The sequence below is a fragment of the Gobio gobio genome (assembly GCF_949357685.1).
Source record: "Gobio gobio genome assembly, chromosome: 16".
In the NCBI taxonomy this organism is placed as follows: Eukaryota; Metazoa; Chordata; class Actinopteri; order Cypriniformes; family Gobionidae; genus Gobio; species Gobio gobio.
The window spans coordinates 14,377,922-14,450,010 of NC_137109.1; the positions used below are offsets into that span (position 1 = coordinate 14,377,922).

General features: G+C 39.6%; 1 protein-coding gene across 1 annotated transcript; it reads right to left on the bottom strand.

The window, feature by feature from the left end:
• Positions 1-18,480: 18,480 nt before the first annotated feature.
• Positions 18,481-24,536, bottom strand: LOC307140327 (uncharacterized protein). The gene is made up of 14 exons (XM_079839772.1): positions 24,003-24,536; positions 23,315-23,419; positions 23,146-23,220; positions 22,869-22,943; positions 22,604-22,699; positions 21,985-22,321; positions 21,574-21,859; positions 21,076-21,309; positions 20,862-20,953; positions 20,653-20,757; positions 20,275-20,468; positions 20,036-20,200; positions 19,584-19,828; positions 18,481-19,413 (listed from the first exon to the last, which is right to left on the bottom strand). Exons 1-14 carry the CDS (start codon positions 24,215-24,217, stop codon positions 19,382-19,384), a joined length of 2,256 nt encoding a protein of 751 aa, XP_079695898.1. The 5' UTR covers positions 24,218-24,536; the 3' UTR covers positions 18,481-19,381.
• Between the last annotated feature and the right edge of the window lie 47,553 nt (positions 24,537-72,089).

Here is a 72,089-nt window from a genome sequence, read left to right on the forward strand (position 1 = left end):
TAGCAGATGATACTACATTATTTTTAAAAGATGCCAACCAACTGCCAATCACTATCAAAACAATAGAATTATTTTCAGCAGCTTCTGGACTCTGCTTAAATCTGAAGAAGTGTGAACTTTTTTCCCTTAAAGAAAGCGACACCTCCCAGATATGTGGCATACCAATCAAAGATAAGATCACTTATCTAGGGATAATGAAAAATGAGGAGGAGAGATGCTCTGTAAACTTTAATTTGATTAGTGATAAGACAAAGAAAAAGCTTAATCAATGGCTGCAGAGGGATTTTCCTTGAAAGGACGAGTATTGTTGACAAAGGCAGAAGGTTTATCCCGTCTTTCATATGCAGCTATCCCCTTGTTTGTCAACAAAAAGCTCTGTAATTCTATAGATAATTTACTTTTCAATTTTATTTGGAAAAACAAGACGCATTATGTGAAAAAATCTGTTATCATGAACACCTTTGAATGTGGTGGTCTAAACTTTCTTGATTTTACAACCCTTAATAATACTTTTAAAATTAATTGGATAAAGCATTTTATAGAAAAACCCACATCTACATGGAATTTTATACCAAACTATATCTTCTCTAAGGTTGGTGGTCTAGAATTCTTACTTTTATGTGATTATAAAATAGAAAAAATTCCCTTAATTTTATCTAAATTCCATAAACAAATGCTCTTAGCATGGTCTTTAATTTACAAACATAATTTCTCCCCACATAGGTGTAGCAATTATGGGCGCAGACATATAGATGAATGAATCTTCCAAATTATTCAATCAAATGAACATCCCCTTCACAAAGCCCAATTCAGCTCCAGACCCCAGGAAATCGACCATCGATCACGAGAGAGATGGAGGCTCGATTCTGTCCGGAGCTACTAGTTGTTGATAACTGACTTCCTATGGACTTTTGTTCAAAACTTATTTAAAGAGGACAGAGGACTCGTTGTGATCACAAGACAAAGAAACAACCAGATCTCTGTCTTTTCAATGACCGGTAAATGAACTCCACGTGACACAGCTCAAACTCCCAGCAAACTCACAGAAACTGTTACATATGGAGTGCATCAAATCACTGATTATTGGACTTTCATTCAAATAGCATTCGACATAGCTTGTTAGTGTGTTTACAACTGATACACGTGACTATTATGCATGTATTTTACTCCCAATTCATGCAATTATGTAACTATTGAATGAGCGGATGAAAAGGCACTGTGTTTGATATTGTTGTGTTTGTATGGATATAATCCAACAGATGAGCTGAATGAAATCTTTATAGAATTGATCATGTCCTTATAGTAAGAAATTAGGTCTAAATTTACTCCCTGCCTAAGAGCAGGAAACTCAATTACTATAGATGACCCAATTTTATGGGAGGGGTGGAGACACAGTCACCCCTGAAGCCTAATTGGCCAGAACCCATCCAGGGGATGGGCAAATATTTGAGTTTAATCTCAGAACACGAACAAAGTATCCAGTTCAGTTCGGTTTATTTCAGTTCAAGTCAGCTCAAGTTCGGTTCCAGTTCACGTCACAACCAGTTCGGTTCGAGCTGGTTCGTGGCCTGTTCGCAGTTCAGAGATGAGCTAAGTCCTTGCAGTTTGACCAGATTGAGTTCTGAACGGAGAGCTCCCAGGAGACGATCTGACAAGATCAGAGAAAATGGGTTAAACAACGATTTCATTCAGGCCATCTGTCTTTCTCTCACTTTCCTTTCTTTTACTTAAAGTTTATTTTCTTTCCGTTAAGTCTCGGGTTCTGTTAAGTTTCGCAGCAAAAGTTACTCAACGAGTCTCCAAAAGCGTGCTTCAACTTCAAACAACGACCACAGACTTCCATCCAGCCGCCAACACGCCCATGATTGGCTTCCCCAGACATCGACCAGACCTTCAGCGAATCAAAGACCCGGGAAAACCCCTGTCCAGCCAGGAAAAGGGGAACCCCCTTGTCAGACGACACATGAGACACAAACGCAAGTAATGCCTCTAGATTTTGAGCTGAAATGGAAGCTTTAGCGTAAGTTCTGCCAGGGAGACTTAATTGTCATGTCACTTTAATTTTATCTATCCAATCACATGCTAAATACCTGGGTATAAAAGATCGGTACTTACTCATGTCTGAGTTCGCAGATGCTGACGCTCCCATTCACTTGACGATCCGGGCGTTCCGTAGTGGTCGATCGCTGGTCCTACGATAACTAATAATGTGTTTACAGTGGCGTTCTAAGTCCATGTCAGCCTTTCATTCTGTTCAATGAGTTACCGCAGTAACAGACGCGAGTGCTTCACTAACAAGAGCAAGTCTCACGTCAGACTCTGATCAATCGCTTCATGAGGACTATCTGGGCATGTTATCAAAGACACGGCTGTGGTTTTCATCACCATTCTGGCGACATCACTACATCAGCTTTATCACAGTGATATGCATATGGTTATGCATTCCGATGCCGATTGGGTGTAGTATATTACTCTTTTTCAACTTTGTCGCAAGCATGTCTGCATAGAGCACACACATGCATCGTGCGAGACGCGCACAGGTGTTTGCCGGTCTGCTCGTGCAACGTGATCTCTCGTTGTGACTCGTTTGTGCCCATAGTGCTCGTAAATGATTCGCATGACACCGGTTACCGCTATAGATAGTATCTTGTTATAAAACTGAAACAGAACAGATATGCGCAGCATATTTTGACTCTATCATTCTCCCTACGAATGCAAGGAAAATTAACACGGGTTTTAAAGCAACATGCACCCATTTAATCGGGGCTTCATGTTGAACTGAAGTTAAGCTGAAATCGCGATTGGGTTCAGTGTTATCAGATCACTAAAATTGAATTTAAAAACTATGCTGAGCAAATAAGCATATTTAGGTACAGCACCGACATCAGTGCTTTGATCCGGCCTGATTCAATGGCGTTAGATTCATCTTCCAAGTGTTGTGAGTTCGTCACATATGCAATTTAACTGTCACAACAAAGTTTCAAGCTTGAAGTGTTGGCTGTCATCCAGCAGAGTACATATTTTGCTCAAACATACGGGGCACCAAGCGTTGGACTGGCTTCCTCTCGTGATTCGATATGGCTTCCTTCCCTATGAGGAAGATTTGTAGCGTTCTGTGCTCATATAAAGGTGCTGTTTTATGTTCAATCTTCAGGTGCTACATGGAAAGCCTAATGAAATACTCATCCACCTATTCAAAGAAAAAACATCTAAAATTAATTTTCCAGAAATTAAACAAAAGTGTGCTTTGATGAACACAGAAAAACACATTTTGATGGTGAGAACAAGAAAATATATGTAATTCGCTGAATGGAAACATTTCGTTTTTTATACGTATTGTTGAAGGTTAACAATGTTTGCAAGATAAATGAGTTTAAATTATCTCCTTGATACATTCTTTGCATTATGATACTTTTTGATGTTGTGATGGTAATGACGTTTTGCAGTGTCAGTTGGCAAATAGATATAAAATACTCAAATTACATTTAAGCTCAGTCGTGGCCATTATTATATCTTTACATCAAAGCATGTAAACATTGTCTTGACATAATTTTAACAAAATTCAACCAAATTTCATTCATCAAAACGTAGGATGGCAAAATAGCCCCCAATTGAAGAATCACCCTTATATTTCTAGAAACTTAGAATTTGGTGTTATGTCTCCCTTGGTCTTCCGTGCCAGGACGCCATGGCTACATTCATGAATAAAACAAATGTGTATCTCGCTTGTACTCTCAGCATCATATGTTGGGTAAGGTTTGCATACAAAACAAGGTTGACTTGATATTCGATAGCAGTACTAATTTAATTCCTTACTCAATCCGACCTGTTAACATAAGATTGCATCGCACAGCATCTAAATGGCAGCACGGGAATACAATTATTCAAATCTTTTATGAATATAGTGAGCAGAGTGCACTCCTTTATAAACGCATGAAACTGCCAAATGCTTCAGTTCAGATAAACTCAGTGGAAACTGCTGTGGTCAATCTGACTACTCCGAATCATGATCTATTGGATGTTCTACTATTCGTTGGTCAAACGTATGCACTGGAAGGCAGAATTAGCGGTGAACAAGCTCTGAACCATTCAATCCTGATTGTGTGTTTTCTGTTTTGTGTAGCGCCTCCAATTGGGCATTGTATTCGAGTGCCCAACGGATATTGCATTTATGCATTTGGCGGACGCTTTTGTCCGGGCACCTTGAGTTGCATTCAGGGTGCACATTTGGCGTTTTCGGGTCTTGCTTTTCCTGGGAATCGGGCCCGCGGCTCGGCGTCGCTGGTGCCATGCTCTACTGTTTGAGCTACAGAAAAGACATGCTGTGATCAGTTACACTCGCACTGAATTCTATCGTGACTAAAACAATATACAGGGGAGTAAATATAACATTGACTGTTGCACAGTCTGCATATGCGTATTGATTTCTGGCTGCGCCGCAAACAGCGAGTTCTCTCGCAGTAAGTTTTTCTCTTCACTAAAGCTGGCACACACGGTGCGCTTATAGACATTGTGATTGTTGCTTTTCAGACTGCGATCCTGATGCCACCCTGGGGGATCTCAGTGCATTTACAGCAGGCTGCATGTTAATCAGACGCACGAAGATGTGTCTGGAGTTTTACATCAACTAATTCACTAAATTATCATGGCGTTGGGGAACATGTCAAACTAATTATTAAAGACATCAGATTTTATTCTAGGAATTTTTAGGATTGCGACATTGTCTCATACTGCCAAACGTGGCTAAAATCACACAGTATTATCCTGGCTTAGGTATCAAATGAAGATTTCGCTTCGATCTCTTTCATAGGTTCGGTAGCGGTGTCGGTTCCTATATAGCTAGTTATGTTTTTATTAGCTAGTAAAGCTTAAACATATAAAACATAATTTTTCCTTTTGCAAGGGCATCGTCCGGTGTTCTCAATCACATGCGCATGTTATGTATTTGTCATGCTGTTCTGGTTTATTTTCTTTTGGGGGTTCTCTCAGCAGGTTGACGGTTAGATGGTGTTCTATCAAGATGTGAGCGGGAGCTACGCCCAGGGGTTTAGAATCCTCCTAACTGCAGATGGAAAGATGTGTGATATCTAACTCGCCTGTGCATGGGCCATTCTTTCAGATTGGTGTTGCTACGAACATAGCTCAACGCGCGGAGTTGGCATCCTCTACTAAGGTCTCTCCTATCAAGAAGCATTTGAATGCAGGATTCCATGATGGTCAAGATGGTTTCTTCAGCAATGCTTAAACCATCAGGCATGTTCATTAAACTCTCCCATAATTCCAAAGGTAAAACTAAGATTACCTACTTGTCTTAACAAACATCAGGTACGTTCAAAGCTTTTAAGGTTGATCTTCCACTTACACCGATATTCCGATAGAAGCCATGTTTTATAAGCCTTTCGGCTTCATGTGTCCAGGGAAATTCACTTTAGAAACTAATCAGTTTGATTCTACTCTTGGTCTTTCCGGTTCTGATCGTCACTTCTCACCCAATTTCTTTACTCTTTTACTTAAGCATTCTAGAATGACTTTAAAGGTTCTGGTATCACATGAACAATTTCTAAGATGAAGAATAATTACTGTCCCTTCACTTCTAAGGTTAAATATCTTCACGTTCATCCTAAGACTTCTGACCACTCCCCCCTATTTTTATCTAATGGAGCACCTCTCTCTAAGGCCTGGTTCAGACCCACTTTTATACTGACTTAAAAGCTGCAGTTTACCTCCTTCTCTTCATATCAGACTTTCTACAGCTACGACAGCGGAAATTCTAGGCCAGCATTTAAGCTACCGTGAAGATGATGTTCTTCTGCATTCAAGTCTTATATAAGACAGATTCTAAAATCATCCTTGAAGCTCAGCAAGCTCTCCAGTAATGGTTCTGGTAAATCCCTATGCAACTACTGGTGGTGGTGTTCCGGCCAATTCGGCTCGGTACGTTATGATAGCATGGTTTTTCTACTATATCAAAGATGGCGTGTGGCCCTGCGGCCTTGTCCCTGTGGTTTATACATGTTTAAAAAAAAAAAAAAAAAAAAAAAAACCTGTTACATTTATGCAGCAACAGATATGAATTGCTCATGTGTAGTACTCCTCTACAAATTATAACTTCAAGTTCTGTTTAATCATGAAGTGGCCTTTAGCCATCAGCAGGCGGCGTTCCATGTTCACGCTTAACATGTTAACTCTTATTCTTCTTCTTTGTAGGAACTCCAGGACACAAGACCGGTGGGTCTATTTTATTTACCTTTTTTCGTGTGGCCCTGCGGCCTTGTCTCTGTGGTCTAGCAGACTGCGCGGCCCTGCGGCCTTGTTTCTGTGGTCTAGCAGACTGCGCGGCCCTGCGGCCTTGTCTCTGTGGTCTACCAGACCGTGTGGCCCGGCGGCCTTGTCTCTGTGGTCTATCAGGACGTGTGGCCCGGCGGCCTTGTCTCTGTGGTCTAACAGGCCGTGTGGCCCGGCGGCCTTGTCTCTGTGGCCCGGCGGCCTTGTCTCTGTGGCCCGGCGGCCTTGTCTCTGTGGCCCGCCGGCCTTGTCTCTGTGGCCCTGCGGCCTTGTCTCTGCGGCCCTGCGGCCTTGTCTCTGTGGTTCAGCAGTCCGTGCGGCCCTGCGGCCTTGTCTCTGTGGTCCAGCAGACCGTGCGGCCCTGCGGCCTTGTCTCTGTGTCTAGCAGTCCGTGCGGCCCTACGGCCTTGTCTCTGTGGTCTAGCAGTCCGTGCGGCCCTGCGGCCTTGTCTCTGTGGTCTAGCAGACCGTGCGGCCCTGCGGCCTTGTCTCTGTGGTCTAGCAGACCGTGCGGCCCTGCGGCCTTGTCTCTGTGGTCTAGCAGACCGTGCGGCCCTGCGGCCTTGTCTCTGTGGTCTAACAGACCGTGTGGCCCTGCGGCCTTGTCTCTGTGGTCTAGCAGACCGTGTGGCCCTGCGGCCTTGTCTCTGTGGTCTAGCAGACCGTGTGGCCCTGCGGCCTTGTCTCTGTGGTCTAACAGACCGTGTGGCCCTGCGGCCTTGTCTCTGTGGCCCTGCGGCCTTGTCTCTGTGGCCCTGCGGCCTTGTCTCTGTGGTCTAACAGACCGTGTGGCCCGGCGGCCTAGTCTCTGTGGTCTAATAGGCCGTGTGGCCCTGCGGCCTCGTCTCTGTGGCCCTGCGGCCTCGTCTTTGTGGCCCTGCGGCCTTGTCTTCGTGGCCCTGCGGCCTTGTCTCTGTGGTTATACATGTTTTATATATAAATATATATTATATAAAACAAAAATGGCCAAATGTACATTTATGCAGCAGCAGATATGAATTGCTCACGTGTAGTACTCATCTACAACTATAAATTCAAGTTCTGTTTAATCATGAAGCAGCCTTTAGCCATCAGCAGTTGGCGTTCCATGTTCACGCTTAACATGTTAACTCTTATTCTTCTTCTTTGTAGGAATCCCAGGATACAAGACCAGTGGGTCTATTTTTATTTTTCACCATTTTTGGGGGTAGGATAGGCTCCGTCCAGGTGGAAGTATTCTTCCACTTATTCTTGGGGGTCGGCTGCGCCTCTGCCTTCGTCTTCAGGCAGGATATGCAGAGTCCGGACCCTCAGATTGCGAGCTACGGACGGGGCCTATGCCAATATACTTTATTGCTTGCTGGGTTGTTAATAAATGGATAATTGTCACAGTATTTATTCTCCTGAGTCTTTCTGGCAGAAATGGAAGCTTTAGCGTAAGTTCTGCCAGGAAGACTTAATTGTCATGTCACTTTAATTTTATCTATCCAATCACATGCTAAATACCTGGGTATAAAAGATCGGTACTTACTCATGTCTGAGTTCGCAGATGCTGACGCTCCCATTCACCGCCATCCTCCCCACCACCTCCAAGTCAAATCCTTCCCTACATCCACCCCACCACCACCAGGATGGTCCCTTCCATACCTCACGTGGGGGTCGGCTGCGCCTCTGCCTTCGTCTTCAGGCAGGATATGCAGAGTCCGGACCCTCAGATTGCGAGCTACGGACGGGGCCTATGCCAATATACTTTATTGCTTGCTGGGTTGTTAATAAATGGATAATTGTCACAGTATTTATTCTCCCGAGTCTTTCTGGCAGAACTGGTGCATTAGATCAAATGTAATAACCCTGCCTAAGAAACGATAGGAGGTTAAATTACTGATCAATGGTTTCTTCAGGTCATGTAATAATAATAATAATAATAATAATAATAATAATAATACATTTTATTTGTACTGCACTTTACATTTGGAACAAATCTCAAAGTGCTACAGTTAAGATCATTTAAGAAGGATAAAATACTAATAGATTGAATGGTTAAAAGTCATAAGTTCTCCTAAAAAGAAATGTTTTTAGTCCTTTTTTAAAAGTCTCAGTAGTTTGAGGTGCCCTCAGATGGTCGGGGAGGGCATTCCAAATCCGAGGAGCGGCAGAACAGAAAGCCCGATCACCCATAGTGCTGAGCTTTGTCTTGGGGAGAAGGAGGCGGTTTGAGTTTGTTGATCGAGTTGTAGTTGAAGGTGTGAGTAGTTCTTTCAGATAGGGGGGGGGGGCATTTCCATAGATGCAGTGGTGGGTTAGAAGGGAGACCTTATAGTCAATCCTGGCGGTAACAGGAAGCCAGTGAAGTGAATGGAGAATGGGTGTGATGTGATCATATTTTCGAACTCTCATCAGGATCCTAGCAGCACTATTCTGAACGTACTGCAGTCTCTGCAAGCTTTTGTTAGGGATCCCGGTGAGAAGTGCGTTACAGTAATCCAGTCTGGAGGAAACAAAGGCATGGACCAGTTTTTCAGCATCTGCTAAGGATAGCATTGGACGGAGTTTTGCAATGTTTCTGAGATGGTAGAAAGATGTTTTGCAGAGGTTTTTGATATGGGCTTCAAAGCTGAGTTGTGGATCAAATCTTACACCAAGATTGGTGACAGTTGTGGAGAGGGGAATGTCATGACCAGAGAGTGTTATACCAGTTATGGAGGAAGACTGGGTTTGATGTGGAGTGCCAACAAGAATTGCCTCAGTTTTAGAGCTGTTTAACTGGAGGAAGTTGTGCTTCATCCACATCCTTATCTCCTCCAGACAGGCGGTGAGTGTTGAAGACGGAGTTGATGTTGGTGAAATAGAGGTGTGTGTTTCTGATTTCATGTACAGTTGTGTGTCATCAGCATAGCAGTGAAATGAGACTCCATAGCGGCTAATGACATGGCCGAGGGGGAGGATGTAAATGATGAAGAGAATGGGGCCAAGGACTGACCCCTGAGGAACCCCGCAGGTAACTGTGTGTTGCCGGGACCTTGCACTTCCAAGTGAAATGTACTCTGTTCTGCTAGTGAGGTACGATTTAAACCAGTTAAGAGCAGTGCCAGTGAGTCCAGTGGTTTGATGCAACCGGTTAAGGAGTATACCATGATCCACTGTATCGAATGCAGCAGACAGATCGAGGAGAATGAGGAGGGATGGTGAACCTGCATCAGCTGTCATCCGTAGGTCATTTGTGACTCTAACCAGGGCCGTTTCCGTACTGTGTGCAGAGCGGAAGCCAGACTGAAATTTTTCGAAAAGATTGTTGTATTTGAGATGATCCTGGAGGTGGGAAGCTACAACTTTTTCCAGTACTTTGGAGAGGAATGGGAGATTGGAAATGGGCCTATAATTTGCAAGCACATATGGGTCAAGGGTGGGTTTTTTGAGAAGTGGACTGATTATGGCAGTTTTTAGGGCAGATGGAACATTGCCAGACTGGAGGGAGTTGTTTATTATTGTGGTAATCAGAGGACTTAGGACAGAGGTGTTTACTTTCACTAGAGCTGAAGGAAAAGGGTCGAGGTCACAGGTGGTAGGTTTCATCTTTTTAATTATCGTCTCAACCTCTAGCTGTGAGATTTCTGGAAAGCGATGTAGGGGCTCCGAAATTACAGGCTGTGAGTGCATAGTCAGGGTGGATAGTGGTGAGGATCCAGGAAAGGTAGAGTGAATTGAGTCTATTTTTGTTTTGAAAAAGTCGAGGAAATTATTACAGTGCTCTTCTGTAGTTTCTGTAAGTGAGGGGGTTTGTGGTTTGAGTAGATGGTTTATGGTGGAGAACAGCTGTTTGGAGTTTCCGGGACTATTTCTGATGAGGTTTGAGTAGTAAGTTGACCGTGCCTCCATAAGTGACTTTGAATAGTCCTTTCGGTGTTCCCGAAAAGCAGGCTTGTGCACAGTGAGACCTGTGGTTTTGAATCTCCTCTCAATGGCACGCCCAGCTGTCTTCATTTTTCGTAGTTCACTGGTAAACCAGGGTGCTGATTGGGTGAAAGTGACTGTTCTGGTTTTTACCGGGGCATGAAGATCCAGAATGCTTCTGAGGGTGTTATTGTAATAGTCCACTGAATCCATGAGTGGTAGACAGTTTACAGAAAGGAGATGCTGGAGATCGGATGCCATAGTCTCTAGGTTGATGTTTTTCAGATTTCTGAAGCAGATTTGGCGTTTGGGCTTGATGAGGCTGGATAGTGAAGACATCTTCATGGAGATGGCCTTATGATCAGAAACTCCCAGATCATACACCAGAAGATTGCTGAGAGAAACAGAGTTTGTAATGACTAGATCGAGAGTGTGACCCCTGGTATGAGTGGGGGCATCGACAAGTTGTGTCAGATTAAAACAGTCGAGTAATTGGAGAAATTCTGCTGCAAAACGGCAGGTTGAAGAGTTGACGTGAATATTCATATCTCCAAGTATGATGATATTAGCAGACATTATACAGAAAGTTGAAAGAAGATTGGACATCTCTGGGATGAATGATGGGTTTGGTTTTGGTGGCCGGTAAATAAGAAGTATCGTAGTGGAAAGAGGGTGCTTACATTTAAATGCAAGGCATTCAAACGAAGACAGCTCAGGCAGGGTTATAGGGGACAAGATCAGATCACTTCGGTGGATGACAGCCAGACCACCACCACGCCCTGTGCTGCGGGCTTTCTGTAAATAGCAGTAACCAGGGGGACAGGTCTCATTTAAAACAGAATAAACATCTGGTTGATGCCAGGTTTCTGTAAGGCACATCATATCTAAACACTTTTCTAGAATATGATCATGTATGAGGCAAGATTTGTTTGTGATGGATTGTGCATTAAAAAGTTCATGTGTCATAAATGCATATATTGCTTAGGATTTCATAATTTCTCTCTCTTAGAACTTATTCTTTCCTCATCTTCTTCCTTTCTGCAACGTGTGAATGTGCGAGTGCGTGTGTTTATGTTAGATATTAGTTTGATGTGTTAGAGTAATCAATAAAGTTCCGTTTGTATTCAAAGATAACTGTTCTTGTGTTATGTGCTTATCAATTTAATGTCTTGAACTGCCGATCTAAGTTACCTGGCTGTTAAATAGTGTTTCACTATTGTTCGGATATTAATATCCGCTGCAGAGTTGATATTTACGGCCTGTTCAAATGAACGCTGGAAGAGTCATTTGCTCGGCTGTAAAATAGACTCTCAAAATTCCCTATGAATTCATTAATTCATTCATTTGAGCTAAATATACATGTTTCCCTTTAACAGAGCCCCTTTAAGTTCTTACATATCGGCGGACGAATAAGTTAAGGTGTAAACATTAATTCTGAATTATTTATAAATTATAGTGTCATTCGAGTCTATTTCACTTTAATTCAATTCCCCGTTGAGTTATTATTTTATCTGACTCATAGTCGCTACATAGGTGCTTCATCTGGAATAATCGGCTGATTAAATTCAAGAATAAATCCTTATTTTATAAAACTTGGTTCAATAATAACATAATTCTAGTGTCCCAACTAATAAATGATAGTGGTTTAATGCTGAATTATTCTGAATTCCTTAACACTTTTGGCATTCCAATCACCCCAAGAGAGTTTGCAATTGTTATGGATGCTATCCCTTCTGGTATTTTAACTCTCTTAAAAGGGGCTGGAAAACCAGATTGCCTACCAGATCTGGACCCCAAGTTGACCTTAGTTGGTAAATTATGTTTTGCAACCAAAATGAGGAATAATAATCGTAATATTCGCTCTTTATTCCAGAGAGATGTCACCAGCATACTTAATGTTGTTCCCTATTGGTCTAACTTTGTTGACAACCTGAATTGGGGGAATATTTGTAATCTTCTTTACAAATACCTCCTTACGAATAAAGTAAGAGAAGTCTCTTTCAAAATCATACATAGGTTTTATCCTGCTAAGCATTATCTCCTTAGGTTTAAGTCTGACATATGTGTTAATTGTTCTTTTTGTGGAATTTGTCCAGAAACAATGGTACATCTGTTCTGGCAATGTCCCTTTGCCATCACTTTCCGGAAAGATCTGTCCCGATACTTTTTTACTGTTAAACTTATTGCTGATTTTTCTTTGTTTTTGAAAAATGTACTGTTTGGTTTCCATGATAACAAAGAGTAAAAAACACAAAGAAATATACCTAATTAATCTATTGATCATTTTAGGGAAATATCATATTCACAAAGCCAAATTTAGTAATTCTAAACCCTCTTTTATTGCTTTTGATAAGGAGACGGAACAGTACATCAATTCCATCCATGATTCAAAAAAAAAGAAGGCTGCTAAAATCATTCTGTTATGCTCTATCTTTAATGCATTTATTTGAAACTCCCCCTGGCTCTGCTCTTATCTATTATTTGTTGTCTGTATTAATGACTCTATTTGTGTGTTCCTCTGTTTGTATCGTAAAGATTTAATTAAGTTTATATAAAAAAATAAAAAAAACATTTTCTTTTCTTTTCTCACATACAGATGTAGTAGAAAAAATAGGATTTTGTGTGAATCTAATTTAAAACACAAGTTATAATTAATACCTGTTACACCTGCCACATGAATAGTGTGGGATTACAAATTTATAAATTGTTATATCTAGGTTCCAATGTAATAGAATATAACTGAAAACTTTATCTATATTGTGTTTTACATTTTGAGGTAAACTTGAGGGCATTCTAAGGAGATTAAGTCAGGCAGTGTAATTGTTTGAGACATTAAGTCTTTTGTCTTTATGCACTTCCTGACCATTTAGCATAAGCTCAGAGCACAATATCATTTGGCTGATTGGATTAGCATCTATGCATTTGAATGACACTGTTATGCTGGTTGAATTAGGACTGATGAGACAGGAATGTTTGGGGTGTGTCCCTATTTCCTATACAACATTTGCATTGTATTGTTCAGAGTGTCTCCTCCCCTGCTGTATAATCCCTCCCCCTGAAATGTAGATAAGTTACAGTGTTCTGTACTGTTAAGTTAGACTTGTTGGATGCAGGCACGGATTTAGAAAGCAGAGGCCCCTGGGCACAAAATCGGAGGCCCCCCAGAACTCGTGGCCCAAACTCACACAGCTTAAAAAACTATTTGTCCTAAACATGACACAAGCTTATATTAAGGGCTTCAAAATAACTGGTAACACAGTTAACAAGTTTTAAGCAGTTTGCCCTGTGTAAAAGATTTGTGCTGTTTAATGCGTTTAAGAATTTTTTTTGTTGATTTTCTGAAGCATAAAGCCTCAAAATTACATTCAAATATAGGCTACATTTGTTTGATTTCATTAAATAAAAAAAGTAAAAAAAAAAAAAAAATTTTTTTGCCTATATATATATATATATATAGCCTAATAATAATTTTATATATAAGAAAATTTTAATATAACCGAAAGAAAAGTAGCTACACTGAATAATAGGCCTATAGCCTAAGTTACTTTTTTTTTTTGTAATTGCGATTACATTTTATTGAACGATTACATAATTGTGGCCTCCGTAATTGTAATCACGATTACAAATTCGATCAATTGTGCAGCGCTGTCAGGAGAGGACGAGCTTTCTGCAAGTGAATCTCCGCTAAAATTCAAGCTTCCGTGAATGAGCGCACACAATTGAATAAATCAAACGAAGCACAATAGAATAGTAGTGCAATCATTCTGACTAAAACGGGCAATTCTAGGATTTTAATTTTATGGGGGCTCAGCCCCCAGTGAGGGTATAAAAAAAATGGTAACACTTTAGTTTAGGGTCCAATTCTTACTATTAACTGCATTTTAGGATATTGGCTTGCTCCCCCAAAAAAATTGATTTCTATGATCTACCTAATGTGCAATTTAAGTTGTTCTGAACGCCAAAAAATTTGATATAGCAATACATTGAAAACCATGTCAGTGGGTAGATATGAATGATAAAGTTTTTTCCATTTTTGTCAGTGAAGACAGTAAAACATATGTTTTACTGATATTTATATGTTTTATGAATCATTTTCATAGACATGTTAATTTACTGAAGGCTACTAAGCTAGGTAACTAAATTTATTAAATTAATTCACAATATGCACACATTCATTATTAATCTGCCCAATACAGGCTGTGAAAAAAGCTGAACTTTTTTATTTACTGAATGCTACAAATGGAATTATTAATTTACAATATGCACACATTCATTACTATTAATCTTATGCCTAATCGGATGAAAACGGCTTTGTTAATATTTCTTATTTGTTAATTAGCTATATTTTAAATGACATTACATTGGCCAATTCAATTGAAAATGTCGAAATTAGACAAAAGTTTATTAATTTGAGTGAACATTTCTGACTTAGAGAAGCAGCTGTCAAATATGAAATGTTTAGTTTAGCTTCATATCTCGCACTTGACGTCGAGTCGTGCTGCCAAAATTCGCGCTCAGCCTCAGCAGCTTCTGTGCGTTCATAAAGCCCGCCTACTCTGATTTGATTGATTTTCTCAAATATTTTGACATTGACATTTATTTCCGTTTTAATTATTTTGTTAAATCAAGTTAAACTAAATGGAAATGACAAATGACTAGCTGAAATAAAAATTTATTTTATTTTACTTGAGTTAACATGTTTTCATGTTCTTAGTTTTAGTTTGAGTTAACTTAGTTACTTATAACCCCAATAATAGCCCTGCAAGTTAGATTATATGATTATTAGTAGCTACTTGAGCAAATAGTTTATGTAAAATGCATTAAAAAAGCGCTTTTTAATCACATAAAATAGTGATTTAATCAGCCTAACGATTAAATATTAGCTTAAAGATTAAAAACAACAAAGCGATACTTCTGCAGTGATCTGACGGGAAAAGACAAATTATATAATTATATAATTATAGAAAGAAAAAAATATGTGAAATATTACGTGAATGTAGGCTACCCTCAACTAGATAAGCCTCGAAAGCGTATCTGGTCATACCTACAAATGAACAGTCAACATTAATACAACAACGTTACATGATTTAAAAAGCAACATATCGTACGGGGACAGATGGGTGGTGAAATCTTATGAAAAGTTTAGTTTATGAAAGGTGCTGGGCTTGCCTCTAGCTCGCACTAGCTAAATCAGAAAAAAATATTTATTTAGGAGGTGAGTCGGTGGACGCAGATTCGGAAGGCTTCTGCGCCGAGCATTTAATCAGGGTTTTTAATAAGGGGGAAAAGTAATAGATGCCTACGGTAATGTAGCCTACGTTAACCTACCAGTCACCGCCGGTGCGCCGTGCAGGCTCTTTATCTGTGTCGAGCCGACTTTTGAAAAAAGTGGAGATGGTTGGAATAATGCTAATTAAATCCTCTCTGGTATCCTTCTCCCTTTTTACTTTCCGTTTTGTGGCTTCACCGTTTTTTTAATCTTATGTCGTTTTTTTCCGATGTCCTCAACTCTCTTTTTTTCACACTTCTACCGCATGTCTTGCAGCTATCAACAGTTTCCGCAGTAAGCTCATCAGACACAGTCGATACTGGTCATGATACTTTTTTGTGTGCAAATAAATTATTGTTAACACGCATACACACAAACACACACTCATTCATTCATTTTATTTTAATTTTAAATAAAAAAAAAAGGGATGAAGCCACAGTTAGTGGGGTCTTGGAGGCCCCCTAGAGGTCGGAGGCCCCCGGGCACCGGCCCAATCGGCCCGGTGGTAAATCCGGCCCTGCCTCTCGCCCTCTCCAAGCTGATAAGCGATGGGCATATGAAAGAGAAAGGGATGGGAAAAGGGAGACTCGAACTTGCTTGCTTTCTCACTTATCAGATCGGGTTCAACCAGACAGTGGTAGGCATATTTAATATGAAAGTTTTTCTTTTTCCATAATTAATCGCACAAAATTAGCCTTTAAAAAAGAGACGCTCTAATATTTACACTTGCACACGCAAATCAACTTTCTCCTGCCTCAGCTGCTGTAGCCATAGCTACGTTCTGCATGACTTGATTAACAGATGTCTCGTCCATTCAGCGGTCAGTATTCCATTCGCCACATATACCTACCTTTTCCGTTTTGTCTGACTTGTCCTTGTGTTTTCTGACTTGTAATTTTGTTTTCAGATTTGTCATTGTGTCTTCTGACTTGTTATTTTGTTTTCATATTTAGGGCCCGAGCACCGATGGTGTGAGGACCCTATTGGATTTCGAAAGTTTATTATTATTATTATTATTATTCTCCCAAATGAATCGCTTTCGAAAACTCACAAAACTTTCATTGTCATTGTGTTTTCTGATTTGTTATTTTGTTTCCGGAAATGTTATTGTGTTTTCTAACTTGTTAATTTGCTTTTGGACTTTGCGTTTATAATTTGTTATTTTGTTTTCGGAATTGTGATTTGTTTTGCACTTCTCGGCCACCGTACTATCCGGCTGAATAAAATTCTGTTGCATTATTTTCCTGTTTAAACGTGCAGTATGTAATTTTTGGCCACTAGGGGTCACTCATTCAAAATAATAACAACAGACGTACTTTGATGACGTCGGGAAAGTGCGTGGGCTCATGGGAGTTGTTGTCATTGTTACTGTCAACCAGCGAATCTGGCATCTCCAGCAGAAAACATGTTCACTGACAAGGTAATGTATTGTTATATTGCATCTCTATTGTTGTTACGTTTAGTTATGGCTTTTAACTTTATGTAATCAAGTCTATTGCTATCAGGGTAATGAAATAGCAGCGAGCTACCGTTAGTTAACAAACTTATCAGTAACGTTAGCTAATGTGTGAGACAGAATGTTGTGCGGGCGGTCGCTATGTCAACATACCTATAAGTTGAGTGACTTATAGGTATGTTGACATATTAACCGCGCATCATAATTTGAGTGACTCAAATTATAGGTATGTTGACATATTAACCGCGCATCATAATTTGAGTGACTCAAATTATAGGTATGTTGACATGGCATCCGCGCTCGTCGAACATTCTGTCTATCAACTTGAGTCGCTGCTTCTAACGTTTAGATCAGACATCTACTACCCTCGTCCTGGAGAGATGTTGTCCAGACTCTTTTCGCTACAAAACGTGTTTCATCACATGTAATTGTAATAATTATAGGTTTCATAAGCCGAATCAGGTGTCATTGTGTGTGTTTGGATTGAAAACCTAACGTACAGGATGGTAACGTTTGCTCTCCAGAACGAGGGTTGGAGACTTCAGCTCGCTGTCAAATTAATTCACAATTAGGTAGCACTTATATTATATTGTGCTATGCCAACAACGTGTTGTAAAGAAAACTGTAATTATATAATTACAAAACCATAGCAATAAGTCTTATGATCACATAAGATGTACATCTCATACACATGCATCTTATGTGACCATAAGACTTATTGCTATGGTTTTGTACTTATCGAATTATAATGTTAAACATTTATTTTGTAATTATCAAATAAATAAAAAAGACCTATGGTGAACTGATCATGTCCCTTCTATCTCTCTCTTTTTTTTTTTGTAGTAATATTTGACAATTAAAAACAAAGTATTATATTAAATCTAACTTTTTAGCAAAGACAAAGAACAAACAATATGTAGGTATTTATAATAAATGAATAGTAAAAAACACCCATATGAAGCAAGTAATAAATTAAAAATATAATACAATATAATTTATAAATTTTACATAGACAAAAAAACAATTAATTAAATTTTTTTACTCAAGTATGGGGTATGAGTTAACATCTAAAAATAATGTTTTTTTTCCTGTCAACATGTGAATATATTGCAGGGAGAGACAGATAGCTCCTCACCGGATGCCTCAATTGCATCATTAGATATTAGCGATGAGACGTGGAGTCCCCAGCATGGAAAGAAAGACTTTAGGAAAGGGACAGGAAGGGCAAGTAGAGCAGCTGGAGTGAGTGGGAGAGGAAGACCGGTAGTTAGGGGAAAGGCAAGAGCAGGCAGAAGAGCAGCAAGCAGTGGAGCAGAAACAAGTGGAGCAGTCGAAGTCATCGGTGAAGCAGGAGTGATTGGAGCTGCTGTAGGGATTGAAGCACCAAGAGGAAGGACTGTAGGTAGAAGGAGAGGGACGACAAGAGCGGAAAGTACTGCAGGACACAGCAGTGCAACCAGGGGTAGACAGGCAGCTAGAGGAAGAGGGACTAGAGCAGCACTTGGAATCTCTGAAGTGGACAGAGTGAGGGTGCAGAGGCTGCAAGAGGAAAGAAAGTCCCAGACACAGGTATCTTAGAGAAGACTGCAAGTCTCAGGATAAGATTAAACTTCCTTTTATCAATGAAATTAAAAAATATATATATTTAGAGACAAGAATGCGAAAAATAGAATTATTTTGGATTATTCTTAGAGTCAGGGTTACATTTGTTAAATTCTTAACATTGTTATTTTCAGGAGCAGATCCGGAATATGGATCCAGATGACGCTCGTTCACTCTTGATCAGAGTCATGGATAGAGAGCCTGGCCTTATCTTCGATGTGCTCCAGCCAGCTGCTCAGGGAACAGAAGTTCCATTACCAGGTGTGCCTGGATGGTGCAGATGCTCAAGATGCAGGGAAATGGGATCCGACTTGGAAAATAAATGTTGTGGCAAGAGCGAGGCCAACTGCGTCAGTATATTACCCCACATGTCATTGTATATTTTAGATGAGCATGTACTGAGATTATCACGGCGTCTCAGAAATGACATTTATGCTCTCCATGACACACAGCTGCCTGGGGAGGACAACCGGGAATACCGCTATGCCGCTTACCGAAATTTTGTTTTGTGGAATTATGGTGCCCTTGGTGCGGGAAACCGTGTTGTCATCCCCAGCTGTTGTGTGTCCAGAATACGGGATAAATACCCAGACCCATTTGGAAGATACACTGGGTTCATAGAAACAATTTTATAAACTTTAGTTCATAAAGACACCTTACTGTTGTTGTTTTCATTTGTGTTTGATGTTTATTTATTTATTTATCAATATCTAGAGCAGCATACAAGGTGATTTTGATTTGCAAGTAATTCAATTTTTGAAATAAAAATAAAAACTTGTGTTGGAATTGAACAAATAAACTTGCGTCATATTTATTTACATGTCATGTTTCGGAAAAAAATTGGAGTCTTCTCTCCAAAAAAAAAATAAAATAGTGTTTTTATTAAAAAAACAAATTGCTCAGTTGTTCTCTTGAGGTGTATTGCCGGGCCCTATAAGAGGAAAACAATTTTATTTAAATATACATATTAAATATACTAATAAAAGTATAATTTCCCATCATGTAAAAATATAGGTCAAGTCTTATTTTACAGTCTAAGGACAAATTTGTTTCAGTGAAATGTATTTACAGTTTAAACTTTCAGCTGGTCACTGGTCATACCTAGGCCTCTACTGACGTGGGACTCAACAATGGTGTCTACAGCTGGAGGTTGAACACTTGGAAGTAGTCCAAGTGTTCGAGGGTCATCAGGACGTAGAATCCTCCGCCTTGGACAGCCCCTGTCAGAATCCAGTCTTTTTCTCAAAATGGCTGCCTGTAGATCAGGGATGTAGCTGTAGTTCTTCTCTTCTTTCATGGTGTAGACAGTCCATCTCCCAGATTTTTTTTGGTATTGTCGACGTAAGCTATAAAACAAATTTACAATATAGGTTGTAATTAGTTTGAATGCACTAATAAACATAAAAAAAATCTAGCATTCTTTAAAAAGTCCTGAGTTTAAAATAAGTTATATATATATATATTAAATTATTTAAAATGTTACACAAATTATACACTGCAGATAAATATGCTTTTAAGAATAGTGTGCACTGATAATTTATTGGTCATCTTACATCAATTGGCCTTCTTTGTTGAGAATTGGCGGTCTGTTTTTATGATGGTTGTAGTCAAGTGCTGCCAGGAGAGTACGTGCCTCATAAACCAATGGCGAGAAACTGAAACGTTTGCTTGCGTACATAAGTATATGGTTGTGAAAGGACTCCAGTTGACAGGTAGATCTGTGTAAATAATGTCGGAAAAATTATAACACAGACTAGAGGTTATAAAGAGGTTAGAGGTTATAGCTAGTTACCTGAAAGGTAGATATCTGTGCACATCTTTAAGCCATCTCTTGTTAAGCACAATCTTTTCTAGTGCCTTGTGAGCCTGTGACCCACTCTCCGGCCATTCTTTCTCATTATTTTCTGCCAGACAATCATGCAAGCATTTGCCAAGGTACCATGTGTGTTCATTGGTAACATGATGAAGCACACTGCTCCAGAGTTTCTACAAGAAATAGTTGCAGATTAGATGAGACAGTGAGGTAAGTTTATGGTCAGTCTAGCCATATGATTAAACTTTGTTTTTAAAAGGCCTCCTCAAAAAAGTTAACAATATTGGAGTAAATCTAAACATCATTTATGTATTTATTTATACGAATTTGGAATAAAATTTTAAATGTATTACTTACCCTGAAATGGCCATCAGTCTCTGCTGTCTTACAACAGAACCAAAAGTGGTTAACAATGTCTTTGGTCCACTTCAGAAGTATTTTTTGCCCTGACAGCTGTCCTGCCTTAGTATGAAAAAAAAAAAAAAAAAAAAAAAATCATATTTAGAATATGTTATAAATATATGTTCACATGTCCAAGTTGAAACTTTAAAAATATAAAAACCCACTGCTGTGATCTTCTTGGCCAGATTCTTCGCACCATGCCACATATCCCATGAGTGAAGTACTCCTGAGTCCTTGTACCTACCAGAGTTAGGATCTTGGAAACAAAACAAAAACAAGTTATTTTGAAGCTAATATATGCAATAGAAAAAAAAACATCCACATCTACTAAACAAAAGATTATATATTTATTCATTAAATAATAACTACCGTACTTACTCATAAGAGAAGAAATCTGATTGTGAGCATCCGTACAAATTTCTGTGAGCTTTATTTCAGTTAGAAGCTTGTCCATGGTCCTTACAAAAGCCTCTCTTTCCATAATTACAGAGTTTCGCTGGGTCTGCCTTTTGTCAATGGTCACAACAGATATAATCTCCTTTGATTCATTCTCCATTGTGGTGTAGGTGCAGTACTGTGCACAGTGTCCTGGACTGTCCATTCTTCCATCTGCTGTAAAAGTCAAGAACAAAAATGATTTCTAAATGAGAAATGCGATGACAAACTAGAAAATAGTCCAAGACAGGATAAAATAAAAACCAGATCCAAATGGATTAGAAAAAATACTTTATATACTATATACTTTATATACTTATACTTTGTACTTTAAAAAAATATATATAAAACAACAAATTTGAACTAAATCATGAATTAAGGATATTACACACAAAAATATAGTTTGAAATGAAATTATTTTCAAGAAGCCAGGGGACATACCTAGCACTACAACACTGTCTTTATCCTGCAGCCGTTGGATCGCTGTAGATCTCTTCACTTCCCAAAATTCCCTGATTGTTCCTACACAGTAGGTGTCTTGTATGTTAAAGAAAAGGTCCTTCCCAACAAATCCCATGTTCATGTATTTGAACAGGTGGGAAACTTTATAGTAGTTATTCCCAGACAGTAGTACATTTGTAGCCATCATGAAGTCCCCTGCCTGGATCCCATATTTTAGTGTGGGCTGTGAGTTCCACTTCCATATTTTGTGACCATTGGAACATATCTGTAAAATATTAAAACAATATTATAATTAGACAAACTCAAACTCAACTTTTCTGTATAAATTAAATTTCAATAAATAATGTAGATGTATAGGTTGTTGTGGTATGTAGATACTTTTTGACTCACCCATTCAATGATTGTTCCTGTGCCTCTTGAAGTCAGATTTACTTCAAATGGTGCTGAAGCCTGGCAAGCCTGATTTGTCACTTTGTTTTTGAAATTGCATTTCAAAAGAGGCAGCTTTAGACACGTAACCAGCTGTTTCAAGTTCAATTGATACACTATAGATGCCTTCTGTCCAATTACATCATCCTCACACAAGACCTGTAAGCTAGACGGTGACGTGACCAAATCTTCTTCTTGGGGCGGTACATCATTCTCAGTGGAAAGTAGTACCGTTTCTTCCAGGCTGATGAACGGAAGCTTTTCCATCATCTCCAATGTTTTTTTTCCTCCACCAGTTCTGTCATTGTTAAACAATTATTACATTATGCATTATTAACATGCGTTTACTTTTTGGAAATTTTTTTTTTTTTTTTATGATATCAGTAAAAATAAACTTATTATAAACACATCATTACACTAAAATATACAATATATAGGCCAAATTGTTTCACTTCTCTTCCATTCAACTGGAAGGAATAACATACAGTCTATGTATATAGTTTGCCATTGATCCAAGACTAGCAACTTACATTCGCAGTCACACAAGAGTTTTAAACTAAGGTGAAACCTATGAACAAACCTCATACAAATAGATGGGATGTAGTCATCATCCAAACTACTATCTTCACTTGCTGATTCCAAAGCACCATCGTCATCTTTATCTCTCCAGTCAATCCTGAAAATAAAAAAAATACAAAGACCAATACATAACAATTAAATTAATCAAACATAAAATTACACAAAGGGTGAGTTTATTAGGAGGATTCAGTTTCAAATATTGAGAGCTTTCATCATGGGTATAAAACAAGAGTAATATACAAATAATGGATTATAATAATACTTACACTGTGTTTTGAAGATCATTAGCGTCTTCTTTCAGGGTAATGGTGGACTCATCATGAACACTCATTTTAGAAAAACTATAATAAAAAATAATAATTATAACATTTTATTACAAACTATTTCGAAGTTTTGCAAACTAAATTCTGCACCACAACTGCTATTTGTGTAATTTGTGTTCATAAAGAAATTATTGAATGTGAAAGGACTTTAAGTAATTTCCGATTATGAATTTTACATAAAGTAACAATTTATTACTTCTATAAAATATTTTAAAATCACCTTTCATCCAGCACCTGTTGTTCTATTTCAGCAATAGGAATTTCTTCAATATCAGACTCCAGAATGCATTTTTCTCTTTAAAATAACATCAACAAAAAACAGATATTTGTTATACTTTCATATGTATCGAACTGGAAAAGTAATATAATAAAACTTGTGTATACCTTACCTATGTGATGATGACTCACTAGATGGTGGAATGGTTGAGAGAGTTTGAAAGGGCATTGCATGTCTTTTGCTTGGAGTTGATGTGGATGGACCTCCTTTTTCATAACTGTTCAATAAGGAAATAAATTTCAATTTAGTTTATCATTACCAACCAATAATACATAGTGAGTGAGAGAACCAGCAATACGTTGTTTATTGGAACACGCGCTCTGTCGCTCCCCACGTTCATCACTCATTCTAATAAATTATTTTGGAACTCAGAGATATATGAATTAGTAGATCATTATTAAATCTTTATTATATGTAGCTAGTATTAACATATGATAAAAGTGACGGTCACCTTACATTAATTGACCAAGATAGTGGCATATTACCATATGAAGCTAACGTTACTTTCTCCAGCTACATATAAACCCAATAATAGCTAGTCCATCTGCGTTTTACACATGACATCATCGTGTCACCAAATATACATATAAAAATATACTTTTGAATCAGTTTTTAAAAAATAGCTGTTTCAGTCTCCAAAAACACAGGATCCGCCTGTTTGAAACGCCGATACAATACAAAATGTATACGTATTCAGCAAAACGCGTCTCAATGTGGTCAAGATCGCTATGCAATATGCAAACATACAGCATACTATGATTATATGATTATTATGTTAGCTGAATGGTAACTTAACTTACCTGTTTATTAAAACGCAAGCGAGATCAGCATCTCTCTGCAGTCCGAGCTTGTCACGAAGATTTCGCCATCTTTCAAAGGCTTCTCCAAGGTTTACACGTCTCTTGCTTCTTCTACTGTCCCAAAATCTTCTCGGGTCATTTTTTTCACCCGTACGTTTGCGCTTTGTTGAGCTGGCAGAACGTACAGGCAAAGAGTAGTCATGATCCATTATCATACAGACTTTCTTATACGGGTGTTCCCCTTATACTGTCATGGTTCCTCTTTGAGTTTGGCGGTTCCGCCGAGTTCCGAAGGAAGACGCAAACGCGGATATGACGTGTTAGACGGGCGACATAACGGAAATAAAGACACGGCCCGTGTCTTCAAATTAAAATATTAATTTCTCTGGATTTAGAAGTTAATTGGAACTGTCGGGATAATGTAAACACACAACTTTAAAAAATATATAACATAGATATAGTGATTTTTTATATTCTTAATGCTGAAACATTACATATTGTGCCTTTAACACTGTGAAGCTGCTTTGAAACAATCTGCATTGTTAAAAGCGCTATATAAATAACATTGACTTGACTTGAAAAGAGGAATCAATTTGTTGTTCGCCTCGTATCTCACAGCTCAAATCTTTCTTTCCCGAGTTTGTGTGCCCATATAATCTTAGTGAAAGTGGTAAATAGATTTTGGCTTGCTGTCTGCTATAGAGGGGCTCGGAGAGGATATTCTACCCAAGCTCCGATTGCCCCCCTATAACAGGCAAAATTGTACAAAAGGAGGAGCAGGGGAAGAGGAGATTGCTGCAGGAACTAAAAATGGGAAGAGGTAAGCTGCTGGTTTTATACCTTGGTATAATTGGAAGATTAGATGGGCGCACTCCTCCCGAAATTACGTTTAATAACTTCACTTATTTCTGTGCCTTCTTTATTTCTGTAGATGTGTTCAGGCCAGGACATTTATCAAACATGTTAAGTTTGGGGCAGATTGGATATTGCATGTTTCAGTTACAATAACTTCCTGTTTCATGGCATAAAACAAGAACATTTAATAATGCATAGCATGTGTGTGAAACCAAATATAAGAACACACTTAAACACATTAAACAAAGTTTATCACATTGAAAAAATTGCATGAGAATAAATTCATACAACAGAATAACCCTGTGCCACCCACAGGCCACAGGAGTCAGGCAGCGATTAAATTAGGTTCACGACAAGCATTTGAACCAATACCCACCATAGAGCGGCAAGAGGGGGAAAAGATAACAAAACCAAAAAGGGAAAAAAATAAACAAACAATACAAATGAAAACAATTAAATAGGTTTCAAATTAAAATCACAAAATACAAGAACTAAATTAATGAAAAACTGAACACAACTGGAAGAACTCAAATCAAAACATTAAACAAAACATTTCCACGCCATTCCTTGAAGGAGTGAGGATTGAAGGAAAATGATCACAAATAACAGGACACACACGCTGCCGGTGGCGATATGACAATCAGTGGGGCTAAACATGCACTGTTAAGGGTACATCTCATTTTACGTGACGGCTCGGGCTAGCCATCCTTCCCTAGGCCACCAGCATGAGCGTGAAACACAAAAACAAATAAAACAATTAAATAACAGAATGGTCAGTCACAGAACTACAGCAAAACAAAACAGTGCAGTCTCTGTGTTGTCTAAGGAGCGTTTGCGCGGCCGTCCACAGAACCGAAGTGTTCACGAGCAGTTTGTCACGGTGTGACTTTTCCTGGGGCGGAACCATAGTGGCAGAGATTTGTTCCGCCCGGATCAAACACCACTACTTCCGGGTTCCCGTCCCAGCGCCAAAATCATAGAGAAGGAGCGAGCCGTGGCGTAAATCCCCCGAAAGGTCCGACCTGGGAAAGAGAAAGAAAGAGTAAAGTGAGCAAATAGCAGGACATGGAAGCCAGACATTGAGAAAAAAGGACGAGACGACTTATCTGAGGTTCTCCTGCGGCAAGAGCCGGCGAGCTCTGAGGCGGTGTCCTCACTCTCCAGTCCTCTTGGATTTTAGCTAGGGATGCACCAATATGAACATTTTGGCCGATACCGATAAACGATAATTCTTAATATTTGAAAGCCGATAACCGATATATTGGCCGATAAATCTGAATACAAATTTTAATAAACTCGGAGAGCCTGATTACAAAAACAAAAGGCTCACCATTAAAAGCCATGTCCCAAACACTTCAACATAAATCAAACCTATACACTACAGTAGCCTATTTGAACCAGTGTGAGATTCCTTACCTTTTCAAATTAATTTTACACTCCTATGGCCAATTTTTTTTTTAACACTTTACAATAAGGTTTAATTTTTTTAGTATTAGTTAACCAACAATGAATGAACAATACTTCAACAGGATTTATTAATTTTAGTTCATGTTAATCTCAACATATTCAGACCCAAAGTTGTGTCTTTTAACATTAGGTATGAACTGTGAATGGACTGTTACAAAACACAAACATTTTATTACTAAAAGAAACAAAGGTTATTGCTCTCTGTTTGTTCATGATAGTTAATGCATTAATAAAATGAGACCTTATTTGTAAAATGTTACCAAAAATTATATTGTCTAAAAAATAAAAATAATATACCTAAATAATGTAAAAAAGTAATTGAACAGCATTACTTAGGCTGCATAATAAAGAATCAGAATGCAAGTGCATGAAATAACCTCCGCACAGACGATAAAGAAATGGTTTTAATCAAACCATATTGTTGATGGAAATGATACGAGAACAATAAAAGTGCTAATTATAAAAAATAATGCTTCTGTGTTTTTGAAAAAAAAAATATGTTTAATATTACAGTAATAGTAAACATCTGTAATATTAGTCTAGTCTATTAGGAATAATGTTGCTGTTTGAGAGCGCGCTGAAGCTGGAGAGAATGAACGAACAACCATAAACTGAAGCGTAAACTTAGAAGTTTAATTAACAACTAAACGCATCATATATGAGAACAATCAGATATTTATACAAAATAAATATAATATTACAACTTATATTAGCACAAAATCACGCATAGGTGAAGGGCAGAGCCGGCTCTCCCTATAAGCGAACTAAGCGGCTGCTTAGAGCCCCGCCGCCACTAGGGGGCCCCCTAACTACAGATTGCACTCGCCAGCGTCGCCGCAGTTTATCACGCAAGGCGCTCAATTCGCGTCATTCGCACCGCGCGAAAAGCGCCTTCCGCGCCGCAGGACCTCCAGACGCTCGTCAACGCGCCTTTCCATTGACTTAACATTGAAATCAAATCACTCGCGCCAGACACTCTATTTGCGTTTGGTGTGAACGCAGCATAACGTTAGCTGTCCGTCGATTATGCTGAATCAACATTGCTTGCGCTATGGTCCAGCCGTCGGCCCCAGCTCTGGGCTACAGACCGCGTAGAGACAGACCCACCTCCTATGAATGTATTTTCTTTTTAACAGTTAACGTTACATGACCTACACTAGTTCTGGGAAAGAAAAAAACGAAAAATCTTTGTCTCAATAGACGCTTATTATAATAAAAAATAGTTTAATTATTGAACATTCGAGAGAAAGAAAGTAAAAAGGAAGAGAGAGCAATCATTTGACAGTCAAAATCAAAATGAAGTTTAAAATAAAGCGGTTAAATACAAGCTTTTTCTTATGGTCTTAACTGAATAGGCAATTAAAGATTATTAATAAATATTAATCTATATACTATTATGAAATATGTTATATATTGTTAAGCTAAATCGCCCAGACCATTTAAACCTAAAGAAAACACAGTGTCCTCTATGATACATTATTGAATGATGATGATCGATACAAGACACCTAAAAGCAAAATGGATTTGTGGTAAATTTTAGTAAAGAACACTGTAAAAAAAAAAAGCAGGTCCCCAATTGAAAATTTTCTAGTGAGCGATCACATCTAAATTTTTCAGTTGACCAAATTGAATTAATGTGAATTGATGCAATTTAATTCAATTAAAATTCAAGAAATTAAATTTGGCCAACTGAAAATTTTAGATGTGATCGCTCACTAGAAAATTTTCAATTGGGGACCTGATTTTTTTTTACAGTGAATGTATTACTGTATGTAATCATAAAAGTTAAAAAATATCTCACTCCATGCTGTGAAGGTTTAAAATATGAACAGTATGTAAGAGTTAATCAACCAATAATTAAATAATATAATTTAACATTGGATTTCTTTTAATTTACCCTTAACATAATTGTAAAAAACAAAATGTCACTTTCTCAGGAGGAGCTTAAATATTTTGGTGGTCGTGGAGAAACATTTCAGGAGGCTGACACCAGAGATGACACAAGTAAATATTTCCCACTGCCTTTCTTTTGAATAGTTTTGTGCGCAACTTCAACATAGCTAATTTTCCTCTTGCCAATAAAAAATATAGTTTTATAATCATAATTCACTATGTTGTCTAATTGTACTTTAATATTAATTTAAAATTAATGTGTTTTATCTACTCTGCATACTGTATTTATTATTAATTATATTGTAATCTCAACAGCTGGAGGAGGTGACTCTACTGCTGCTTCAGTAGAGCATAGCGAGCCGCATACCACTATGGCTAATGTTGTAAGTTAGCTATATATTGTTAATGCTAAATTATTAATATTTATTTGTTTACAACAAATTGACCTCATGTATGAAAGAAATTAGCACATCTGTAATCTTTACTTTTACTGTTTCAGTGAGTGTACTTTAATAAGCAGTAAAATAATTGTAGGCAATCATGTTAAAAGATATACAGATGAAATGTGTAAGTGTTAGATTGTATACAGTTGCTGGTTTGCGGTGCAATACTCCATTATTCACTGCAAGGCAGGGCCCCAAAATTATCCTGCTTAGGGCCCCCAGATTTACAGAGCCGGCCCTGGTGAAGGGTTATAACTCCTGTGGATGCTCTTCCCCTGTTTGAGAGCGTGCTGAAACTTAAAGCTACACTGTGTAACTTTTTTAGTCTATTCTTAGCTAAAAACACTTAGTTCTTTCAAAAATATATGTGCTCATTAATGTATATTTACTTCTTTCAAGTAATAAAGTATTCTCGTAAGTTTATAATATGCCATTGAAAATACATAAGGTAATGGGATCTAACGGTGGTCGCCATGTTGCCCCTCCATCTTGAAAGTACATTAGCCAAAGAGGGACATACCCGTAAATTCAAGCTTCGCTTTTCGCGTTTTAACCGGTTTTAATACTCGATGGCACTGTACAAAATTCTCTGCCTCGCGCATGTGCGCGTCAACTTGTTCAGACTTGTCTGGTGCATGTGCAGAGAGTTTTCATCTCAGCAGCGTCAGTAACAGAGTTATAAGGAGTTTTCCTGGCTTGTTTATTCCTCAAAAGTCTGTTTTTCCTTGTGTGGTATTTCTGTGCGTTAATAACTCCGTAAGTAATAATAGTTATTTTCATTGTAGATGTGTTTCAGAGTGTGTCATCGCGTAATTCAGTTGATTTCACCTCAGAAGTATTTTTGTGTCAACATACAATAGCGTAATGCTCACCTATTTGAATAATCATTCAGTTATTTTGTTATCAACAATGTTTATTCGTTTATAGAAAATATTTGCTTGTAATGTATGTTGATGGAAATATGTATCAGGTCTGATCGGCATATTAACAATTGTTATAAAGAGCGCACTGACTGCAGTGCTAATGTTAAAGCGCCGCACACACTTTTGTAATCCGACACCGCTTGTTAGCAGCGGCAGCTCCGCTCCTTTTAATGCAGCTGCCTTTAGCGCCTATATATGGTACAATAAGCTCTGGTTTACGGTTACATTATACAAATGTATAAGTATAGTTATACAGTTCTTAACTGTGTATGTATATTTACCATCCTTATTTGTTCTCTCACTGAAACCACATTTATGTACATATCCACGCAAACCTGTTTATGCCTTGCAATTGGATGACTGAATAAACATTACTATCATCAAAGTTCACTCTGGATTAGCTGCAGTTCTTTCTAGCCGAATAATTAGGCCAGTTGAGTTCCAACCATCCCACTGCACACAGAATATCCCACAGGCACCGTGTCGAATGTGGACGAGGTCGAACTGGAAGCCATGTTAACCTTGGACTAAATCGGCCACCGTAGGAGTTGAAACGAAATCGGAATTGAGAGGAACAGAAACTAAAGTTCACTGGATGGTCATATACAAGTTCACCACTAGATGGGGGAAAATATCACACAGTGTAGCTTTAAGATGATCCAGGGGCGTCGCACCCACCACACTTTTCCCGGTGAGAGGGTTCAACACCCACACTTTTTCTGCAGTTTTCCCGCAGTTTTGCACAAACGCTTTAGGGATGCCACAATTATCATTATAATATTAAACCGTTCGGTACGGCAATCACGGTTCAATAAGCGCTTGTGAATTGCGTGGTTTTCTTTTCTTTTTTTTTTTGCAGTGTGCCTGTGAGTCTACGCGCTGATATGAGCAAATATCCAATCACTAATACTACACACAGTGATAGACACTTGCAGTGCTGGAGTCAGAGAGTTATACTCACGGAACACTAGAGTTATTCACAATCACGGAAGTTAATTATTTGCATGCGTTTTAAAGCCTTGCCGGTTATTCGCGTGCTATGCACCGTTTTAACACGCAGAGCGCGCGCAGACTAAAAGCCTGTCAAACACTTGATTACTGGACTAAGTAGTCTTACTGTGCTATGTGTCATACTGTCAAATACACACAAGGTTAACATAAACACAGTCGGTTATGTGTAAAGTGAAAGTACATTTGCGTGTGTCTGTATATTAGGTGCACGTCTTAAATTGACAGGAGCACATCCTATAGTGAACACGCTGTCCTTAAAGGGGCAGTTCACCTCTAAAATTCTGTCATTATTTACTCACTCTAATATTGTTCCAAACCTGTATTAATTTCTTCTGTTGAACACCGACAGCTGATGGTAGCCATTGACTTAAATGTTAATAAAACTACAAAAGACATAGAAAAGCACTCTCTGCTCTTGACTGAAAACATTAATACAGTAGCTTTAATAAGAATCAATTTATTTTATATTGAAGTCTATGTAGTGTTTAATTTTTACATTTATTCATTAAATTTTATACTTAAATGCTGCTGTACAGCTTTGAGCTGCCAGTGTAAATCTTTATATATATTTATTTTATATTATACTATACACTAGGAATGCGTACAAGGTTTTTTTTGAGTAAAGTTTTAAGTTTAAGTAAGGTTTTTCAAGTCTTTTGTAAAATAAAAAAATTGCATTTTATTTTTCTCAACATCTTTCTGTCCCCGTCGCCAAAGAATAGAATAGCAAAAAACTGATGTGACTAGCCATCAGAACCCAATCGAACACCGTGGTTAAAAAAACCGAGGTATGCAGAATATATATATTATATATCTTGTATGTAAAAACAACTAAACCCAGAGAATTCACTACGTTTTATAACAGAAATATTCTCATTGCAGTGTTATGTATAGGACAGTCCCAGTAGTTATTAATGCTGTGCATTTCTGTTTGAAATGCGCGCGCCGGTACAATGAAGTGCTTTACTGCATCTTTAATTAACTCAACCAAACGCATCCTATATGGGATTATATACACAAAATAATAAATATAATATTACAACTTACAATGGCACAAAAGGCTGTGAATGCACAAGCAAACTTGACTGTGCTCGTCATGAAGGTGTAACTCCGTGGGCGCGCGCTGAAGCTAAAGACCGGTACAATGAAGTGCTTTACTGCATCGTTTATTAACTCAACCAAACGCATCCTATATGATATTACATACACAGAATAATAATAAATATAATATTACAACTTACAATGGCACAAAAGACTGTGAATGCACAAGCGAACTTGACTGTGCTCGTCATGAAGGTGTAACTCCGTGGGCGCGCTCTTCCCTCAACAAACGCGCTGAAACACAACGCTCTTTTACAGCCTATTCTATTCTCATTATCATTTTATGTAGATTATAGAAGACTTGCGCTGCACATGTTGCACATAACTGTATTTTCCTTTTCGAAGTGATTCCAAACATATTTAGAGCAATTCAAACCCATCATGGTGGACAGCGCGTCCGTCTCAGCTGAAGGAAATAATACATTATCTATCGGCTTGACTATATCGGTCAAATTTTCTTATTGGACCGATAACGATAACATCAAAAATCGGTCGATAACGATATGTTGCCGATATATCGTGCATCCCTAATTTTAGCCCCTTCACTTCCCCTTTCCCCAATTTTAAGTAAATTAATAAAGACTTGTAATTTTAAACCTTACTCCAGTGTCCTCGTTGTGTCTGGTCGTCTGGGGTATCCCTGGGAACCTCCCCGAGGTGGAAAGTAAGGGAGGAGCGGGACTCACGCGGTCCGCTACAACCTGTGACAAGTTGCCCCACTAAAATAGACAGATTTACAAAATCAGTTAAAACACCCAAACCCACGATGCTCAAGGGGCATGGGTTCAATCACTCACAATGTTATCTGTAGGTATTTACCGAAGACGAAACTGCCAACATGCAGACGCTGCATAAGAGCACACACCCAGGCTAGAGGTCTTCACGGAGCCCGTGACATTGTGTAACATTGTGTGTGTGTCTGTCTGTCTGTCTGTCTGTCTGTCTGTCTGTCTCTCTCTCTCTCTCTCTCTCTCTCTCTCTCTCTCTGTCTCTGTCTCTGTCTCTGTCTCTCTCTGTCTCTGTCTCTGTCTCTCTCTGTCTCTGTCTCTGTCTCTCTCTCTCTCTCTCTCTCTCTCTCTCTGCGCACGGTAATAATAATGGTTTCATGAGTGATGTGCGAAAAAAGCTAAAAAAACAACGAATATAAAGAAGTTAAACCCACGGGCACCTCACAAACATGAGAAAACAAAATTTGAACTTATATTTATATAATATATTTAAAATCAGCAACAAAATCTCAAAGCTCATATTTCAGGTTGCTCCAGCCACCGCGCATGTGCAGTCTCAAGCACGTGTCATGTTTCTATGGCAACCCGAGCTTCCGCTGTGATTGACTTTAATAAAAATTTGAATGACCCGTCTTATTTCTTAAAGTTTTGAGATTATAGCAAATAAATAATGCGGACGTCAGCGGCCACCGAACGAGCAATCGTTATAGTTCAAAAAGGCAAACAGTCAAAGATATTATGCGAAATGCAAAGACGCATTGTCATCCGTCACCGTGACAAAGTGGACTTTTAAAGCTGAAATGATGAGTGAATTAAGCATGCTTGGAATAACAAGAGAGGAATAACATGGATTTAACTTTTTGGCAAGGATGTAATGCATCACAAGTAACGTTACAAGGAAGGGAGACGACGGCTAGGTAAGACAAAAAGTTATATTTTTCATAACTTGTTTATTGACTTGTTAATATCAGTTATTGTGGAATATGTGACAGTCGGGTCCAGTCGGGTCTGTGTCTTCGCGCCGGGTTCGGTTCCAGCTTTTAAATAATAGACGGGTCCAGGTCGGTTCCGGGTACTATGTTTTTGGCATTTCTCGGATCTGCACGGGTCCGGGTCCAGCTTTTGAAATAATAGACGGGTCCGGGTCGGTTCCGTTAAGCACATTACGGATCTCTTCGGGTTCGGGTATGAATTTTTGGACCCGTGAAGACCTCTAACCCAGGCTGCAACACGAGCGAAGCACAAGTTACTACGAGTCACACCACAACACACATTAATGCATTAGGGTTACCATACCTGGGGTTAAAGAAAGCCTATACCCATCGGCAAAGTCACACCAGCCGTAACCTGGCTTTAACAAAATAGACACACTTAACTGGTGCATAGGCACTAGCAGCACGTTAGCCAAACAGCTAAATACATAGGCCTACCTCCCGCAGAGCTGCGCGCCCGCGCCCGCGCCCACACACAACAAAGATGGTATGATGCGCACCCCAATGACAAGCTCCGCCTTAAATACACCAGGAATGGCAACCAATAGGCTGTCGCACCCGCCATTCAGGGGAAAATTACACTTAATAGGGCGGGACCTAGACCGCCCTGCTACACATGGCTTTATGCATCGATCATTTAGTCAGCAGGATACAAATATAGTAACAATGCATGACTTTCAAACTCTGTTGAAACAACTGTAAAAATGGGATGGTTTGCAACATGAGTTAAGTTACCGCTTAACTTATTGGGTTTGATATCCTTGGATTAGTGGACTCGGTTAAAATAAATTTGAATGAGTTTTTTTTAAAACTTCAATTAAGTTTTTTAAACTTAATTGAATTGAGGTAGTCAGTTTCCTCAAATGAAATGAGTTGGCTTAACTTGTTGGGTTTTACAGTTATCATCATCCGTTGAATGTGTGGTGGACATGTCAAGTACTGGTACAAAAACTCTGCTGTGCTCTTTCCTAATACTACAATATCCAAAAACTTTATTTATTTTTTCTTCATAATTGTTATATACAACATCTCTCATCAGTTGCTGATTGGCTAAAGAGTTCAACTGACCTGTGTGGGTGGAGAGCACTGTCATGAAAGTCTCAAAATACAGACACACACAAACACGAATGCCGATTAGCACATTCAGGTTCAATGATAAACTCATACATTTTAAATATTCAAAAGTTTTTTGCATTTACAGCCCACTGCAGCACTCTATTTCATGTGAGGGTTGGGACACAGGGCCGGCCCTGACCAATTCGCTGCCCCAGGCAAGATTTTACTTGGTGCCCCTTGTATCAAGGTTTAGCGCTAAATGTTATCAGTCTAAGTTGTGGAATTACTACCGTTTCATTTTTGTAATGCATTAATGTTTTTATTTAAATTTTTATTGTTGTTGTTTTATATGATGTACAGTCCAATCTACCACGTCATTATGTTCATGATATTATTATTATTATTTTATTTTATTTTTCAAAAGGCTGATGATAGTTAAACTATACAAAAATAGCACCTACGCCACATTACAGCCTAAACACAATTAGCAAGAGTAACTGCATCTAACATTCATGCACAAACTATTAATTGAGAACTAGCAAAAGTGTTTGTTTTCCAGTAGATGGCAGTAATCTTCCACTTAACTATGACCATTCATGTTTTCACCATGAATTCAACTGAGAAATGTAGCTATTTTAAACATACCTGTATATAAATATAATTACTAATTTCGGCAAATACATTTTAAAATGTCCATATGTCCCCTTAAAACTGCACAACTGTAGAGTAAAAACATTTGGCTATTAAAAAAGTGATAGGCTTACATGCATTTAAAAAAAAGGATAGTTTTTTTTTTATTTTATTTTATTTTATTTTATTTTTTTACAAAATACACTGTCTGTGGCCTCTGGAGAACCCAGAACGGCTACTTGCATATAGTTGGAATTAATTAGCGAACATTAGTATTTTATTACTATGCAATTAAATAAACTGTTCATTCATTACATCACTTTACCTCTGTCTTTACGCGGCAAAAAATGCTCTTCTTATTTTGTATTTTTTCTTGTTTCCAGTCCAAATATCTAAATTCTTAAATCAAGATGTATTTATTAGTAAAATGACATAAGACATTTTTTCTTGTTTTCTGGGGGGAAAAAAACAAAATGAATTGAGTTTTTGCTTAAAACAAGAAACAAGAAACAAGATTTCAATCAGAAACTAGACTATTTTTCTCACCCCATTGGCAGATAATTTAGCTTGTTTTAAGCATAAACTCACTTAATTTTGATTCAATTTTCAAGAAAACAAGAAAATATATCTTATGTCATTTTACTTATCTAGTAAATGCATCTTGATTTAAGAATGTTTAGATATTTGGACTGCAAACAAGAAAAAAATTCTAAGAAAGAAGAGCAGTGTATCCCTTATCTTCCCTGCATCAGAGGGCTTCTGCCTTTTTTGACACGACAATCTGGCCATCTGTCATAAATAATCAGGCAACTTTCACTGTGTCTACACCTGGCGCGAGCGGCCAAGCACCCTACAAAATGAAAGCAATGCTGTCTACGTTAGATGCCGCAAGAGGCAACGCGACACAACAAATTCCCAACGTTAAACTGATCGCACGTTGTATTTTTGACGCACTTCAAGTAGCTCGGCGGGGGAGATTGATGAGGCGGAAGTTTTTTTTTTGCGCTTTATTTGGTAATATTGCAAATTAATATTAATAAAATAGTATCAGTAATAAATTTTGGCGCCCCTATGGATGAGTGACACCCCTAGCATTTGCCTATTCCGCCTATGCCACGGGCCGGCCCTGTTCGGACAGAGAGGGTCACCTATTCTAGTATGTGTTGCTGTGCTGGGCTGGTTGGGATGCTCAAACAAACAGTGTCTTGATATCGCTACAGTAGCAACAGTCATGATCTGGAAGTAAAAATCTCATTTATGTTCTCCATAGGGGAATTGTTTTTTAATGATAACTTTGTGAGCTACACGGTTGTTACACATTGTTAATCAATGGTAAATGCTTCTGTTGAAGTCATCAGGGCACTGTTACCTTTTAAACTTTTACAGTAAACTTGTAAACAACCTATGCATTTTGCATGGCTTACTAGTTGTCTCTTATCCTAAGCCAGGATTTTAAAATTTAAAGAAATGTATTTTAATTGTTAAAAATGTAAAATCACATCAACTACATCACATGATGGTTACCAGTAGCAAAAAAGGCTCAAGAAAGGATGGAAAAAAGGAATAAAAGGTTTTAAAAGATTGAAAGGTTTTGGAAAAAAGCCCTGTTTGGCTTTGCAAACGCATGTGCAACTGTTTTGTCCATCACTGTTTCCACAAATGGCACTTGCTTGACCCAGATTTCCTACGTTTTTCTTGCCCATATGTGGATAAAGCTGGAATAATAATAATATTGTAGCACACAGACTCTTCATAGTTGTGAAATTGCTGTTTTGTTTTGCACCAGCAGTGATAGGTTTAACACAGGGAGTTCAGAGGGGCGGAGGAAAAAGCGAGTGAGTTAGACGGGTGCGCTTGTGTGACTGTTTCCTTCAATCCGAGTAAAAAGTTCAGAAACAGCCTCCCTTGTCTGTCATTCTTCAGAAATTACAATATTAAGTGACTACATGTACTAAGTACTACATGGGGTTTGTAAAACGAATCCATGCTGTCCCACTGAAGTGTTTGTAAGATCACACGTGAGACAGAACTGACCCCTTTCTGAAATGTTTTCTGTTAGACTTTCTTGAATTAGTCAGCCACACAACACTGGGTGTCCTTGGGAACAGTGATGCATGTGAGATGTTATTATAATAAGAGTACAGACATAATTAATTTTTGCAAAAGTTTTGCCAAAACAGTGTAGACTTTGTCTAGTCACTCAGTCTTTGTCTAGTCATTGTTATGTAAGGTCGTGTTTCCGTTGCCTGTCTACATGGTCCTGTGAAGTTAAGATTAAAATGTATGTTTGATTGTGATCTTCGGAGTCTTCAGCCTGCTCCTGGGTCACCAACCGTGACAGATGACTAGACCACAACAATGGATTTGGAGACGACTCAGAGACTGCTAGATCTCCAACAAGATGGACGACCTTTGGAGCCGTATGTGGAGGAGTTTGTTGAGTAATCCCACCTGGTGAGCTGGAGCAATCAAATGCTCAATGCATGTTTTCGGGATGGTCTAACTATGTCTTAATTAGGGCTGTCACTTTACGTTCAAAAATCGATTGCACAATCGATCGGACCAACCAACACAAGTTTCGAAAACGAAAATAGGGAATCGATTTTAACCAAATATGTAGGCTACACTATTATTTTTGAACGAATTAAACAAATAAAAAAGTTATTAACAGGTATTATTAATATGTTGAAATATGTTTTTAAAACTTGCATGAGGTTATATTGTGACAATGCTGTGTGCGTAGAAAAGAATGAGCGCTATTTCCTCCAGAATGGAGAGCAGCTTTCTCATTTCTCTCAGCGCCGCTCGCTCAACCCGAAATGCCCTTTGTGACATGCTGGAACAAATATAGGTCTATCTGAAATAAATGGCTATAGGGCTGCCCCAACTAAAGCTTTTTTCCTAGTAGGGTAGTTGTTCATTTAAGCCGTTGTTCACGCGGAGCCAGCGCCTCCATGTCATTGTATGCTATATTTTCTTATTATTTATTAAATCAATGCAATATTAGTCGATAAAACAATTGATTAAAATTAAGAAACAATTTATATAAAATGAAAGTCGATTTATGAAAAGGAACCACCTTTGCCAGCTGACAGCGACCCGCTTTTGTGGTGTAAGATTGGCAGTTCGAAATACCTCCACCTTGCGCTGCTGGCAATGAAGTACCTGAGTGTCCCTGGAACATAGGTGCGGTCGGAGCGCGTCTTCTCAACAGCTGGGCATATAGTGAATAAAAAACGCTCTGCTCTGGACCCCGAGAATGTTGATAGACTTGTTTTCCTGTCCAATAATTTGTAATAGAGCCTTATTTGCACGTTTCATCAGTAACGCCCGCATAGCCTAAGTGTCGGTTACGTTCAATAAAAAAAAAACACATGGCCTATTCACAAGCTAAGTCCATTCAAAGTTTCATTTTGAACGGTTAAATAATTACGTTAAATTATTATCCACACAAACTTCACATTCAGTCATTGTGCACAAAATAAATCATCAGAAATATTGCTGACTTGTGCGTCTCAAGCGCCCTCTTTACTTTGATCCTAATGTCCGTTAGTTGTCCGTGGATTGGCGTAGGCTATATTTAGCGTTGAAAATGAAAACGTCATTTAAAATTGATTTTAGAATCGATTCAATGAACACTTGTGTCTCAAAAATCGAACAGGATTTTTTTACAAAAGTGACAGCCCTAGTCTTAATGTTTCTGCTTTTTAGTTGATGCTGTTTATGAGGATAATTACTATCATCCAGTCCCTCACCAAAAACATGTAGGCACTCCAGCTCACCCTAAGCCAGCACCTTCCACATACCTCTTCAAGGGTTCCATTCCCTCCTGGCCACCCGTGTTTCCCGAGACCGGAAGCTCACATCAAACAGTGCTGACCTGGGAGCGAAGGTGGCAAATCCTGCGTTCACCTCCGTAAGGGCCACCATGTAGAAATCAGCCTTCCCTCTCCGGTCCCCAGTTTCAGAGTTCAGTCCCGAGATGACCACCACCATACCACCATACCATAGCCAGCAACAGAGTCCAGAGAGGGATCCATGGTCCTTTGAACAGTTATGGTTCCAAATTATATCAAATATCAATGTTAAATTCATTAAGTATTCAATGTGCAATTAAATTTATTGTTCTAATAATTTATCACACACTCATCACATGGACTTTTTTTTTCAGTTAGCACCATTTTCCCTTGGTTGGTTTGTCCTGGATATTAATTTGATTCTTCATCACCTCATTTGCACCTGTATTTAAGTTCATTCATTTCTGTTCTTAACGTCTATGTCAAGTTATGTTGGATTGCTTGTTTGTGGATATAGCTACCTGTGGATTTATTAAAAGACTGCCTGTTAACTCATCTTCATCTTTTTGTGTGTTTGCACAACCTGATCTGTCAAGTCATTTTTATTTATATAGTGCTTTTTACAATACAGTTTGGAATACAAAGGCCTTTTAGACGTCTAAAGAAATGTCAATAACAGGATAGTCCACCTGAGAAGCAGAGAAGTTACATTCAGAAATCTTCAAACATTATCAAAAAGAGATTCTGAATAAATCATGTCTGATCCATGCGTACTAATTTTGAGATCACTTTTTCCAATCTTAAGTCAATTATTTTAGCAAATACCTTGTAGTCTGAATTGAGAAATAAAATCGGCCTATAGGAGCCACACAAACAGGAGGCTTTACCAGGTGTAAGTAGAATAGTTATCATTGCCTTTTTGAGAGAATCTAGTAAACGTTGATACTCCATAGCCTGGATATACATATCCTTCAGTGGTTTAATTCATTTGGATAAAAATGCTTTAAGAAAAATCGTTACGTGACGTAATTGTTGTTGAACAGTGTGATGTGTTTTCTCCCCTCCCTGTCACATGTCTGTCTTGTCCTGTGTAGCACTAGGGATGGCAGACGCGAAACAGACGTTTCGGGGCTTTGCCGAGATCCCGAAGCGCAGATGTTTCGAAACACTGCTCCGACCTGTGATTCGAAACACCCATGTCACGTGACTATGGCTAAATGAAGCTTCGAAGGGTTTCATCAGGTGGCGCCTTCCGAAACTGCGTTGATTAAAGGGGGCGGGAACAAGCCACACAGTCACACATCTGTATGAACCTAACTCACCACAGTTTAAAAGTGAAGTAAATCCATCTTCACCTTGTGGGTTTTTGTGAGAGGAGAGTGATTTTGTGATAGCAGTGAGATTTATAGTGCGCTTTGGTTAGTTATATTTAGGCTAGATTTAAGTTAGATAGGCTATTGTATTGACTGATAGGTATAGACAGTGACATATAGTTAGGATAGATATAGTGACACATTCATATAGGCTAAGTTAGATAGTGACAGATAGATAGCACAGCATAAGTTAGATATATAGAATTATATAGATATAGATTCATAGGTGATATATAGATAGATATATTAATAGAATATATAAAAATGGAGGCTGCACGCAAGAGATGCCGTACATCTGTGGTGTGGGAGCATTTCCATTTGGAAGCACCAAATAAAGTGAGATGTGTGTATTGTGATAGGCAGCTAGCCTTCTGCAACAATACATCATCCATGTATTTACATCATCCAAAAATATTTGTGCATGCCAGCAACAAGTGTCCCTTGTGAGAGGATTTTTTCAAAGGCTGGAGAAATTATATGTAAAAAAAGAAGTCAGCTGAGTCCTTCAACAGCAGAGCAATTCATATTTTTGAATAAAAATGTTTTGCGACAAATGTGACACATTGTGGCTTTATTTATTTTATTAATGTTCATTTTGTATAACAAACAAAATATATATAGTTCTTTACAATGACGAGGCTACAGGTTACAAAACCAAGATCATGTAGTTGTCAGACAGATGTTAAAAACATTTTTTTTTACATGGATCATTGTCAAGGTATTTCAGATCAACACATGGAAATGACCACTAGATGGCGCCGTAGAGACGGGTGTCAGATTGATTCGAAGCTTCGAAACAATATGGCACATTTGCTTCAACTGCTTCAGTGCTTCACGAAGCCTCGGTCTGCCCATCACTATGTAGCACATGGTGTTTTGGGTTTATTTATGTCCTGTGTGTGTGCCTGTCATCTGTCTTGACCCCACCCCTCGTTATCTGATTATTAGTTAATTTGCTCCACCTGTTGTCCCTTGTTACCTGCCTTGTTTGTCTGCTATTTAGTCTCCTTCCATTTTCAGTCCTGTGCGGTTATGCTGTCTATGTTACGTGTGGAGGTATTCTGGTTCCTGATTCTTGTCCCTGATCTCGGTCCCTGGTTTGTCTCTGTTTGATGTTAGTGTCACATGTCTGTCTTGTCCTGTGTAGCACATGGTGTTTTGGGTTTATTTCTGTCCTGTGTGTGTGCCTGTCATCTGTCTTGACCCCACCCCTCGTTATCTGATTATTAGTTAATTTGCTCCACCTGTTGTCCCTTGTTACCTGCCTTGTTTGTCTGCTATTTAGTCTCCTTCCATTTTCTGTGTGTGTGTGTGTGTGTGTGTGTGTGTGTGTGTGTGTGTGTGTGTGTGTGTGTGTGTGTGTGTGTGTGTGTGTGTGTGTGTGTGTGTGTGTGTGTGTGTGTGTGTGTGTGTGTGTGTGTGTGTGTGTGTGTGTGTGTGTGTGTGTGTGTGTGTGTGTGTGTGTGTGTGTGTGTGTGTGTGTGTGTGTGTGTGTGTGTGTGTGTGTGTGTGTGTGTGTGTGTGTGTGTGTGTGTGTGTGTGTGTGTGTGTGTGTGTGTGTGTGTGTGTGTGTGTGTGTGTGTGTGTGTGTGTGTGTGTGTGTGTGTGTGTGTGTGTGTGTGTGTGTGTGTGTGTGTGTGTGTGTGTGTGTGTGTGTGTGTGTGTGTGTGTGTGTGTGTGTGTGTGTGTGTGTGTGTGTGTGTGTGTGTGTGTGTGTGTGTGTGTGTGTGTGTGTGTGTGTGTGTGTGTGTGTGTGTGTGTGTGTGTGTGTGTGTGTGTGTGTGTGTGTGTGTGTGTGAAGGACATTTCACCAGTTTACACACCAGCATTATAAGGACATTTGGGATTATAAGGACCTAGGACATGTCCTTGTAATTCAAACAGCGTGAAATCATCTCTATGAACCTCAGGAACATCCTCCTGCTTTTTTATTGAATGTCCCTTTAAGTAGGTATACCAGTTTTCTGGTGTGTTTGTGTGTATCTCATCACTCCGCCTATCGGCGGGATCTGCCACTGCTAGCGTACACACATTTACACGATAATGGGCGTTGACGGTTTGAAAATGGCGCGCGGTTGTCTGATTGGTTAAAGACCCGCAGGCGCATTACTGAGATCCTACCGGAGTGTGACCGTCATCGCGGCCCTGTCAAACAGCAGCCTAGTAGGTAAGTACATTACGTTTATATGTTTTATATAGTGATTCATATAAATTAGTCATATCTATGTGTTTGTCTGCACTTAGTTTTCGGTTGGCAGACTTTAATATATATATTTACACAGTCGAGCGCGAGTCTCGTCATGGTAATGTTAACATTACCCCGGAAACTGAATAACACATGTATTTATTAATGAAAAGTTATAATTATTAAGAATAAGTATTAACAATTATTAATAATCTTCCCATCATTGAGGAATTCAGCTGTTTATAAAGCCTCAGATTGCCTTGAATGTGCGTTGTGACAGGATTAAATGAGCTTTATAATCATTACATATTCAAATGCATTTAAAAGCAAAAATTAATCTCATCAGGTAAAGTTAAAGTATTCTGAATGTCTGCAAATGTTAATTCGACATCTTTTGATAATAAATTTTTATAAAATTGTGACCGAGTATAATTATTGTAATGCAAATCTTCCCTAAAATAATCTTTGGGCAGCTTTACACTTCATTAGTCTACATTTTAAACATATTTAATAATCCAAAAGTTATGTAATAAAGTTATGTCATGTAATATTTAATGTCTGACTTTTTACTTGATCCTAGGTTAAATATAGAATTGATCTTTCTAATTATTAATATATTGACTGTTACAGTACAATTTAACCTGTCAAATTTAGCATATTAACTTAAGATGATAATTAAACACGTTTAAGGCTGGAATATCAGAATAAAAAAACAAAAAGGAATAAAAGAATATTATCTTTACTACATTTTTTGTTTTGTTAGCATAATAAAGTAATATATGGATTAAAAGTGAAAAGTGAAAATTGATATGGATTCATTTAGAGGTACTTTCAAGCCTGCTCATGTAAAATAAGCTGTCATGTGAAACAGGAAATTAATTGTACTTATTTATAATCATCGGTCAGTCTTAATAATACAGCAGCACATAGAATAGCATTATGTTTTACTCATAATGGTGCTGATGAATTAGAAATCTTGTGCATTCAAAGAAAATAGGTTACTTTTGCATTGCGAAATAAGGTGGATAGACACTGTATGGATGTATATCATATTAGATTTATGTATTTGCTAATATTTTTATGCTGTTTTTTTATTCTGTTTAAAATACTATGCCTTTAATTCTGCAGCCAGATGAAATGGACGACGCAGACCTAAACCTGTACGAGACGCAGATCACATTAACTCAAGACCTGACGAGCCACACCTCGAGCAGCCGTATATCCACAGATTTAAAGGTACACCACATACATCTGTCCTGTTTTATAATGTCAGAGTACAACACAATAGTGCATTTGAAGACATGTACCATCACACGTATGTGATGAGAGCGTTCAGTGCGTCACGTGATAAACTGCCAAAGGACAAGGAGGGCTGTGCGATATATCACGATCTTAGATTGTGAACTATTATATCCACGTTCTGCCTTGTAGAGAGATCGTTGCACTTCTGGAACCTCCGTCCCAACATACTGTCCAACATGATGCACGTTCACATAGGGCTGGACGATTAATCGAAAAGTAATCGACTAATTTAGAACCTCTAACCGACGTAATTTTGCCATTTCGGTTTTAGTCACGTGACTCTGCCCCGTCAGTCACATCAAGTGCAGTTTGCAGGCACACGGAAAGATGCAGGAGCAGTTATCTTTGTTTATAGATGCTCAGTATTACTATGGTAATTGCATGTTTTACACAGTTTATACAGGGAAGTTAATCGCCGCTCTTATATGCGCTGATACACACACACAGACGGCGCGAGTGCCCCGAAGCCAGATCACTTTCACTTGCGTCCTCACAAGCTTGTCATTTGTATTTGTTTTAAGCCCTGCCAGTTTGAACACTGAAGCGTTTTTAGACCATCAGATACGTATTATGTTGAACTAACGCCTGATATATTGTGATACACGAACACTGAGACAGAAGCTCACACATCCCGTGAAGATCGCGCGCAGAGAGCAGCAGAAACGCAGTGTCAACGCCGTCCCGTGATTCATCACTAAAGTAGCTTAGATACCGTTATGGCATAGATTTGTCTACCTTTTGAAGTAAGTACAAACTACAGCTTCATAATTAATAATACAGTATGACTAATTCACACACACAATCACTGTCTCATTAATGCATTAAGATAAATGTAATGTAGGCCTGTGTGTTAATTTATCTGTATCTGGTGTACAACAAGCAGAAATCTGCCCCATAGACCAGAACTGCTGAAAGTCAACCGTTTCCTTCAAGTATTTTAAAATCACAAAGAAATGCACTTTCATTAGAAAAAAAATGTCCCACCTTTAATAGTAGAAAATATTTACAGTACAAACCTTATCAGTGAACTATAAGGGCAAAAAAGGAAAGCAAAAAAAAAGAAGAGCAAAATAATCGTTCATTAATCGTAATCGAGGTAAAATGTTCATTTCATCGAGATTTTTATTTTTGGTCAAATCGTTACAGCCCTACGTTCACACATGTTTTGCAGCGCAGCGATACAGTGGCATCGCAATCTTCGCCATCATGAAAGCTTATGTTTGCATGCGTTTTAAAGCCTTGCCAGATAAACTTTATATTTACACGCTGATCTAACATACACTTTTCTGAGCGTGTACACTTAAGGCGACGTTCACACTACGAGCCTTGGTGCTCTATAGACCCATTTCACATTTCCAGGTTTCTCCGAGCGGAAGTCGTCATAGTTGGGTTAAATATTATAGCTGTGAATGAGAGAATACATTAAATATTTTTTTGTGTGCCGATTTACTCAAATAGCAAAAGAAAAACACCACAATGGTGATTTCACAACTTTCAAAAAGAGGGAAAAAATAGAGTGAGTATCATATTAGATTTGTGTATTTGCAAATATTTGTATGCTTTTTTTTATTCTGTTTAAAATACTATGCCTTTAATTCTGCAGCCAGATGAAATGGACGACGCAGACCTAAGCCTGTGCGAGACGCAGATCACATTAACTCAAGACCTGACGAGCCACACCTCGAGCAGCCGTATATCCACAGATTTAAAGGTACACCACATACATCTGTCCTGTTTTATAATGTCAGAGTACAACACAATAGTGCATTTGAAGACATGTACCATCACACGTATGTGATGAGATGTTAAGATGTTAATTTAAAATTAAGATGTTAATTTTCACCATCACTCCCATAGACGCTGTATTAGTAACACCCTCACAGCAGCGGTAACTTGTTTTTGTCATTTTATGCAAAAGCAATAAAATACAAAGTATTAGTGTTATAAATGTATATATATTTTTAAAAATGAAATTACAAAAAATGTTGCAGGATTTACGATATTGATGACCGTTGAAACGCGTCATCACAGTCTGTGCTCAGATCAGATTTTTTAATACAGCTATTCACATTGTTGTTTTAAATGTAGCCAATATCAGATTCCAGTGCCAATAATTAGGGGTGTAACGATTCACTCGTTTTCTCGATGCATCGATTACAAATCGATCTTGAAACATGTATTTTTGAATCGTGCTGCGTCATTCACACCTTCACAGCTCGCCTTCACAGACACACACTGTTTTCTTTACCGCCTTCACTGGATTGGGCTTGCTCTCTGTCCGTCGCTCATTGATACGTGTTAGAGCAGCCCACGTTCTCCTCAGGACGGCCACTGCCATCACATGAGCAGATGACAGCTCTCTGTACGTAGCTCATTGACACGTGTCATGCTGCGTTCACACCAAACGCGAATAGAGCGTCAATGAATGCATTCGCGCGTCCGCAGCGAATTGGACGCGCGTAGAAATCGAGAGCTGGATGCGAAATTGACGCGCGTTCAAGGCACTCATAAAATATGAAATATGTCATAAAACACCACTCTGCCTCTTTTCATTTTCATTAAAAATATATATTAAGCATTAATAGCCACACAAATGTGGTCCAGGTAAATCCTACATTATCTTCACTGCATGTATATTTAAATATCCTTAAAACATAAAGTTATGAAACTTCTCTTTGCCCTCAGTCAAAACGATTTGGCAGACAACAAATTATAGATTCATGACACCAAAGATCGCCCGTTAGATCTACACAAGATGCACCACTACAGGACATCAGAGCCAGAGGCAGACGGCAGAAGGACTGGCCGAGGAAAGGCTGCTCTCGCTGGGGTTAATGAGCGCTGAGCGCCCGGTGATCGCCTGGAGCTCACAATTCCAAAAACACACGATTTTTTTTTTAAATAGGCGCTCTCTTTATAAATAAACCTCAGATTTGAGCTTTAAACAACTACATTGTCACCTGAAAAAGTCTTAAAACTAAATTTTGTGACACAGTAGTATTTTTAAATTATGCAGGGTTTCTCATCACATCACTTTACCACATGACCGCAGCGAGCAGGCTCCTGATTGGTTAACGTGCCGCGAATTGACGCCAAAGTTCAAATTTTTCAACTCGGGCGTCAGACGCGAATTCGCTTCAAACGCTTGAATGCACAAAAGCACCATTCGCGTGTAACGCGCGTAACGCGCAAGCAGATACAGATCACAAGAGCAGATGACAGCTCTCTGTCGAGACAGGAATAGTTCTGAGTCAAACCGCTCAAGCCATTGTCAACTGCAAAGTCGTCACTGCTGTCACTACTGTTGAAATAAAACGCTTTCATTGCGCAAAAACGTCACTGTTATTTTATATAAAATATAAGCTGTGCGTTTTATCCATCAATCAGATAAAGTGGCCTCTGATAATAGCAACAGTAGACACCGGCGCACTCTTTCACAATCATCAGAAGGAGAATGACCCGTATAAAGAGAACAAAGAGGGCTTTTCTGTCTATTCCGTGAAGAAAAGTTAGTTTAGGATTAGTTAGAAAAGGGCATGATATTTTGAGTTTTAGCAGATCTTGTTCTTTTCTTGCTCCGTTTTCCTTATTTGTAATATCCGTAAAACAAGCCTTGTTCATATTTTCAAAATAAGGTTGATACAATCCACACCCTGTTTGCCAGAAGCAAGTTCACAACAGGTATTGTGTCGTTTTGTAAGATACATTAGTGTTTAAGCCAGATGAATTTTTTATATTATGTTTATTTATTGTACATCTGAAAAGTATAAAGTTGATAGAGATTTGATGTAGAGTCAAGCGCTGTGTGAACCTGAAAACACACTGCATTGTGAGGACAGACAGGTTTACTAGGACACTGTAGTGTATTAGTTATAGAGGAAACACTGGGGCATGAGTGTGTGAACCTGAAAACACACTGCATTGTGAGGACAGACAGGTTTACTAGGACACTGTAGTGTATTAGTTATAGAGGAAACACTGGGACATGAGTGTGTGAACCTGAAAACACACTGTATTATGAGGACATAATGGTTTACTAGGACACTGTAGTGTATTAGTTATAGAGGGAACACTGGGGCATGAGTGTGTGAACCTGAAAACACACTGCATTGTGAGGACAGACAGGTTTACTAGGACACTGTAGTGTATTAGTTATAGAGGAAACACTGGGACATGAGTGTGTGAACCTGAAAACACACTGCATTGTGAGGACAGACAGGTTTACTAGGACACTGTAGTGTATTAGTTATAGAGGGAACACTGGGGCATGAGTGTGTGAACCTGAAAACACACTGCATTGTGAGGACAGACAGGTTTACTAGGACACTGTAGTGTATTAGTTATAGAGGAAACACTGGGACATGAGTGTGTGAACCTGAAAACACACTGTATTATGAGGACATAATGGTTTACTAGGACACTGTAGTGTATTAGTTATAGAGGAAACACTGGGGCATGAGTGTGTGAACCTGAAAACACACTGCATTGTGAGGACAGACAGGTTTACTAGGACACTGTAGTGTATTAGTTATAGAGGAAACACTGGGGCATGAGTGTGTGAACCTGAAAACACACTGCATTGTGAGGACAGACAGGTTTACTAGGACACTGTAGTGTATTAGTTATAGAGGAAACACTGGGGCATGAGTGTGTGAACCTGAAAACACACTGCATTGTGAGGACAGACAGGTTTACTAGGACACTGTAGTGTATTAGTTATAGAGGAAACACTGGGGCATGAGTGTGTGAACCTGAAAACACACTGCATTGTGAGGACAGACAGGTTTACTAGGACACTGTAGTGTATTAGTTATAGAGGGAACAGAATGCCTTCAGAGTAACCCATGTTTATTCAGTTTGTTTCCAAAAACTACATGTCTAGGTTTAGTCTTATTTTGCAGCTTCTTGAGCTCCAGCGAGTGTCTTACAGCCGTGTTTCTTTTCATCCTCTCCTTTACAGATGAACACAGATGTTGCCTCCACTGAGATATTTACAACCTGTTTGCCAGAAGCAATTTCAGAACAGGTATTGTCGTTTTGTAAGATACATTAGTGTTTAAGCCAGTTTGTTTTTTAATATTTTATTTAGTACAGTATCTGAGCACTGGACTTTTGGTTAAATTTTGCAATTAATCTGCAAATCACATGTTCTGAACTGTGGGTCATTTATCAACAGTGCGTAGAAAAGGTTCTATATTTTGTCCTACGAATGAAATTTAGAATGGGCCTAAGTACAATAAAATCTGTATTTATCAAACATGCGCACCACAGTTCTTACGCACATGAGTAAGCACTCAATGTTGATAAATCCCACATGTGCAATTCTTGTTCACGGTCATAAGCATTCGGAAACGCCTCCAATCAACCATATATGGGGACAACACTCCCTTTAAAAATCACGTGATTGTGTTTTTTCCTCACTGCAATTGTGGCGAAGAAGAGGAACTTCACAAACACAGAAGGAGTTGCGCAACGACGTTTAACAACAACAAATTTGCATCACAAATGATTTGCATGTTAACAGAATGAAACCCTTTTCTATTTACATCATCAAATTCATTGGTGATGGGGCTTTTATGGCGATAGCATGAAAGCCCCATTTTATTCCAGCTTGTTGAGGATTTCGGTAAGGGAACTGGATGTAGGTTGGGTCCAAGGAAATAAATTACATTTGTCACAGCTGTCTTTTATAGGGTTTGACAAAAATTACACATCTTGTTTAAAACTACAAAAATGAGACATTGAGTGTTTTATAATGAAAGGAAACAGGACATATGTGATCTGCTTAATGCAAACTGTCTTAAATGCTTTTTATGTGTAGTGTCGCTGTTCTAGCACTAGATTCTCAGCGTAAGCGTGCTCAGAGGTGTGCTTATATTTACACACATTTCTACGTCCAAGTTAAAGTTGTTAGATCCCACACTTTGCGTGAAACTGTTCTTTTACGCACTCACTACGCACAGATCTGTGTGTACGCACCATTGATAAATGAGGGCCCTGGTCTGTGCGATCACAGATTACTGCAGGGTGACTATGACAGATGATTGTCAAACCCAGTTTGAATGCAGTGATTGGATAACATTATACTGTAGAAAAAAATTGTCTATTCTTATGATTCCTGAAATAATGAAATTATGCTGCAAATATTACTAATAAAATGTAATAATTTATTTAAATGTTACACATCAATCTTTTTATTTTTATCTGACTGTCAGCTAATAAATGTGTGCTGATGGTTCGAGTACTGTTGTTTGACATCGGGCAGCTCATGATCCGGTGTTTTCAGCTGCGTTCACAGTAAATGAGCTGTTCTGAGACGCTGTATCATGAGCTGCACGTGTGTAAATAAACTCAGCGCTGCGTAGGGCGTTAAAATTAACATCTTAAAACGATAACGATATGTATCACAATAGATACGTAACCAATATCAATAAAAATGCGTTCGATAAAACGTTCGATAATTTTTTTTTCTTTGTCGGAAGAAACCAGAGGTTGAGAAGCAAGTTTGGTTGCATGAACAAAGGCACTCGCTCTCTGGTAACCTAGCAACGTAGGGCGTGCCCCGCTAACAGCCAATCATGTAACAGTATCCTGTCTGGTTGCGGCATATCGTTGTCTCGTGTTGGACTCTTCAGTAACAGAACCGGCGGGGAGTGATAAGTGGAAAATGAGTGCCGTGGCGAGCGAGGAAATTGTTGATAAAACAGGAGAACAAGTCAGCTCGCTAGTATGGCAGTTTTTTAGATTTTATAAGTCTGAACATTTTTTAAATATTAAACATTTCACACTGCAATGCTTTCTTGTTTTTAGTGATGGAAGTGCTGAACATCGTGGGAGCATCGACTGATATGAAGAAAAAGCAGAAGTGGCTGCTGTGATTGGGCATTTTGTTTCATCTGACATGCATTAACTGTAGTTGATGTTTCAGATATCTGCATCTGTGGCAAGATAACCAAAATGTATTGTTGTTCACATTGACTGTTTTAAAGCTCTTCAAAATATTAAATTCAAAACATTAACATGGTTAAAACTTGTGACTTTATTTTAATAACTTGCTCAACTGCTTATTTGCCACCTCTCAGAAGCCTCTTTAATGAAGGGGAGGTATTGTTTCTTTAGAACCCGCGAGGATGTTTCAGTAAAACTTGCAAAGACGATCCGGAGGCAGTCATGCTTCTAATCCAACCACTGTAGCACTACTACAGTATCACTCTAATGGTTTGAATATTTCAAAGGGTTAATTCACCCAAAAATATAATTTACTCTCCCTCATGTCGTTCCAAACCCATAAGACTTTCATTCATCTTTAGCACACAAATGAAGATATGTTTTATGAAATCTGAGAGATTTCTGTCCTTCCATTGAAAGTCTGTTCAACCAAAACTCTGAGGCTTCAAAACGTTCATAAAGAGATGGTCAAATAAATCCATATGAATGGAGGGGGTTAATCCAGTCTTCTGATGAGACGCCAGGGGTGTCTAAAGTCGGTCCTGAAGGGCCACTGTCCTGTCCTGCAGAGTACAGCTCCAACCCCTATCAAACACAGCTAAATCAGCTCATCAAGGCATACAGAAGCTTCCGGGCAGGAGTGTTGAGGCAAGATGGAGCTGAACTCTGCAGGACAGTGGCCCTCCAGGACCGAGTTTGGACACCCCTGCTCTGTGCTAAAGCAGCTGTAGCTTGTGTCATCTCCTCATTCTGACATTAAAGGCTTCACTTTCAGTCGAGCATGGTATGATCACTATACATGACTCCCAGTGTAATCAACAAAGATTCCCAGACTGCACGTGTGGCAGCGGCAGAAGGCATGCTTCATGACACTACACTCTGTGATGTTGATATGGGTGCAGTCTTCTCTTTTCTCTCTGTAAAGATTTGATAGTGCGCTGGTTATGTGACCCATTAGCTGGACATGTTTGTGATGGGGAGCACTATTACTACTGTCAGTGAGAGTAACCCAGCTGCTAACTCAGCAGTGAGTGACCCAAAACCTAGTCGTCATAGTGAAAACCACCCAACAAAAAGGACTGAACCCAGCATACAGGTGCTGGTCATATATAATTAGAATATCATCAAAAAGTTTATTTATTTCACTAATTCCATTCAAAAAGTGAAACTTGTCTATTATATTCATTAATTACACACAGACTGATATATTTCAAATAAATCCCAAATTCAGTATCTCAGAAAATTTGAATATTACTTAAGACCAATACAAATCTCGGCCAACTGAAAAGTATGAACATGAAAAGTATGAGCATGTACAGCACTCAATCCTTAGCTGAGGCTGGTTTTGCCTGAATTACTGCAGCAATGCGGCGTGGCATGGAGTCGATCCGTCTGTGGCACTGCTCAGGTGTTGTGAGAGCCCAGGTTGCTCTGATAGTGGCCTTCAGCTCTTCTACATTGTTGGGTCTGGCATATCGCATCTTCCTCTTCACAATACCCCAGAGATGTTCTATGAGCTTAAGGTCAGGCGAGTTTGCTGGCCAATTAAGAACAGGGATACCATGGTTCTTAAACCAGGCACTGGTTGCTTTGGCACTGTGTGCTGGTCCCAGTCCTGCTGGAAAATGAAATCCGCATCTCCATAAAAGTTCGTCAGCAGCAGGAAGCATGAAGTGCTCTAAAACTTCCTGGTATACGGCTGCGTTGACCTTTGACCTCAGAAAACACAGTGGACCAACACCAGCAGATGACATGGCACACCAAAACATCACTGACTGTGGAAACTTTACACTGAACCTCAAGCAACGTGGATTGTGTGCCTCTCCTCTCTTCCTCCAGACTCTGAGACCCTGATTGACTTCATCAGAGAACATAACTTTGGCCACTCAGCAGCAGTCCAGTCCTTTTTGTCTTTAGCCCAGGCGAGACGCTTCTGACGCTGTCTGTTGCTCAAGAGTGCGACAGCTGAAACCCATGTCTTGCATACGTCTGGTTCTTGAAGCACTGACTCCAGCTGCAGTCCACTCTTTGTGAATCTCCCCCATATATTGAATGGGTTTTGTTTCACAATCCTCTCCAGGGTGCGGTTATCCCTATTGCTTGTACACTTTTTTCTACCACATCTTTTCCTTCCCTTCGCCTCTCTATTAATGTGCTTGGACACAGAGCTCTGTGAACAGCCAGCCTCTTTTGCAGTGACCTTTTGTGTCTGGCCCTCCTTGTGTGTCAATGGTTGTCTTCTGGACAGCTGTCAGGTCATCAGTCTTCCCCATGCTTGTGTCGCCTACAGAACTAGACTGAGAGACCATTTAAAGGCCTTTGCAGGTGTTCTGAGTTCATCAGCTGATTAGAGTGTGTCTTCAATATTCAACCTTTTCACAATATTCTAATTTTCTGAGATTCTGAATTTGGGATTTCTCTTAGTTGTCAGTTATAATCATCAACATTAAAAGAAATAAACATTTGAAATATATCAGTCTGTGTGTAATGAATGAATAAAATATACACGTTTCACTTTTTGAATGGAATTAGTGAAATAAATAAACTTTTTGATGATATTCTAATTATATGACCAGCACTTTATAATATAATCCAAACAATAAACCTTAAAGCTAAAGGTCTGTTTCGGTTTCATGGGTGATATCAGAGTACAAACCTTTCTGGCTTCGTTTTTGTGTAGTGATAATTCATGTCAAAGACATCTCACAGTCCCAGTAAACCCATCTGTCTTTGCAGTGCAGTGTGTAGTCATGTTTCGTTGTATATGCTAATGAACTGTGATGTCATTGTGACATCACATAGTCCTTGTAAACCCTTTGTCCTCATAATCCTGGTTTTTGTCTTCTAGGACACACGTCCTTGTAAGTCAGCAAAAAATCAGGGTGCCATGTATCATGTTTTATAAAGTTTAAATAAATAATAAAGTTTGTGTTTTGAACCCAGGATTTTTTTAAAGCATTTCCATTTTTATTTGAAAGCTCTAGCATTAAAGGAAGTCATAGTCCCCCTAAACCACCTTTTTTTCTGGTTTGAAGAAATTGTCCTTATAAGTCATGCTAACCTGTATGTGTGTGTGTGTGTGTGTGTGTGTGTGTGTGTGTGTGAGGAGGAGGTTGGGAAGGCTGCGCTCGCGAAGTTTGTTGGTGTTCACTCTATGGGCGCTGTTTAAATCTTCTATTTGGGAGATAAACAGAACTTGGATTACGAGTGGAGTGTGGGAGAGGAGTGTGAGTGTGGGAGCTCTTCTGGGCTGTCACCTAATGAAGAGAAGACAAGGAACTTTATTGGAAGAAATGGGGAAACGTGACAAAGGAGTGAAAACGATGTCGGGTAGACAAAGCTGTGCTGGAAATGGGCCAGAATGGGCTAACTCGGATGACACTGAGAGTGAAGATCATATGGAGTTTAGTCAGGAGAGAGATAGAATAAGAGAGAAACGGGGTGGTGAAAGTGGAAAAGAGGGGTCAAAGAAATTCAAAGGGATGATGACTAAAGTGGATGGAAAGGATGATAATCTGAAGATAGATGATGAGTGTAAAGTAATACTTAGATTTGAGGAAGAAAATGGAGTGCTGGGTATGAATCCAGTGAAGTTGACTACGATATTAAAAAACCAAGTGGGAGATGTCAAAATGGCCAAAGTTTTGAGGGATGGAAACCTTTTAATAATATGCAAAAATGAAGATCAAAGAGAAAGGGCCTGTAGAATGAAGGAGATAGGAAGGTTTAAAGTAAGTAACGTTAGTCGCGTGGAGAAGAGAAACATGTGGAATAGGGGGGTGATTTGGGGGATCCCGGTTGATGTAAATGTGGATGAAATCAAAGCAAACTTAAAAGGAGGGAAAGTGAAAGATGCCCGAAGATTGACCAGCTTTAAGAATGGGGTGAGACAAGGAAGTGAAAGTGTGTTGTTGGAATTTGAGGATGAAATGCTTCCTAACCGAGTATCCCTAGGATATATGATGTATAATGTGAGAGAATACGTTCCTAAACCGTTGAGGTGTTTTAAATGCCAGAGGTTTGGTCACACAGCCATGAATTGCAAAGGGAAAAGAAGGTGTGCTAGATGTGGTGAAGACCATGATTATGAGAAATGTAGAAGGGATGTGCAACCGAAATGCTGTAACTGTGGAGGAAATCACAGTGTGGCATATGGGGGATGTGAGGTAATGAAAAGGCAGGTTGAGATTCAGCAGGTCAGAATGAAAAATAAAATATCATATGCAGAGGCCGTTGGGCTGGTGAATCACAGGGAGGAAAAAGTAGTAAATGAGGCAAGTGAGAATCTGAAAAATGATCAGCATGAACAGATAAAAGGGGGTAAAGTTCTGGTTGATTTAAGGAAATTAGTCATCTTTATAGCAGGGGTCATCAATGCTACCACTGAGGCAAAGTCAAAAACAGAAAGGATACAAAAAATAGTAAAGGCAGCAGTGAACCATCTTAGCCTGAATGATTTGTCCTGGGAAGAGGTGAGGAATGAGCTAAGTGCTCAGGCCAGTCAGGAAGCTTCATTTGTTGGCTGATATTATGGTTCTTATTCTTCAATGGAATGCAAGAAGCTTGGTGGCAAATGGGCAGGAATTTAAGTATTTTATCAGTTCGTTACCAACTACTCCTGATGTAATCTGTATACAAGAAACATGGTTATCACAGAAATTAGATTTTAGTATATATAATTATGTTAGTGTAAGGAATGACAGGGAAGATGGTGTAGGGGGTGGGTGTGCTACATTTATCAAGAAGAATATTACATATCAAGTTATATCAAAAGGAAGGGAGGAAGAGTATATTATTGTTAAAATATGGACTAAGCAAGAAAAGTTTTCTGTGGTAAATTATTATAATCCATGTAGAAGATTAGATGGTAATAAATTAAATCAGATTGTTGAACTAGCAAGTGACCGCATTGTTTTATGTGGAGATTTTAATGCCCATAGTTCATTATGGGGAGGGGGGAAAACTGATTTAAATGGTCTAATAATAGAACAGTTGTTGGATGAGTTTGATCTGGTATGCATTAATGATGGGAGAAGCACAAGAATAGATGTTCACACAGGTAAAAGTTCAGCACTTGATTTAACACTAGTGGCAAAGGAGGTGGCAGGTATTTGTGAGTGGGAGTTATGGGAGGACTCTACTATGGGTAGTGATCATTTTCCTGTTTTATGTAAGGTAGGTGTGAGAAAGGATGAGAGGGAAGAAGGAAGAGAGGATAAATGGATATTAAATAAGGCTATGTGGGGTAAATTTGAATATCTATGTGAGGAGGCGAGTAGTGAAATTGATTTAAGCCAGGATATAGATGAAATTGATGAAAAATTTAAAGACGTACTGATTAGAGTGGCTAACGTATGTATTCCAAAAAGCAAAGGAAAAATGAATAGGAAACCAGTCCCATGGTGGACGGAAGAGTGTGGGAAAAGCATTAAAGTAAGAAATAAGGCATTTAAAATGCTGAAGAGTAATCTTAACTTTCAAAGATTAATAGAATACAAAAAGGCCCAAGCTCAAGTTAGGAAAGTAGTAAAGAAGGCAAAAAGAGACAGTTGGAGAGAATATTGTAATAAAATAGGTAGAACGACTCCATTAGGAAATGTGTGGGGAATGATAAGGAAAATGAGGGGAATTAGAAAGGACTGGCAGTTTCCAGTTTTAAAAGCAGGAGAAACCATAGCAGTAACAAATAGGGAAAAAGCTGATATCATAGCTAAGGCCTTGGTTGAAATTCATAGTTCTAATAATCTGTCAGAGGTTGGGAAAAGAGGAAGAGAAGTGACTAGAGATGCATACCCAGAGGCACTAATAAGAAAGGAAAGTACAGAAGATGCTATGGATTCCCCTTTTACATTAAGTGAAATGAAACGGGCAATAGATAAAGCTAAGGTAACTGCTCCAGGAAAGGATCAGATTAGTTATAGTATGTTGAAACAGTTTGGAATTTTAATGCAAATGAAACTTTTAGGTATATATAATAAGAGCTGGGAAGAAGGGAGATTACCAATAAGTTGGAAAGAGGCTATTATTATACCTATAGCAAAACCAGGTAAGGATTCAACGAATCCAGCAAACTACAGGCCCATTGCCCTTACGTCGCATGTTGGGAAAATTATGGAACGGATGATAGTAGAAAGAATGACATTTTATACAGAAAGTAAATATCTTTTATCCCCTTATCAGAGTGGGTTTAGGAAAGGACGGGGAACAATGGACCCTGTGGTTTGCTTGGAAACAGAAATTAGAAAAGCTATGATAAATAAGGAATCGGTTATGGCAGTTTTCTTGGATGTGGAAAAAGCTTATGATATGGTATGGAAAGAGGGGCTATTGATTAAATTAGATAAAATGGGTATTAAGGGAAGAGGTTTTAATTGGATCAAAAGTTTTTTTATCTGAAAGGTATATTCAGGTTAAAATTGGTGCTTCAGTGTCTAATAAATTCAAAGTGGATAATGGGACCCCGCAAGGTAGTGTGATAAGCCCATTACTTTTTTCTATTATGATTAATGATGTTTTTAGTAAAATAAGGTATGATATTGGGAAGTCATTATTTGCTGATGACGCTGCCCTTTGGAAAAATGGTAAGAGCTTATTGTTAGTTCAAGAGAAGATACAGGAAGCTGTAGGTTTAATTGAAGAATGGTCTTATACATGGGGTTTTAAATTCTCAGTGGAAAAGACAAAGATGATGGTTTTTACTCAAAAGAGGGATAGGGTGGCTAAGGTGTTATTGTATGGGAATCAAATTGAGCAGGTAAATTACTTTCGGTTTTTAGGGGTAACATTTGACTCTAAACTAACTTGGACAGAGCAGGTAAGGATAGTAGAGGAAAAGTGTAAGAAGATTTTAAATATAATGAGGTGCTTAACTGGGATAGAGTGGGGTTCTAGTAAAGGAGCCTTAAGAGGGATATATGTGGCTTTAGTAAGACCAGTGATGGAATATGGAAGTATAGTGTTTAGAACGGCATCGAAAACATCATTAAAGAGACTGGAAATTATACAAAATCAAGCACTACGAATTTGTTGTGGAGCCATAAGGTCCTCTCCGGCTTGTGCATTGCAAGTTGAGGTGGGCGAGCTTCCATTAAGTTTAAGATTTGAGCAACTGATGATGAACTATTGGACTAATTTAAAAGGTCATAATGAAAGATGGCATCCTACAGTTAAGTGTCTTATCCCTTGTTGGGAAAGTGGGAAGGCTAAGATAGAATGTTTTGCTTGGGCATCTAGTAAAATAGCAAGTGAAATGAAATTGCAGGAGAATAAGTTCAGTCCTAATGTTCCTTTTTCAAGTACGCCGCCTTGGTTGTTTTCGCCACTAATCATAGACTTCTATATTCAAGGAGAAATAAAAAGACTTAATGGGAAAGGAAACTGGGTAGAAAAAGTGGAGGACAGAATAAGGTCTATATATAATTCATTTATAGCTGCCTTTACGGATGGTTCAAAAGATCCTAAGAGTGGTGTTACAGGTTTTGCATTCACTATTCCAGAATTAAAGATAAATGTTAAGGAAAGAACCTCTGATCATTTGACAGTAGTTACTGTGGAAATGTTAGCTATTTTAAGGGTATTACAGTGGGTAGAGGAAAACAAAATTACCAAGGTTCTAATTTGCTCGGATAGTTTATCATCATTATTGTCTCTTCAGTCGTTATCATCTAATAGTAGACTTGATATTGTGTACGAAATCTATGAGACTGTATATAGACTGCAACATATTAATGCAGCGGTCAGATTTTTGTGGATTCCGGCTCATAGGGGGATTGAGGGAAATGAGACAGCAGATATGTTGGCTAAGCAAGCTTTGAAACTCGACAGAATTACAAAAGTGGCACTAAGTAAAGCTGAAGTCAAAGTAAAAATAAAGGAAAATATTATGAAGACATGGCAGAGACAATGGGATGAAGGGAAGAAAGGGCGACATCTATACAATATTGTGCAAGAAGTAGGGAAAAGGAAATCTATAGATCGATGTACTAGAGAAAGTAGCATTATTTCGAGGTTGAGATTAGGACATACAGGATTAAATAAAACTATGTATTTATTGAAAAAGCACCCTTCAGGTTTGTGTGATTGTGGAAGGGGAGAGGAATCAGCTGAACATGTGATTAGTGAATGTGTTAAATATGAAAATCAAAGGATAAAATTAAAAGAGGAATTACTGAAATTTGGGGAAAATGTGTTGAACCTTAAAAATCTTTTTAAAATTGGAGAGCAGATAATGGGAGCTTTGTTGAACTTTTTGAAAGAAACTGGTTTAATGAAAAGGATTTAATTGATTGTTGAAGTTAGTGTAAAGGTAGAAAGAAGGTAAAGTGTTTTTTTTTTTTTTTTTTTTTTTTTTTTTTTTGTGTCTTTTGTGATGGTTACATTTCTGGCCCAGACTCCAGCACAGTAGGTGGCGGATATGCACCTTAAAGTCGGTTGCCACCCGCCAATAAAAAGAAAGAAGAAGAAGAAGAAGTCCTGTGCGGTTATGCTGTCTATGTTACGTGTGGAGGTATTCTGGTTCCTGATTCTTGTCCCTGATCTCGGTCCCTGGTTTGTCTCTGTTTGATGTTTGATTTTTACCCCATAGTGGGTTTTTGTTTTGTGTTTATGTTTCTTTGGTTAATAAAATTCATGTTCACCTGCATTTGAGTCCTCACCCCTTTTTTCACCATAGCGTTCGTGACAGAACATAACCGCCAGTAGAGGACTCAGCAGTTGTTTTTTGCCCTTTTTTCTGTTTCTCTCCATGGAACCTGTCACCCACCTAGAGGCTATGTGGTATGTGAACTCCCGTTATCTACGTCAGCAGGGAGCTGATGTGAGGAGGTTTGCTCGGGTCTTCCTCATTGAGATCGATCACTTGGACCTTAGTGAGGCAGAGACCAAGGAGGTTTTTAATCTTTGTCTGGACATGCCCCTCACTCCGGAGGAGATGGGGAGGATGGGGGTTTTTGGCTTCTGGGAGTTCATAGACTATCTTGACCCCAGCCCTCCAATGACCATTGTCCCTGTTCCGCTGGTCCCTGTTCCGCTGGTCCCTGTTCCGCTGGTCCCTGTTCCGCTGGTCCCTGTTCCGCTGGTCCCTGTTCCGGTGGTCCCTGTTCCAGTGGTCCCTGTTTCGGTGGTCCCAAAACGGAGGAGGAGGAGGAGAAAGGCTCCCTCCATGCCTGTTCCAGTGGTCCCAGTTCCAGTGGTCCCAGTTCCGGTGGATCGTGGTCCGGTGGATCGTGGTCCGGTGGTCCCAGGTCCGGTGGGTCGTGTTCCGGTGGTCCCAGGTCCGGTGGATCGTGGTCCGGTGGACCTTACTCCGGTGGTCTGTGTTTCGATGCTCCATGTTCCGGTGGTCCCTGTTCCGAAACGGAGGAGGAAGGCTGTTCTGGTGGTCCGTGTTCCACCCACGCCGACCCGGCGCCCTGCTCTGTCTGCGCCGCCCAGACACCCTGCTCTGCCCGCGCCGACCCGGCGTCCTGCTCTGCCCGCGCCGACCCGGCGTCCTGCTCTGCCCGCGCCGACCCGGCGCCCTGCTCTGCCCGCTCCGACCCGGCGCCCTGCTCTGCCCGCTCCGACCCGGCGCCCTGCTCTGCCCGCGCCGACCCGGCGTCCTGCTCTGCCCGCGCCGACCCGGCGCCCTGCTCTGCCCGCTCCGACCCGGCGCCCTGCTCTGCCCGCTCCGACCCGGCGCCCTGCTCTGCCCGCTCCGACCCGGCGCCCTGCTCTGCCCGCTCCGACCCGGCGCCCTGCTCTGCCCGCTCCGACCCGGCGCCCTGCTCTGCCCGCTCCGACCCGGCGCCCTGCTCTGCCCGCGCCGACCCGGCGTCCTGCTCTGCCCGCGCCGACCCGGCGCCCTGCTCTGCCCGCTCCGACCCGGCGCCCTGCTCTGCCCGCTCCGACCCGGCGCCCTGCTCTGCCCGCTCCGACCCGGCCGCCTGAACTCTGCGGGCCGTCTTCCCGGCCGCCTGAACTCTGCGGGCCGCCTGAACGCTGCGGGCCGCCTCCCAGGCCGCCTGAACGCTGCAGGCCGCCTCCCCGGCCGCCTGAACTCTGCGGGCCGCCTCCCCGGCCGCCTGAACGCTGCGGGCCGCCTCCCCGGCCGCCTGAACTCTGTGGGCCGCCCCCCCGGCCGTCTGTCCCTCCCGTCCCGCCCTGGTCTGTCCCTCTTTGGGTTCTGATGGAGCGTCTGGAAGCCGCTCCTTGGAGAGGGGGTAGTGTCACATGTCTGTCTTGTCCTGTGTAGCACATGGTGTTTTGGGTTTATTTCTGTCCTGTGTGTGTGCCTGTCATCTGTCTTGACCCCACCCCTCGTTATCTGATTATTAGTTAATTTGCTCCACCTGTTGTCCCTTGTTACCTGCCTTGTTTGTCTGCTATTTAGTCTCCTTCCATTTTCAGTCCTGTGCGGTTATGCTGTCTATGTTACGTGTGGAGGTATTCTGGTTCCTGATTCTTGTCCCTGATCTCGGTCCCTGGTTTGTCTCTGTTTGATGTTTGATTTTTACCCCATAGTGGGTTTTTGTTTTGTGTTTATGTTTCTTTGGTTAATAAAATTCATGTTCACCTGCATTTGAGTCCTCACCCCTTTTTTCACCATAGCGTTCGTGACACTCCCTCTTGTTCTCTCTCGCTATCTCTCTCTTCATGCAGCGCTCCAAACGACCCGCAGCTGATCTTAATTAGTGGGAGCGTGGTGGATCTAAAAGAGCAGTGAGACGAGACTCGGGAGGAGTCCCTTTTCAACTAACCCAGACGCTGTGTGGCTTTAGTTGCGATTGAGCAAATTGTGTATTGTTTATTGTGAATTTGTGGTGCATTCACAATGACTCTGCCACTTGGACTCGGTGTGAGTCCTGTAACCGTGTAGGGAGGTGATGTCCGGGATGAACGGGATGTCCCCCTCCAAACAGTCCCTGCAATCTTTAGTAAGTGAGGGTATGTCCAATTTATCCAGAAAAGTTTGCTCATGTGCTCAATTTGATGATCAAAAAGGCACTAGACCAGACTCCTGAGCTGTGTCCCAGTGAAGGGCGCGCACTTCGAAGGCCGCATTTGAAGTGCGATTGCGTCATAGCGGCACTACGAAGGGTGTCCCAATGTGAAGGCTGCACCCTCTGAAGGCCGCATTTGAAGTGCGATTGCGTCACAGCAGCGCGACGAAGGCTGCCGCAAGTCGAAAGCGACTCAAATGCGCCCTCCGTTTCTCAGGCAAAGGAAGGGTACAGCAGATGGAACCTTACCACAACTTCGCAGCCTACCCTATCCCAGAATTCATAGCGCACTGGTGATTACAGGATTTGACTGGTCCGCATTCCCGCCTCACTCCATCAGATTTCTTGCGGCGCGGGTTCAAATGTCCCAGTGAAAGACGGTAGCTGTCGGTAACTCGTTAAGTGTAGCCTGGCGCAACTGCTTGAACTTGAAGTAAACAAAACGTTTAGTGCATTCGTGGTAGAGCAACCTGGCAAGATAATTTCAGAATTTTAACTTGCATAAGTGTTATTTATTTCTCAACCATTCTCTCAAGAAGAGGAATCAGTCCATTCTCTCCTTTTTTGCTCATTTCTTATTTCTGCACTTTCTTTAAATACAAATTAGATCTGCGCGGGGCTGTTTTTTCGTCCCGCTCCTGCAATAAGATCTATTAAGCACCGCACCCTCCTGCTCGCGCTTAAAAAAAATTCACTTCGTGCTCACGCGCTATAAATTATTTTATTCCCAACCGATTCAGCTAATTTTAGATTTCGTTTCCAGAATCTCTCTTTTAAATGTCTTCTAAATGTCTTCTACAGAAAGAGAGAGAGACTGGGGATAACAGAAGTAAAAGGCTATGTTGGCCAAGCAATCATTTATTTATTTTTTCTTATAGGCATACTGTCAACACCTAAAATATGTCACAGACAAAAATAGGTTAACCCTTAATCGTCCCTTGGGGTCCAGCTGACAAAAAAAGTGTTCCCTTCATCTCAGGGCCATGAGACTCGGTGACTTTTCCTAAATAATCTATCTAAACATGCACAAAAAATCTGGGCTTGATTTGGTTGTTCTAAAGGTGTGTAAAAAAAATTTACCGTTTAAGTCCCTCGGGGTCAGATTGACCCCACATTGAAAATGAATGGGAAAGTGTAAAAAATAAAAAAAAATCACTTTTTTTGTCAATTTTTACTAAATCCAGTATAAATCTGAAAATTTCCACATTTATATCAAGGTCTGGTCCTAGAGCATAAACACAAAGTAGAACGAACTTTCTATCTCATACACACACACGTACACACACACACACAAACAAACACACACATGTGTGTGACTGCAACAGAGAGTATTTTTATTGAAATTGGCAAATAAAATCAACAAAACTGGCATAAATCTGAAAGATTTTCATACATAAATGAAGTACTAATACTAGAGCACAAATGCAATATGGAACAAGCATGTTCACTCACACGCACACACACACAAACACAAACACAGGTGTCTGGAGCATTTTTTTGGATTTTGGCAATGAATGGGAAAATGTAAAAAATGCTTTTTTTTCACTTTGTTTGTAAAAAAAAATCAACTAAATCCAGTATAAATCTGAAAATGTCTACATTTATATCAAGATCTGGTCCTAGAGCATAAACACAAAGTGGAACGAACTTTGTCTCATACACACACGCACACACACACACACACACACACACACACACACACACACACACACACACACACAAACACGCACGTGTGTCACTGCAACAGAGAGCATTTTTATAGAAACTGGCAAATAAAATCAACAAAACTGGCATAAATCTGAAAAAATTTCATACATAAATGAAAGACAAATACTAGAGCACAAATGCAACATGGAACAATCATGAGAAAGAGAGGGAAAAGGGCAAATAAAAGAAAGATGAAAGGCAGCTTAACTTTTGCATAACTTCCCTATGGACCTCTATTGGATAATGTGGTCATTGCACTCTCTTTCTCTTTAAAGGGGTCATAGAATGCCATTTTTGTTAATATAATTCTTTAGTGTCTAAATGAAAAGTTTGTAATATACTTTAATTAAAAATTCTCATTAGTATTGTAAGAAAACACTCATTTTACCTGGTCAAAACCAGCTTAGTTTTCAGCAAGTAATTTCAGTGTATGTGACTTTAAATGATAATGAGCTTTGCTCACCCCGCCCCCTCTGCTCTGTGGGGCGTTCGGTTCGACCCACCACAACACACGTGGAGTGTTGCCTTGACAATAGTTGAGGGTATATTTTCGAGAAATAATGGCAACGGGAGTCTCTGAGGACACATCTGAGCAACCTTATCATTTTGAACCGGAGTCGGACCCGGAACAAGATGACGAATCCAACGAAGTTCGAACAGGACGTTTCTGAATGGTTGGTTAACGTCATGCCACTTTGATCTATCTTTGTACTGGCAGGGTAGCGTAGTGAGATACGAATGCTATGTGTTTACTGATGTATACGTTAGTTCACTGACATATTGATGTTATGTTATAAGATTTTTTTTTTTGACATTTCTTCTTAATCAGTAACAGACACCGTTATAAACCATGTACAAAAGTAAGCTTAGTGTAGTGTTACCACGTTAACTTTATCACCCGCGTACACAGTTTGTAATAACCATAACGCGTTGTTCATTATAAACGTGGGATTATGAATTATATTGAGAACGTCATTCACAGAAAGCATGCCGTAATGTAACTTACCCTGTAAACTTTAGCCTCATTCATCGTGAAGTGTGCAAGCGATTTGCAAATATTAATATAAAGGTTAAAACGTTACACTCACATCTTCCTGAGGGGCAGCAGGAACACAATCCTTTTTTCAAGAGCAGCTTATTAGCAAAACCTGCTTTATACTGACCCTCGTTTATAAAGCAGTCTGCTGAGAAATGATTTGCGCAAACATTTACGTTGATCGGGGGGAATATTCCCTTCTAAAACAAAACTCAGCAGCCAATGCGTCTTCAGCGCTTCAGATTTAGGAACATCAAAATGACTGCTGTGTTCGTTATTACACCCAACAACACAACACCACAATCGCTTAGACGCCATTCTGCTCCAGAGTATCAACAATGGCGGACTGATGACAGCTCGCTCAGGGCGGGTCTGTGTTGAAACGCTGCAGTCAATTAACAATCGTAGGAGGGGCGTACACCGTGTAACGTCACACGATCAGACAGCTCGATTTAGGACAGGGGAAAACATATAAGGAGATTAAAAAAAAAACACTGGATGTATTTTTATCATTATAGGATGGTTGTGTACAGGCACTGCCAACATACATTTCCGTATAATCAACTTGTAAAAGTGCATGTACCATTACATGACCCCTTTAACTATAATTCCTAAAGTTTTTCCACAAACCTACAGATGGCGGTATTCTATCCCTAACACATAGAGCAATGTCCAAAAACTATTTATATTTATTTATGATCATCATTCAAGTGATTTTTTCATAAAAAAATAATTTTTAATGAGCCAATTTATGACATAGTTAGGTATTTGTGCAGCAAATAGGTAAAAAACTACCAAATACCCACAAAAACACAGCATAAATGTATAGTTGAGAAGTAAATAAAAAAAATGATATATAGTTTTCCATGTAAAAAAATTATATTTCCTTATGCAATCGCTCTGTAAAAGTTTGGGGTCTATCTGACCCCAAGGGACTCAAACGTAAACCCTACTTGAGGGGCGATTAAGGGCTAAATCAAATACGACATCTGTCACTCAAAACTATAAGTCAAAATGCAAATAAACAAAAACTGCTGACTTTACTGCAAAATAAAGTATTTTATATGAATGAATGAATAAATGAATGTCGCTCACTGACGACGGTCCATTATACCGAAAGTCTCCTCCAAAGGCTGAATGTAAAGTCGTGGCCGGGATGCACAGAACAATTTTTCTATATTATTTTATTTTATGCAAATTATTTGTAAATTAAACCAAGTAATTGCTGTCTATTGTTAATTTTCGTTAACTTGAAATGTGTAGGCTAAATAAAAGAGAGGTTGTTTTGTACATTCTGTTTATTTTTGTAATGCAAGTTATAATTTGTAGAAATTCATGTTCATGCATATATTTTCTTGTCATGTAAATTAAAATGTGGAAATGAAAATAAATTGGTCTATACATAACTTAAAGTACTTTTTACCTATTTTTGTCTAATAGTTTTTTTTTAACTATTCACAGGCCTACAATAAACATCAGAAACAACAGAAATTTAAATTAACAGCTGAAACAGAAGAAAACATTTCTACACTTTCATTGAGCTGAGCAAGAGACGCTGGTGGAGCTGGACCGGGATGGTAATGCACAATAGAAACCCTGGTAAGGCCTGTGCCAGCGGGACATCATCTTCTTCTGGGATGGGTGCATATTTCGACTGTCCGCAGGTTTGCGGGGCTGAATCGGTCGACGGCTGGCATGTCATAAAAAGTATAGCTATTTTTGCATCTGAGATGATGTGAGTTGAATAAAAATAAAAAATTAAATAAGTACTTAAATAAAGACTTGGACGTAAATATATAAATGTTTAAAATATATTGTAACAGTTACATTTAACATAATAAATAAACAATAGTTGCAACTTAACGATTAAATATTTAACCATATACAGATTTACGTGCTTATGGTCCGGTCTCCCATCATCGCAGGCTTTGAAGTATGTCAAAATCCAATAAAACTTATAAAAAGCAAAAAATAAATAAATAAATTCTGCTCCATTTCTCTTTTTAAAATCTCCTCACGAACGTCCGCTGTCAGTTGTCACACACCTGCTACAGCCCATTCAACGATGCTCGGTTCAGTGTTGCCAAGTCTGGAATTGGGAGGCATTTACTGTTGATGTGGTTTGTTTTGTTTGTAGCCTATAGTCCACAGGTGTTAGTTGTCTTTACTTTAGCAATATTTGTACTTGGCGCCCCCCGCGTTTTGGCATATGCTGGCCCATTTTGGCCGTGATTCCGCTACTTTTGATTAGCAATTGGAGGGGTTTTGTTGTGCAGACCTGGCAACCCTGTCCCTCGGTTCGCCCTTCATGTACTTCGTGCACTTCTAAGGCGTGGCCTGGTCTGGCCTTCGAAGTGCACAGCCTTCGAAGTGCGCACCCTTCACTTTGGGACACAGCTCTGGACTTGCTGACAGAACAAAGGAAGTATGTTCCGATGCAGCACCACTGCTAAGGTATGTTACATGATATTGACATAGCATTACACACCATGCTCTTGTAATTCACATTATTACTAGTCAAGTTCTTGTACTACATAATTTCATTGTCATTTTTACTGAGTTAGTGTCCCTCAGAAAGTATTATGTTTCTATGTTCTGCGTAAAGGAAAGGGTTTGTGCAAATACAGACACACCTAACCACAGCTGAAACTACTTCAAGAAGTGGAAACATGCTGGAACAGCACCTTTCAATTGTTTCAGCGACTTAATGAGCTGAGAGAGCCACTGGGTGCAGTTGTGGCATCACTTCAAACTGATACTAAAACTTGGTGTTCTGACTCCTTTCTATGAGGCAACGGTGCAGCTGTGTGAGAAGCAGGTCTATGCCTCCAAAATAATACCACTACTAAAAATGGGGGACCATTCATTGTCTGAAGAAATGGCCAAAAAATCACCTGTGAGGGCCCAAAGCTGGCAGAAATTATGATATGAGACTTCCGGTTTTGCCATGTAGTGGAAAGACACGTGGTGTTAGCGCTCCGACTTAAATTTCACAATTATTTTTACTAACACTATATTTGGGGCTTGTTCGCTACTTTTTTTGTTACTTTTGGTCTCTGTAATGTTACTAGTCCCTAATGAGTAAAGGTACTCGAGCCGGCAGTAAAAATACCCCTCAAACTAAGGCGCCTAATCCTGGGCAGGAAATCGGCAAGATGTCGGACGACGCCTCAAGCCCGCTAACAACTGAAACACTGTTGAGCGAACTGGATAAACTACGGAGAGACATTACTGGTGAACTCACCGCGCTGCTGAATTCGTCGTTGGAGTCCATCCACTTGTCCATTGCTTCTATTGGATCTACCTTGGCAACTCAAGCGACTACCATCCCTGATAGGGAAACTAGTGTATCCGATCACAGCGACAGGTTGACACATCTCGAACAGGAGTTTTCTACACTTCAGTCGAAACTGGTGTCTGTAACGGAGGAGAATGTCGTTCTGAGATCTAAAGTGGAAGATCTCATTTCGTGGTCCAAAAGGCAGAATATCTGTGTGGTTGGTCTTCCGGAAGATATCGAGGGAAAGGACGTCAGGCAGTTTATGACAGATTTATTCACCGAGGTTGTCAGCGACGCCCTTCCCACCCCACCAGAGCTTGATAGAGCCCATCGGAGCCTGAGACCCAAACCGCGCAATGACTCCAATAGAAGCAATGGACGAGTGGATGGACTCCAACGATGGATTCAGCAGCGCGGTGAGTTCACCAGTAATGTTTCTCCGTAGTTTATCCAGTGCGCTCACCAGTGTGTCAGTTGTTAGCGGGCTTGAGGCGTCGTCCGACATCTTGCCGCTTTCCTGCCCAGGATTAGGCGCCTTAGTTTGAGGGGTATTTTTACTGCCGGCTCGAGTACCTTTACTCATTAGGGACTAGTAACGTTACCGAGACCAAAAGTAACAAGAAAAGTAGCGGAGGTCAAAATCCCTGTCCAATCATTGTGAGATTTCAGCGCTACATTGAGATGGAGGCCGTGCTGAAAACTGCGAGAACGTCAAAAGAATTTACATTCAAGGGACACAGAATCAAATTCTATGAGGAGTTCTGCGCTTCAGTGGCTAATAGGAGAGCTTCGTTCAACAATATCAAGGGTCTGTTGTACAAGCGTGGTGTTCGTTTTGGTATGATCTATCCGGCCAGACTTTGTGTCATACAACAATACAGAGTACTTTTTCGACTCTTCTGAAGCTGCTGAAAAATTCTACCATCAAAACTTTCCTGAGTAATTTTACGGGTGGCGTAGATGATAAGGAGAGACCTTTTTTTTTTCTTCTTCTTCTTTTCTCCTCCTCTCTCCTTGATCTCTCTTTTACTATGCCCGTAAAGACGAGAGCTTCGTTCCACAACTTCAAGGACCTGTTGTTCGTTTCGCGTTGGTTTGATCTACCTCACGCGGCCAGACATACATGGGGTCATGCTGAGTATTTTAAGTGCGGCGTTGCCAATAAGGAGAGATTTTCTTTTTTTTCTCCTCAACTATACGGTAGACTCTCCTGAGGCTGCAAAAATGTATACAATTAAAACTTTGCTGATAAGGAGAGACCCCCTTTTTTTTTTCCTCCTCTCTCCTCGATCTCTCTCTTTTACTATGCTATGCCCGTAAATATGAGACCTTCGTACAACAGCATCAAGGGCCTGATGTAACTAAAAACGCGGTGTTCGTTTCGTTTTGTTTTGATCTAACGTCAAATTGCCCGGCCAGACATGGGGTATACTCATGCAAGTATACTGAGTACTATCTCGACTCTCCCAAGGCTTCAATAAGAATGAAAATCTCTACCAGACTATGTGTAATGTTATTCGTTTTGCACATTTACTGAACTGCACCCCGTTTTCTCTTTATTAGGATAATTGTCTTATTGATGTTAAATACTTTGTTTGTTGGAGTCAACTCCACTACTTAATCGGTTGTGATAAGGTATTTCTGGCCACTCGCCAAGTCTAAGTGGACGAGTATCAGAAGGGATTTTCTTTTGTTATTTTTGATTATATATTTGTTTTTGTTTGCTATGTTCTTGGTCTGTTCGGGGGTTGTGTTTGTTGGTGGATTATTTTGTCTTATTTGGTTTTTACTTTTGTTTCTCACTCATGTTAATCTGCTCAAACTTAAAGGAACTGTATGTAAGAAATGTATTTCAATTAATCATAAAATGGCCCTGATATGTCACTAGACATTAAGAAATCATGTTCATTTCAAATACTTATATCACTGACAACGGTTGCCCGGCCAAGATATTGTCATTTTAAAAGTGAAGTTGCAGCCCTCAACTGATGTTGATGTTGACATGTTGTGTTTTGGCCTGAAGCGCCACCCTCCACCTATCGACCAATCACGAAGTCAGTAGTGTTTCTGCATTCGGGTTGCCAACTCTGCTCTAGTTAACACAGCTGCAGCTACAAACTTTTTGGATAAACAATGTCTAACTTTACGAAACTTAAACAACCTTGTTAAGAATCAGAAAAACGTTGTGACAGTGTCCGAAATAAAACAAGGATTTGTATAAGAGATAGCTTTGAAAGATGGAGACGGCTGAAAACGGAGAATAATTTGAAGACTGATGCCAACTTTGCTAATTTTCTCCTGGACAGGTAAGGTTCATCTATGTTTGGCTAACTTGTACTTAATGTAAATGGACATTTCAAATATTCATGACAGTCGAACAAAGTTGTTCGTGCAAAGTAACGTTAGGTTAGTGCAGATGGAGGAGGTGGGTCATTGAATTGAAAAGGTAACGTTAAGGAATTGTTTGGTACATAAAAACGGCGAGTCGTCATTGCTAACATTAGTAATGCATTATCAGAGCCCGTTTCTCTGTCATTATGCTGGGACGCTGAGGAAAACAACATTAGCACGCCTATTATGGCAATCTGAAAACGTATTTGAGACAGTAGCCTAACGTTACCTCGGTAAAAATTATTCCTCATTCGTTCTTCGCATATATAGTGGACAAAACATGCTGCAAGTTGACCTGTATGACCATTGCTAATGTTTTTTAGCTTTGCTGTAATTTTGCTATAGTATTTTTTCATGTGAGGATGTATTGTCACATACGATCGTTCATATTTACGATTATATTTGGCTAATCGCCATTAGTAAATTTTTGCGATTCATAATTACTTCACAAAACATCGCTATTGAAGCATAAACATAATTAACAGAAAGAAAAAAAACTTACTGTGTACGACTCGTCACTTGCCATTGAAAGCTCCTCGTAGCAGCCTACCTTCCTGCTGGATCCTGCAGCCTATCTGGCAACCTCGAGTCAGGGGGAGGGAGAGAGGGGATACACCGCTCTACAGTCATTTGAAAGTGATTGCAGTACCAGTTTTGGCCACAGTCCTACATACAGCTCCTTTAAAAAAACTTTGTTTTTTTTTCTTCTTTCCCCAATTCAAATCATTTAAATCATTTTGCTCTTCTTTGCAGCTTTATGAATAAGTCTCCTGTTAACTCTAAGGGTGAAGGAGTTGGACAAAATATTAGAATCATTAGATGGAATGTACGTGGGACAACCCTACTTTTATGTCCATGCTTTTCTCAAAAATCCCAAATCTTGATACCCATCACGTTATTTTTGGAGGGGATCTTAACTGCGTTATTGATAATAATCTTGATAAATCTGTGACCAAATCATCTTCTTCTGCTATGTCCAGGTCTCTTATTTCATTGACAAATCAAATAGGCTGTGTAGATCCCTGGCGCTTTTTCCATCCCTCTGATAAAGTATTTTCTTTTTTCTCCAGTGTGCACCATGTTTAATGATGTTTTATAAACAAGGTTCGGGAGAAGCACGTTCAGATAATTGACACAGGTGGAGAGCACTCAGCTAATCAACAATAGAGGTATATATACATGCAGCAGTCCTACCTCCGTTTGTTGACAGTTCTCAGCAAGGACGGCATTTCCGGCAGCTTGTCCCAGCCAGTGTTGGGAATAACGGCGTTAAAGATAAACGCCGTTACTAACGGAATTACTTTTTTCAGTAACGAGTAATCAAACGAATTACTGTTTCTTCCGTTACAACGCCGTTAGCGTTACTGAGGAAAAAATGCGGCGTTACTATAATTGAGCTCATTGAAGCGGTTTTCATCCGAACAGGCTCTCTGTCAGTCGGATCTGCAACTAGTGATGGGCAGACCGAGGCTTCGTGAAGCACTGAAGCAGTTGAAGCAAATGTGTCATATTGTTTCGAAGCTTCGAATCAATCTGACACCCGTCTCTACGGCGCCATCTAGTGGTCATTTCCATGTGTTGATCTGAAATACCTTGACAATGATCCATGTAAAAAAAATTGTTTTTAACATGGCGGCAGTGGCTCAGTGGTTCATGTAGGTTGTCTACAAACCGGAAGGTTGGTGGTTTGATCCCCGGTTCCACCTGACCAAGTGTCGAGGTGTCCATGAGCAAGACACCTAACCCCAGCTGCTCCCGACGAGCTGGATGGCGCCTTGCATGGCTGACACAGCCGTCGGTGTGTGAATGGGTGAATGTGAGGCAAAAATGTAAAGCGCTTTGGATGGCCGTAGGTCTGTTAAAAGCGCTATATAAATGCAGTCCATTTACCATCTGTTTGACAACTACATGATCTTGGTTTTGTAACCTGTAGCCTCGTCATTGTAAAGAACTATATATATTTTGTTTGTTATACAAAATGAACATTAAT

Excerpts from the sequence above, each read along its gene's own strand:
- LOC307140327 (XM_079839772.1), bottom strand. The coding sequence starts at position 24,217 with ATGATAATGGATCATGACTACTCTTTGCCTGTACGTTCTGCCAGCTCA. Across the intron at positions 20,954-21,075 it reads TCAGATTTCTTCTCTTATGA|ATCCTAACTCTGGTAGGTAC; the intron begins GTAAGTACGGTA and ends TTTGTTTCCAAG. Across the intron at positions 19,829-20,035 it reads AACAAAGAAGGCCAATTGAT|CTTACGTCGACAATACCAAA; the intron begins GTAAGATGACCA and ends TTTGTTTTATAG.